Genomic DNA, 72,089 nt, shown 5'->3' on the forward strand with positions numbered 1-72,089 from the left:
ACAGTTTATATTCTGTGCCTTTCTAGCTTTCATTTGTATTTTGCCTTACGAAGGCTGTAGTCCCCTCATTTAAAAATGGGAAAGAGGCCAAATGTAAGAGGCCAGAATTTCTGTGCCTTGGAAACAAATGTGATTATAACACAAAATAATGTAATATCTTTCCAAAGTGTGATGTTTGCTGCCTTTATTGATTTGGTCAACAGAACAGTACAGTAGCAGTTTTTTAGTGTTCTATATAAACCTGAGATCAAAAAAGACCTGTCACCCAGTGTATACATAGTGAATTATTCACAATTTAGAGTACTCCATTTTTGTTAAGAATTTGTATTGATCTTGCAACATATGAAAGTGTGAAAAGCAGTATTGCTTACAATGCACTTACTCAGAAATAACAGCAGGTGTCACTCTACCATCAGTGCTGGTAATGCCAATCAATATGCTATAAAGTATTTATAGTTCCAGCTTTTCTGGTTAGTTACCCTGTTGCAGTGTTTCATTTATATTCAATTAAATGTAACATAAGGGAATTTAAATACTAAATATTTTGGATATTTGTGATAGTATTATAGCCTGGGAGAAAATGATACATAGGGAGAAATGTTAACTGTGCTTGCCAGTGTATTATGTGTTTGTGAGTGTATTTGCATTAGCCCCAGCTGAATGTAGTTGTAGTTTAATTATTTATTAAAGCGGGAGTGTGTATATCATGTGTATGCGAGAAGCAGGTGTAGATCTTGTCATATAAATGTTGTATGTGGCACACAGTGAAACCTCAATACAAGTGCTCTGATTTTAAGTTTTCCTGCATTTTACATTTTTTATTTGTGGTCACACCAATTTATAATGCATTTCAATGGGTGCATTTCCCTGATTTATAATAATGTTTTCCTGGATTTTACATCAAAATTTTGTCCTGATGTTCCCAAAAACTGCTTTTTTCCCTCTATGAATGCTATTATGTTTGAAATAAAGAGGTTTAAAATACTAACCAGATGTATATTTTGCCATGGTTCTGCCTGTAAATGGTCAATTCCAATTAGTCTGCCCCTTATACAGTCCTGCACCAATCACTTATTGGTTGTATAGGTGACTGACAGAAACACCTTGTAACATTAACGCTGCAATGCTTAAGCCTTGTTATTAACAGTAAATATTACTGTCCTGATTGAAACAGAAGAAAAAGTCTTGTTCGCTGTTATTGAAGCTTGGGGTTACCTGGCCATTTAAAAATTCAGGGACAAATCTAATAGATGCATGTTACAGGGCTGCACTGATTGCATTTACAATAAATTGCAATTAGAGCAGTCCTTGTAGCTTGATTTTCTAGACGTGTCTTTATATTTTCAAGTGGTCTGGTAACCCTACTCAAGATGGTCAGGGAACCATGTAAACTTACTGCACTGGGGAGACATCCTTCTATACAGATTTATGTAAAGTTTGGGACTACATGCTGTTGTAGAACTATAGCTCCCATTCCCTAAACTGTTATTCAGTAACATCTGAAGTGCCTAAGGCTGCCTCTTCTTTCTTCTAACTCACAACTGCCAGAAAGGAAATGAATCCATGCCCCTTATTGACTGGTTTATTCCTATGATTGTCTGGCTTTCTTGCTTTCTTTGGGAATATATAACTGCTTCCTCCCAGCCTTAATGCATTCCCTGTCTAGCTGAGAAAAGCAGACACAGCATTAGTGTCTCATTTAGCATTTCTTAAACTGGCAAATCCCTGACATGAAATAGTCTGGCCTAAAACAGTGGCTGCTGATTTTCCTTTAAATTCCAATATCATTAACTAATTTGTAAGGCTGTCCCTTTGGCAATATGGTCTGAAAACTTCCGTGAAAAAATCAAAGACAAGAATGGCATTTAATGGACTGTATATACTGTGTCTCCATGATCAGCATGTGTTAGCAAAAGCCCAGTATTAAGATGTTAAATAAAAGCTCAGTTTTTCTTTTTAAATTTGACCCAAGTGCAATTATTTTTTCTTTCCTGGTTAAATAACCTCATGGGAAAATGTGAGTTTATGACTGTTTGTTGCAGCGTCTGCAGCTTTTTCTAAGGGAAATTAAAGTCTGAATAAACTGTTCTTAACTAAAGGGTAACCCACATGAAACCGTAAATTTAATACAGGTGTGAGATCCGTTATCCAGAAACCCATTATCCAGAAAGCTCCGAATTATGGAAAGGCCGTCTCCCATAGACTCCATTTTATCCAAATAATGCAAATTTTTTAAAAATGATTTATTTTTTCTCTGTAATAATAAACAGTACCTTGTACTTGATCCAAACTATGATATAATTAATCTTTATTGGAAGCAAAACCAGCCTATTGGGTTTATTTAATGTTTATATGATTTTCTAGTAGACTTTAGGTATGAAGATCCAAATTACAGAAAGATCCATTATCTGGAGAACCCCAGGTCCAAAGAATTCTGGATAACAGGTCCCATACCTGTATATCTTTCATCATGCTGAAATAAGAAACTTTCAAAATATAAATAGTTAAAATGCTGTATATGTTTTTGAAGTAATTAAGTTACTCTCCAATAAGAGGTGCAGAAGTGGCTGTTCCATCTTTATAATGGCAGTTCACCTGGAGAAATGTCACTCTTGTGCTCTTACTAAATTGGTGTATATTCACTGGAGAAATTTCACCAGAAAAGAAGATGTGAATTCATGCCAGCGTAAAGAGAAAATTTTACCAATTTGAAGGTAACTCTCTTTAAGAAAATGGTGGTGCTGTAAGGAGTTTTTATTTTTGGTAAAAACCGTCTACATTTTTACTTTTATCCTTTAGTAAATATGCTCAATTGTGTTTTTTGTTTTTTTTAAAGTGTTTATTTATTTTTACAACAACACTAAACATTAACATAACGTTATTTGTGCATTGGGTCATCATTTATACATATAGGTTAAAGTCACATCATGTATAGTACAGTCATGGATACCATGGGAGGGTGGGGGTTCATCCACTTTATTATCACCAGTTTTTTTGCATAAAATAGCGTGGCTTGCATAAGATTCCTGGTTTTGTTTAAGGGTACCATCTCATCCACCACACCCAGTAGGTACACCATTTTAGACTTTACTCCTGCAACATCTAGATTCTGATTTAAATATCTAATAATTACGGAGCAATTTGGGGTAGGTTTGGTTGAATGGATCGACACTTGGATCCAGCAGTGCCTTATATATGTCAGAAAGTATTTTCTTGGGTTTAGAGTCCCAGAGTCTAGATACAATTTTTGAGCTAATCCACATAATTAGTGATGGGTGAATTTGGGGCATTTCGGTTTGATGAAAAATTTGCGAATTTCCAGCGAAATTCGTGAAATGGCGAAAAATTTGCGCAATGGCGCCGGCGTCTTGTTTTAGACGCTTGCGTCCGTTTTGGACGCTGCTGTCCGTTTTTTGGAAAAAATTTGCTGGCGAAAATGCGCTGGTGTCCAAAAAAAACCAGACGCCGGTGAATTTTTGCGGCGGTTTCGCAAATTTATTCACTGTGAATTTGCGCCTGGCAAATAAATTCGCCCATCTCTACATATAATGTTTAGGGAGTGAAATTGAGCCTCAAAGGTATGCCTTAGTTGTAGATACCTAAAAATTGGATGGTCCGGTTGTGCACCTTAGTTCCCAGTTGAACTAATGATGGAAATGCACAATCAACCATTAGTTCAGCAATATGTCTGATGCACACATTTGGCCAATACTGGAAGTCAGGCAAGTCCTTGAGATGCGGAAATTTAAAATTCCTCCATAGTGGTAGTTTAGGAGACACCTGTGCGGGGGGCAGGCCCACTGGTTTATACCTTTTTTGCTCTATTGTGTTTAGTACAAGGAATATCTATGTTGTATGGTATCTCTCTGGTTTTCATCTTTCTCTGTTTAGATTCTGAGCTGGCTTGAGGGGCAGAAGTTTCTGTTGCAGCAATGCTAATATCATTCAGTTTTCAGATCCTCACATTCATACCACACCCAATAGTCATAGTCACACCACTGTGCTATGCCAACTGCTGATTTATTGTTTGGTTATTGTGACATCACCAGAAAGAGGTGATTAGGAAGGTTGTCATCAGGCAAGCAGTAAAGAATTTATGGGCACCTACCAACCCAGAAGTGTTCACACGGGCATGTAAAAAAAAACCTGCACTTTCGGAGGTGAAAGCAATTTTGGTTGAAATCACTGGGGGATGCCAAGTTGCTAGACACCCCCTCGGTGATTATGGGCACTCAGCTGCTACCCCAGGCCCAGGACATTGTGCCAACATTTTTTTCACCCTGTCAAAGTGCCCCTTGTGCCAATTAAAGGAGAGCGCAGTGCAGAAAATTTTGGGGAAAAAGTTTATACTGTGTACGCATTCACTCAAGTCTGTTGGAGGATGTCTGGAAGACCACAAAAATATGCCAAGGTGGTGCTCTGCAAGCAGTACCCTGGGGTAATCCACTAGAATCACTGGGGGGGGGCCCTAGAAATTTGAACCCATCAGTGATTTTATGTTTCCTTCTCCTTTAAGGCTGCAACTGCAGGCTCAGTCAGTGCCAACTTTGTAGAAACAAGTAAATCCCAGGCAGGAGGGAAATAATGAATTATCTCAAAATATTTCAATTAGACAAATAACAAAGGGTCATTGAACAATTAAACAATTAAATGTAGAGCTGCCTGTAATGCACATTCATAGGTGTGTTTACAATAGTTTTTATTGTTGTTGAAGCCGTGATCCTTAGTTACATGAAAAACACTTTATTCAGTAAATACAGGTAGACATACCTCCCAACTGTCCTGTTTTTCGTGGAACAATCCCAGTTTTGACAGCTCAGCCTGTAGTCCCGGATTTGTTACTGAAATGCCCCAACTTTCTCTTTGATCTCCTGCACTGAACAGCCAGAAAAAGATACAACGGGTTTCTAACTTAATTGGCTTTTGGCAGAGAGCCCAGAATAGATACTTTTGTAACAGTTTAAGATAAGCAGGTCTCTTGGGAGAACTTAGACTTCAGACTCACAGTTTAAAGGGCAATTCACCTTCATTAGCAAAACTATAATAAAATTGTGTTCAAACTTTCATAACTTGTCAACTTTTGTAAAATGGACATGGCAATTAGGGGTGTGACCACAAAAATGGGCGTGGACAAAAATATTTCCAAAAGTTTGTGAGGAATGGGTAGATCACATGACTGGAAAGGATCAGCCCTGTGTTATTCATGCAGATATCTGACTTTTGTATAGTTCTAGGAAATTCTAAGTTATCTACCCTAGGGGCCGTGTACTGAATTCAGAGAATTTCACATGGAGCCTGTAGCCCCCAATGTTCAAACTCATCTATTAGATAGATTTTCTGGGCAGTACTTGTTTTTCAGCAGATTTGGCAGCTGCAATATAACTGTGCCAAAGGCTGTTCTGTGCAGCACATATGCCATTGGGATTTAATAGAGAATCTTTTGGATGGTGATGGCTGACATATTGTTTAAATCAGCTTGTCAATCTCTACAATATGTAATTTTTCCCCATAATACATCTTAAATTCACTGATGTAGCTAAACACATAAGGGAACACATACCCTACATATTAAAATGTTCTTTTAGGCACTTTTGCAACTGACATTGTTTTTGTTTTATGATCTTAGCTGTTTTAGGTCTCCTACAGACAAACGTTTGTGCTAGTTTTCTCCTGGTCTGGATCTTTTGTGTGTTCCAGCACAGGGGGCGCAGGAAGAAAAGCTGCCCCGTTTTCCCCATGCGGTTGTACTTATTGAGGCGCAAGCAGGCAACAAATGCAGGTGGCATGTGACATATTACAAGAATAACATAGGTAGAACATAGGTTGAATTGTCTTGATAGATTTCTTGTATGAAAGCATATCTGGTGCTCATTTGACAACAAATTGGTTAACACCCAAGAGATTTGGCCCAATAACAATCCTAACATAAATATTTAGAAAGGGTGGCACTGAAAGCCTGCTTTGCTTTTAAAGAACAAGTGCTTGTGCAGACATGTGTGAAGGGGCATTCAAACTATAATAGACAGGTGACATCCAAGAAGTGTCTAAACTCATAAGTTGGGTTTGCTAACCAAGCCCCAAACATACAGCCTGAAGTAGTGGATTAGACCAAAACCGCAAAGATAGAGCAGACACTTATAAACTAGAACTATTCCTAGGGGCAGATTTATTAAGGGTCGAATTGAAAATTCAAATTTTCTCATTTTTTTATGGTCAAAACTCTCAAATTCAACTAGGGAATTATCCAAACTAGATTTGAGTTTCTTTTAAAGAAATTTGATTTTTGAGATTTATCATACTCGGGCCATTAAAGAATTCAAATTTGACTATTCACCACCTAAAACCTGCATCCCTTGTACCTGTAGTATCACCTGCTCCACTGCTATAGGAGCTGTTCTTTTCCCTTATAAAGCCCAATATGCCCCTAATTGAAGGCAGCCTTTGAAAGGCTAGTACTAGTAAATACTCTACTAAATTGCAAAAGACTATAAAAAGTCTGTTAGAAGTCACCTCAGCTTTATGTGACCTTTGTAACCAGGAACATGGTGAATTCTAACCCCTGTATGTATTAAAAGTCAGAAAGTTTTTCTAGGTGTAGTAACCCATTACAACCAACAATATGTTTACTTTAAAACAGGTGAAAAACAGCAGTAAAGGCTTTCTTTTTTTGTATTTCACTTAAAAGCAAAAGTTCCTCTCCGATGGCCCGTGGCAGGGATTTGCTGTGGAAGGGTAGGGTTGTTCCTGCTGCTATGCAAATGTAAATGAATGTGTGCCTTGTCCTCTGATTGCCGCCCATAAAATCTTGCATTGGAATTTCACATGTACTCGCTGACGGCAATGTCACCTGTACTGCCCACACCCCATACTGCTGATCAGGACTGTGTGCTTGTAATACTTTATTTATAATCCTTCCTGCAGCTATTACTGAACTACAACTTCCAGCATCCTCCCCCCTAACAGTCCAAACATAGCTGGGGGTTAAAAGTGGGTCAATCCTGATATGAAAGTCATTGGGGGACATTTATCAACAATGGGAAAAATTGCTGCATTCATCATTCATTGTTCTACCTGCAGCTGCCAGATAAAAAGCCAAGCACTGATGGTTGCTATGGGCAACTGCTCACGGCCAAATTTGCCCAGTATTGATAAATGAGCCCCATTGACAACACATATATATATATATATATGCACCCCCTTTTAATGGATAAAAATGGGGGACAACGGCATTTTGTATTTTTCCTCCATGTGCATACAAAATAAGCTTGCACATAACCATGTTTGCTCCCTCATGGATCATTCTGCTTTTCATGCCCAGGTATGGGACTTGTGTAAAACAGGTAGCACTGTCAGCAAGCTTGTATGCAGGGCTGGAACTAGGGGTAGACAGCAATGGCACCTTGATAGGAAAATACATCATACATTTATTGTGGTTTATTGTATTGTCACTGTCCAAATCCAATAAACTATGCATACTGGCTTCTCTCCTTTTCCTGCAAGTCTGTGTCTGTCTGCCACTAACTTGGTTGCCAAAGCTCCTTGCCCGAGCCCTTCCAAATACCTCCACTAGTGATGAGTAGTGATGGACGAATCAGTGGCGTTTCGCTTTGCAGAAAAATCTGCAAATTTACCGTGCAATTCACCAAACGAGGAAAAATTAGCGAAACACATTAAAGTCAAAGGTATATAATATATAAATTAATTTTGCAGTGCGACAAATTTTATGTGCATCACATTTTTGGTCGTCCGCAGTTTCGCAAATTAATTCACGTGCGCCAAAATGCAAAATTGGCTGCAAATTTGTGTCTGACGAATTTATTGGCCCATCACTAGTGATGAGCAAATCTTTCCCATTTCACGTCGCCGAAAAATTCGCAAACTGTGAAAAAATTCATAAAACAGCAACATTTTTATGAAACCCATTGATGTCAATGGGCATTTTTATGTGCACAACATTTATTCTCACTCGAAATGCATTAAAGTCAATTGCCACTTTTTCTTATGGCGACTTTTTTGCCCTAATGCATTAAAGTCAAAGGCCATTTTTTCTTATGGCGACTTTTTTGTCCCAATGCTTTAGGGTGGTGGCACACGTGCAGATTTGGGGGAGATTAGTCGCCCAGTGACTTTTTTCTCTAAATGTATTAAAGTCAATGGGCAGTTTTTCGCCGCAAATCCATGGCTGGCGAATAAATTCACTTATCACTAACCTCCACTACCTGTAACATCCTATAATTATCCTGTGCTTCTGTGTCCAGCTGAGCTCTGCTTGCCCCTCCCTGAGGAATAGGGATGTAGCGAACTGCCGATTTGGTGTTCGCTACGCCGTTCGCGAACACCGGCAAAAAATGCGAACGTTCGCGAACAGTTCGCGGACTTCGAACACCGCTAAAATCGTTCGATTCGAACGATCGAAGGATTTTAATCGTTCGATCGAAGGATTTTCATTCGAATCGAACGATCGAAGCCATTCGATCGAATGCTTTTCATTGGATCGAATGCTTACAATCGTTCGAACGAATGGAAATCGTTCGATTTTTAGCGGTCGAAGGAATTCGAATGGTCGAATGGTCGAACGATCGAACGCGAACTCAAACTGCGAACGTTCCCAAACGTTCGCGAACATTCGGCGGACGCGAACGGTCGAAGTTCGCGCAAACTAGTTCGCGGGCGAACAGTTCGCTACATCCCTACTGAGGAATGAGATTTTCTGCATGGACTCTTTCCCAAACTATTGCACCATATTCCATTCCTTAAAAAAGGACACGGACACGCCAAGTGGAAATCCCCATAGTTGCTTCTTCTTCAGTACTCACTAGCAGAACTGCCGATAGGGGTGGGCGTATGTCTTCCCCAAACCCTCCTCATAGCTTCATCCTCTTTGTGGGAATGGGCTGCAGTGGTGCAACAGTGTGTATAGTAAGGCAAGATGGTCCCTCACTTTACAACTTGCAGTCTCCAGTTGTAATGCATTTCGCCGTATTCACTGAAAGCCTTATAGGAATATTGAGGCTTGAAGTTCAATAACAGCAGGATGTCATTATGGTGAGTCTTCTTTATATAATGAAGTTGTTTGGTCAGCTACTAATAGTCTTGCACTGCGGAGCTAGTCAAACTACACTCTCCCTGTGCAGATACAGGGTAAAGTCCTTTAAGGGGTTATTCACCTATAAATTGACTTTTAATATGATGTAGACTGAGAGTAATATTCTGATACAATTTGCAATTGGATTTTATTTTTTCTGGTGTTGGGGTGTTTTAGTTATTTAGCTTTTTATTCAGCAGCCCTACAGTTAGCAATTTCAGCAATCTGGTCACTAGGGTCCAAATTACCCTAGCAACCATTCGCTGATTTCAATAAGAGAAGGGAATATAAATAAGAGAGTAACAGTAACTTTGTAGCATTACAGGGCATTTGTTGTTTTTAGATGGGGTCAGTGCACCTCATTTATAGCTGCAAAATAATCAGAAGAAGGTGAATAATTTGAAAAAAAAAAGACCTATTTAAAACCATTTCTTTAACATGCTAAAAGAAACCACCCCTTAGATAGCTCATCTTTTATTCTACATACTGGAGAGTGGCATAAGTTTCCTTGGTGGCAGAGGGGCCCACAGAATAGTACAGTGTGTGGAACCTCATTGTTATGCAGTACTGTTGTTAAACTACAACTCTCAGAATCCTTAAACAACAGGTGTTGTAATTTGCAGTGCCACAACTGTCAGCTAAAGCTGGCCATAGACGCAAAGATCTGATCGTACGAATCATCGTACAATCCGACTTTCCCATCTCCCATCTCCCGACCTGCCACTAACCATTCTAACCCCTGACAGCAATCGTATGAAAGTTATGTCCGACCAAAGCTAGTGACAGTCTCCGTCTGAAAATCGTACGATCGGCAATACATGCAGAGATATTACCCGCAGCCGACAGAAATCTTTTAACCTGTCCGATAGACCAAATGCCCGATCTCTGTCGGGACTCTCCACACATGGTCCGAAAATCGTACGAATCCTCGATTCATACGATCAGATCTTTGCGTCTATGGCCAGCTTAAGTGTGCATGACTGATGTAAAAGAAGAGCAGTTACAGTATAAGTAGAGGGTCTCCCCTGCTCAAGACATATTATATAGTGAATAAAGTACCCCCTCTTGTAAAATATAAGGATATTATTAGTTACCGAGGAGTTTCATGACCATATAAAAACACGAGGCCGAAGGCCGAGTGTTTTTATACAGGTCATGGAACTCCGAGGTAACTTCTAATATCCTCATATTTTACAACTGGGGGTACTTTATTTATTATAATACACAAATTTTAGTGAGTCATGTGACAGAAATGACATCACTACTCACCGTTTATAACTGATGACATCACTACTCACCGTTTATAAGGATATAATTTACAGGATATTCATGGCTTTTGTGTATTATATACTGTATCTATATATATATCAGTGCTTTGTAAATTATATATTTGAGTCGGTGTCTAGTATACTATAGCACTTTGACAAAGGCTGGTTCAGCCGAAACATCAGTATGTTTGCCTACAATAAATTATAGTGAATTGATTTATACTGTAAGTCCTGTAACGGTCTTCTTCTCAAAAAATGAAATTAATTTGCCTGGTTGCAGAGTCCACAATTCATCCATATCATCCAAAAACAAGCCACACTCACAGGACTTAAAATAAAGAAATTGTTTAATAATGCTTAAAAGACTAACGTTTCTGCCTATGCCTTTTTGAGAAAGGCCTCTGGGTAGGCCAAAACGTTAAGGTGGCCATACACGGGCCGATAAAAGCTGCCGACAGACCGAGTCGGCAGCTTATTGGCCGTGTATGGGGCCCCCCGACCGGCTTCCCCGATCGAGATCTAGCCGAAAGTGGGGAAGATCTCGATCGGATGGGACAAAAAATCACGTCGGATCGCGGCCACATCTGTTCGTTGATCCATTCCCTTTCATTAGGATCCAATCGTTGGGCCCTAGGGCCCACGATCGGATCAGCCCAATATTGCCCACCTCAAGGTGGGCATATCGGAGAGAGATCCGCTCATATGCGCGATATCGCCAACGAGCGGATCTCTCTGTGTATGGCAACTTTTAGTCTTTTAACCTTTATTAAACAATTTCTTTATTTTAAGTCCTGTGCGGCTCGTTTTTGGATGATATATATATATATATGCTATGTATGATATATATATATATATATATATATATATATATATATATATATATATACATATGTTATGCAAAAACTAGTGTTCAGCTGTTCATGGGTCCTGTTGCGAGGCAAGTCACCCCGGTGGGACCCCCAAGTGTTGTGAAAGGCCAGGGAGTTTTTTTATTAGCCCTGGTCAGTGTGCAACTACAACTCCCAGCAGCAGCAGATGTAGGAGTGTCAGGAATGCAGCAGCAGCCATACCTACAGGAGCCCTTGTTTGTAGAGCAGAGTTGGGAGTGGCAGAGCAAAGGCTCATCATACACTGTACAATCAGTCCCAGGACTGTCAAGCCTGCTTCACATTGTGCAATAGAACGTCCATGGGCTGAGGGGTGGGGCTAGCACTTCTCTCACTTTCCTCTCTCATAACCAGTGATTGTACAGAGAGCCAGAGATTTCACTCACCTTCTCCAGTCTCCCCCCTCCTGGGATGTGAGGAGACCCTCCTTCCTCAAGAGTCAAGACATTCTCTCCCCTGGAATCTGCCACTCAGGTAAGTGCCTCTCATTCACTTCCTCATCTGCTTAGAGTGCAAGCTCTGCGGGGCAGGCATTCAGTGGCACATGTCATGGTCAGACTCTAGCAATGCCTTTGCTCTACTGGAATGTTTTTATTGTCAGAAAGGATCTATTTGTTGCATTAATGAGGCTCATTTTCTTTGTATCATTATGGAAAACAACACAAGATAAGTACAAACTGTTTTTTCTGCCCCAAAGCAGCACATCTGGATTCTGGCGTGGAACTTTCTACTATTTCCTTTTATGTTGAACTTCTGTTCTCAGACATGTTGGTGTTTCTTTAACAGTGTGTACTAAGTCACAGCAGTAGTGTAAAATTAACAAAAAAAAAAAGCAAATCTTTGTTCTGTGTCTCTGCAGCTGGGAACAATCATACCTGTCACCAGTGGCGGAACTACCGGGGGAGCAGGGGGTGCGGGCGGGCCAGGGCCCACACCCCCTCAGGGCCCCCCGGAAGTCCGTTCGCCGCTGAAAATGCGGCCAAATGCGGCCGTACGGAGGGGGGCGGGGCCAGGCTGCGCGTCACACACCTCTAGGATCGCTACTGCCTGTCACAAGTAAATGTCACATGTATATGTGCAGCAATATGTATGGATTACAGTAATGAGCAGCATATAAACTGTATGATAGGGATGAGAGGTGTCTGCTGTGTCTCTCCAGCTGTTATCAGGGAATGTTGCAAGTTGCAGTCAAACAGCAGTTCTAACTTTCATAGTAGAGACTGTTCTACACTGGAGGTTTTCCAGCATTCTGCTCTTCACCTTATTATTATCGCTTTGCCCTTGTGGGAATTGTTTTGTAAAAATCCTATTAATGTCATTGCTATATGTTGTGTCACCATTACATAACAATGTTGCAAGATATCACACATTGCTACCTTAGGGCAATGGCACACCAGCAGATTAATTGTCAACGATAAATCTCTGCTTTGGAAGACTGAAGCAACACATGAGTTTTACCACCAGCGATTCACGTTATTGTCTATGGGAAAGCTTTTACGGTAGATAAGCAGAAGCAAAGATTTATCGCTGCTGATTATTGCCCTTCCTGGTGAGGCAACTTCGGGCTAGTTTGGAAAACGAATTGCTCCGAGTGCCATCCCGTCAGCGATTTACATTTTAGTCGACGGGAAGGCAGTTCAGGGAGATTAGTCGCCCCAAAGAAGAGGAGATTTGTCACCGGACGACTAATCTCCCCAAATCTGCCTGTGTGCCCTGATCCTTATGCCACAGTTTGTAACATAGAATCACATGTAGTTTATAAAGTTGATTACTTTGACATATGTGTAGTGGGATGTAAAATGGGGCAAAAAAATATATAAAAAACAACACTGAGCACCGGTGCAGAGAAATGATGCCTTGTCTGAACTTGTCCATTTGAAAGCAATGGGTTGTACCAGGTCAGAGAGTAAAATGTTTTCATTTCCAGGGAAAGTCAGGATGTTAAAGAAATAGCACACCTTTATAGATACTGCAATAAGCTTTTACAGTGGGTATATATCCAGCTCTGCACCACAACCATCATCTTGTCCCTTACAATACCTGATTAGTGCATACACAGGACAGTCTTTGTGCTTGCACCAATCCCAAAGAATAAGGGTTACCCTTTAACTCTGCTCATGGATGAAGCTCCCTGCAGCTGTCACCCTCAGCATGTGCCCTATTTTCCTATATTGAAAATATGCCCCTTTAATTAAAAACTTTCAATGATAGGGTAAGGGCTCTTACACATGAGCGTTCTGACCTGCGCTCCCCTGCGTTCCGTTTTTTGGCGTTCAGCCGCAGGGGAGCGCAGGAATAGACGCAAGTCATTATTTGAAATGGGGCTGTACTCACTCAGGCGCGTGTAGGCGCCGAACGCAGGTTCAGACGCAACATGCTGCATTTTTCCTGCGTTCGGCGCCTACACGCGCCTGAGTGAGTACAGCCCCATTTTAAATAATGACTTGCGTCTATTCCTGCGCTCCCCTGCGGCTGAACGCCAAAAAACGGAACGCAGGGGAGCGCAGGTCAGAACGCTCATGTGTAAGAGCCCTAATAATGTCTAAAAAGCCCTTTTTATTGAAAAAAAGCAATTAAAAAATATTAGGTACAGGTGTTGGACCTGTTAGCAAGATTGCTTGCGATCAGGTTTTTTTCTGATAAGGGCTCTTTCCATAATTTGGATCCTCTTAAAGGTGAAGCAAAGTGTTCTCTCAAATGTTAGGCACCCCCAAGTGATTGTATTGACTTACCTGAAACCCCAGGCCGGGGCTCCTATCAGCAGAAAACTGCACCGGCCCAGGGTTATACCAGTGAGCACCACGGAGCGATCTTCTTCTGTCTTCCCTCTTTCTTCTCGCGGTTGCACATGCGCAGTAGAGTGATCAGCCGAACTTAACTAAAAAGTTGCCTATTTTATTCTGCGCATGCGTCTGCCCTAGTAATGGAGAGAGAGGACTGGACATGAGGTAGGCGACAGAGCAGGTGCCTGGCACCCCCCAGCTTTGCGCCCTAGGCACGTGCCTACTCTGCTTACCCCTAGTTCCGGCAAATACAATCACTATGGGGTGCCTAACATTTGGCACTCTCAAGTGCAAAAAGATTTTCCTTCTCCTTTAAAGGGGGTATTCACCTTCCAAACACTTTTTTTTAGTTTAGTTGTTTTCAGATAATTCACCACAAATAAAGACTTTAAATAACTTTTTTCAATCACGTTCCATCTTTTATTTTTTACAGTTTTCCCAAAATTGACGTTTAAAGTTTAATGTTCCTGTCTCTAGAGTTTCAATCTGTCAGCTCAGTGATCCAGGAGCATCTGAACTGTTACAATTTGCTACATTTAGTTGAAACAAAATTATTTCTCAGGAGCTTCTCTGGAATATTAGCAACTATTGTATCAATTCTAACAACTGCCTTTAATGCAGCTCAGAGATTCTGCTCAGCAGGGGCAAAGATAACAAATGTATCAATTAAATGTATCAATTTAGACCGGCCAAAGGGTCGACGACCCCTTTAGACCAGCTTTAGAAGGTAAAAAATGAAACTTCAAATTTTAGAAAATTGTTCACAAATAGAAAATAGAAAGTAATTGGAAAAAGTCTTTATTTCTGGTGAACAATCCGAAACCAACTAAACTGGAAAAAGTTTTGAATGTGAACAACCCCTTTAAGCCTACAAAAAATAATTGAAACATTAATAAAACCCAATATGATTGTTTTGCCTTGTTTCTATGGTTTCCTTTATTACAGAGAAAAAGAAAATTGTTTTTAAAAATGTTAATTATTTGAATAGTATGGAAGATGGCATTCCCATAATTCAGAGCTTTCTGGATAATGGGTTTCCAGATAACTAGTCCCATATCTGCATTCACATGGTTCATGCTATTTAGAATTCACATTTTCAGTTTTAATAATTTATTATTAGGTTGGCTGTAAACATAAATTTATTTTGTAAAACGAAAATTAGCATTGCTCCCATGTAATTGTCACATGCCCATCAAATCTCACAGTTTTCTCTATTGTCTCAGTGTGTTTGTGTAGCCCTTGTTGTTCAGTATGCTTATGTATATTACTGGGGAATGTGTCTGCTCTTTATACATACAACCCATACAACCCAGCAGCATTGTTTGTGTCTATGATTGTGTGTGTTTGCTGCATACTATTCCATACCTCCCAACATTTTGGAAATAGAAAGAGGGGCAAAAAAATTTGCAGCGCTCCGCGCAATGACATTTTTTTGCCCATGCCTTTTTTGTGGCCAAACCTCCTAATTTTATGTGTTATTATAGTTAATGAAGGTGAATTGCCCTTTAAGCTGCAAGTCACAGTTCCCCCAATACACCTGCTTATCTTAAATTGTTACAATCTTTTCTTTGCTTATCTTAAATTGTTACACAAGTATCTAAGTGTACCTGCTACATATTCTGGGCTCTCTGACAGAAGCCAATTAAGTTTTGGAAACATTGTATCTTTTTCTGGCTGTTCAGTGCAGCAAATCAAAGAGAAAGTCAGGACATTTCAGTAACATTCTGGGGCTTTGGGTTGAGCTGTTAAAATCGGGACTGTCCTGTGAAAAACAGGACAGTTGGAAAGTATGCCATACATAGTAATCGGGCAGAGGTTACGTTAAGAGGGTGACTGCCCAGGGCCCCACTTTTGTTTTAATTCTTTTCAGAAATAAAAGTAAAGGAAATTCAATTGCCCCTTACAAATTTATCTTTTTCTGCACAACAGGCTACAAGAACCATTATATTTCTGATGATTTTGGGCAAGGGTGCCACCTCTGCTGAAGTAGTGGGGGGATCATAATTAGCATTGGACATTATTAAACATGTCTGGATCTTCTTTCAACTAACTTATCTTGATCAGTTCATAGACTGGTGATAATGAAACCAGGGATATTTTCCGGATGATGAGATTTTATTCGCCTAATTAGTAATGTGTGCGGTTTAGGCACTCCCTTGTCTCTGTTTGCCTACCTATCCCCAGAAGGCATCATTTCCGGCACTCTGTGTGTTGTCTGCTTTGTGAAGTCATTACGTACTTTCTTTTTTTCATGCACAAAGCATATTAAAAGCCTAGATCATACCCAGTATCTACTGCTGATTATACACAGATGTGGGACCCCTCCCTTTCTTGCCGGGTTCACCTTTATTGACAAGAACTGAGCAAAATGAAGGAAAGTCAAAGTTTACTTGAAGCGTGAAAAGTTATTAAGACTGAATCTGATACGGAAGTTTGGGGAAATATAGGGCCAATTCATCATGCATTGAAACGCAAACAAAACCATAACTTCCACTTTAATTGCCAAATAAAGAATTGTCAGTAAGGTTCAAACTGGCTAAACTGCCTGGAAATGGGGTGAGTTTTGGCCCTTGCTATGAGGGCGAACTGACCGTAGTCCAGTATCCACAGGAGTTAGTTAGTTATTCTAGTAAAGGATCATGTAATTCTTGTTATGCACAAATATTTACTCACTGTTAGGTAAATAATCCAACCCATTGGTATATTCTGGCATGGCGATAATGCTTCTGAAGAAACAGAATCAGTGTAGGTTGCCTTGATATTGATAAGCTACAGCAATGGTTGTGAGTTTTGGTTGAACCCTGACTTGGAGGACCAGCCTTTTATATCCCCCCCCAGCTTATGAAAAAATTATAGGGAAACACTGGTTGTTCTGCCATAATTCCAAGAATATCTATGGCAGAAAGGTTGTTGAACCCAAGTATTCAGTACTAAAGACGAGGTTGGTGCTGGGAATCCAGTGTATCAGAGTCTAATAATCAGGCACAGGGAAAGGCAGGCAGCAAATATTGTAGCTGGGCAAAAGATGAAACTGAATGACAGAAAATAATACTGCTACCAGGAACTGTACCAAGAAAATGTATATAAATGTGACATGAGCAGTGAAGATCCAATTGTGAAAGAGAGGAAGAGAGAATGGAGAGAAAGAGAAGGGGAGTGGATGGCTGGGTGCCAGCACCTTACGAAAATAACGGTGTTTTTTTGTACACACTGAGTTGCAAGAAATAATCCTCAGCACATAACCAGGGAGTCACATACTGTATCAGTCTTACAGATGACTTGCTCACATTCATCGTGGCTTCAGTAGTGATGGGCAAATAATTTGGCAGGCGCAAGTTCGCAGCGAATTTCCGGGTTTCGCTGTCAGCGAAATTCATGAAGCTGCGGCGAAAATTATTTGGATGCCCGTTGACTTTAATGCATTTGGACAAAATAGGTGCGCATATTACAACTGTTGCGGGTGTCAAAATACTTTTGACACCCACGAACTTAAATGCGTTTCACAAATTTTTCACTGTTTCATGAATTTCTCATGTAAATTTGCACATTTTTCGGTGATTCGACGGGACAAATTCGGCCATCACTGATCTTCAGTGCCTGGGAATGAGCATCTTGACTGTATCTAAGAGAATGATCACAAGGTGGTATTGTTCAGGGGATCTGTCTGTATTATGTCATAACTATAGTTAGGGTTTCATTTATATGTGACGGTTTTCATTCTTTGTGTTATTGAAGAGCAGTATGCGATAAGGGGAGAGCTAGCTACTATATTAAAGGGGTGGTTCACCTTTAAATTAAAATTTAGTATGTTATAGAATGGCCAATTCTAAGCAACTTTTCAGTTGGTCTTCATGATTTATTTTTTTATAGCTTTTGAAGTGTTTGCCTTCTTCTTCTAATTAGTTCCAGCTTTCAAATGGGGGCCACTGATCCCTTCTAAAAAAAACAAATGGTCTGTAAGGCTTCAAATTTATGGCTATGGCTAGTTTTTCTTATTCATCTTTCCATTCCTATTCCAGGCTCTTACTCTTATTATTATATCAATGCATGGTTGCTAGGGTAATTTGAACAAGATTGCTGAAATTGCAAACTGGAGAGCTGCTGAATAATTGAAAACCAATTGCAAATTGTCTAGGAATATCACTCTCTCTCTACATCATACTAAAAGTTAACTCAAAGGTGAACAACCCCTTTAAAGCAGAACATAAATTCTTTACACAGTGTTGCAATAGCAGCAGATCAAATCTTTTTCTGCTATTCTAAATATATAATTACATTGTCTGATCTCTAAATGCAGAAAAGCTCAGAATCTAGTAAAAAAACAGTACCCGGTACTTTATGACAACTAAGCTGCATAAATCCCTACTGGGTTTATTTCATGTTACACAGTTACATAGTTAAGTTGAAGTTGAAAAAAGACAAAGTCCATCAAGTTCAACCCCTCCAAATGAAACCCAGCATCCATACACACACACACTGACCCCTCCATACACTCACATAAACTATATATACTCATTCACTATTTTATTTATTATCACAATAGCCTTGGATATTATGTTTGTCCAAGAAATCATCCAGCCATCACAACATCACCCAGCAGTGCATTCCACAACCTCAATGTCCTCACTGTGAAGAACCACCTACGTTGCTTCAAATTAAAGGAATTGAAGGAGTGGCCTCTGCTACGGTGATCCTCTATATGGGTAAAAAGATCCCCTGCTATTTGTCTATAGTGTCCTCTAATGTACTTGTAAAGTGTAATCATGTCCCCTCGCAATCGCCTTTTTTTCCCAGTCTCTGCACTCTCTCCAGCTCATTTATATCCCTCTTAAGGACTGGAGTCCAAAACTGCACTGCATACTCCAGATGAGTATGAGATGAAAGAGCCGGGCCCCCCTTGCGAGCGCCGAAGATTTGCAGCCAGCCGAACAGCCGAAAATGCGGAAGTGCCACAAAGCCGAACAGACGAACTCCTGAAGCGGCGAAAAGACCCGAAGCCACAAAAATAACCGAAGCCAAAACTGAAGTCCTGAAGCGGCGAAAAGACCCAAAGTCACCAAAGGAGGCAAAGTTGAAGTCCTGAAGCCATGAGTTCAATTCTACTGAACACCAATTTGTGTTATTTTTTTATTTTTCCCTGGCCACCAATGTATTATTTTAATATTCTATAGGCCCCTGCCACCAATGTTTTTTAAAAAAATGTTTTTTGGGGCCCCAATTTTTTTAACTTGTAAGGGGGGCCCTGGCACCAATGCTTTTTAAAAAAACATTTATGTGGGGCCCTGGCGCCAATGTTTTTTTTTTTAAACTTATAAGGGGGCCCTGACCATCAATAGCTTTTTATAACTTGTGTGTGTGTGGGGGGGTTACTTTTTTAGCGCTGTGTGGTCTTTTAACTGTGATGTGGAGTGGGCGGGTCTGGGGCGGGGCTTGACCGCCAGGATGGGCGGGGCTTGGGCACCAGGATGGGCGGGGCTTGGGTGCCAGGGTGGGCGGGGCTTGGGTGCCAGGGTGGGCGGGCTTGGGCGCCAGGGTGGACAGGGCCCCGTGATTTCTAATGACGTTCCTGATTGTATGTGTTGTTAAACAACCATGCATGCTTATTAGAGAATAGTCCCTAACTTGAGGCAAGTCATGGAGAACAAGGACTTGTCTCACTGATATTACAAATAAATGTACCATTTAAAATATTTTTTTTTAGTTTTAAGTATTAGGCTTGTGAGTTATGCGAGTTATGTGAGTTATGCAGATATAGAAGCTTGATTCCTTGCTGGCCCAATGAAGTCTTACTGCATTAACATGGTAAAACCATTAGGAAGACCCATTTGTCAGGTGCGTATGACTTGTAGAAATGGTGAGCACAAATACTGCAGAGAAAACGTGACCAGTGTGTGCAAGAATTTATTTTATGCTCAGCATTAATGTGGTCATAGTTCTCATTTAGTACAGAACGCAACCGGAATGTAACTGGAATTTTCCTGCTGCATGCATTTTGCATTCAGTAGGTGTACAGTAGAGGTGAGGTATGTTTGCTTGTCCTGTTAAAGTCTTTCCTATAAAAGTTTATTTTCGACACAAAGGGTTGTGTCTTTGCATGGGCAGAAGTCTCGGGGGGGGGGGGGGGGTTCACCATTATGATATTGGTGGATCCAAAATAGCAGCAACAATCAAAAATGCAATGAAGACTTTGGGTAGAATGGATACCAGCAAATCTAAGGGCTTTTTTTTTTTTATAAAAAATGAAGTAGGAAATGAACAGCAAGCAGGTTGGGTTTAAAGGAATGAGGTGCATCCAGATCTAACCAAATTAAAACTTAAAGTATCAAAAACAGTTTCTTAGGACTATAGCAGGTGCATTGTTTGCTCTCTGTGTTAAACCGTGGGATGTCAAAACTTGCTTTTCATTCTTTACATATGAAACATGCTGCCAGTGACATACTTGTTAGATTATCATCGCAATTCCGGTCTTGTGACCCAGTAACCCACACAAATGCCCACAAATACTTACAGTTCAGCTCAGTTTTAAAACACTGCCCATTGCAAATTTGCCAAAACTCCTGATTTTAGCCAGGTACCAGAGAGTGGGGCTCAAAAGTCATAGAATTTGGCAAGGGTTGGACTGGATCATTGGTGTTAATTTCAACGATTTCAACAGGGCATGTCCAGAATGGGAATTTCATCTTCAATTGTTGGCAACTATTGAAAGAGATCATTGCTTGCATAATATTGAGTAAATTTGAATAAATGAGTCACGTAGGAATTTGATGTTATTGCTTTTTTCCAGGTTGTAAAACCTGTGGGAACTAGCATAAAATTGCCTTTCATTTTGTACTTAATGACAATTTGTGATAACCGTGTGATAATATAATAGATGGATATACTGTATGCTACAACACCCTGTGTAGTACATTCTGCAAGGAGTCATTTTGAATTCCTTGGAGCTCATTCACTTCGGACTTGCAGCGGGGGGATTAGCCTTCAGCGTGTCGTAGAAGTGTAGCACTGGTGGACTGCCTGATGCCCCTAATTAATTCTGTGATGCCAAATGCTAATTTGACATTATGCCCAATGTGTCTCCAGACTGGGAGGAGAGACGTTCATAAACTTCTTGCACTTCTGACAGGATTCTCTCTCCATTTTCCTGACCTACATATACAGTATTTTTTTTTTTAGTAGGGAGACCAAACCTCCCCTTTCATCTGTAGATGTTAAAGAAAATGACATCCTTCAAAGCACTAATAATGTAAATCTGTCCCTGGAACTGTGGAGTTAAACGGTCACATTATTGCAAATTATTTTATCTAGAAATATTATGTATGTTTAAGCTTACCACTAATGATGTGTGGGTTGACCCAAAACCCACGGTGACCTGTGGGTTGACCACTGGTTGGGAGGGTTTGGGTTGAAATTTGGCTAACCTTTGTGGGATTGGGTTGGGTGTGGGTCAGACTAGGGAAGTACACTCCTCCTCTGCTCTTGGAGATTCTTGACGTCACACACGTTCATAAAATAGATTTACTGAAGCAAGCCAAGTGCTGATCGTCTCTTCTTGGTTTGGACATTGCCTGTTTTTCTTTCCATGTTTTTTCTGGATAAACACCCCAAACATTCAGTATGGACTGTCACTGAATCTAGCTTCAGGCCGGCTATTTTTCTATAGAATCATAGACAGATCAGTCAGGGTCATATTGTCTTTTGTGTAACAATCACTCTCTGCTGGAAATTCACAAAAGGTGCAACTCTGTAGAAACTCATGGCGTCATAAATTTACCAAAGAAGAAAAATAGACTTACCCAGAGGGGACTCCCCTATCCTCAGGGGATTCAATTTTGAATGCATGTTTATAAAAGGGATAAAATAGATTTAGCACTACATTGTGATAGAGAGTGGTGTAAAAGAAGCCAAACTGACGTTGAGATATTAAAGGGATTCTGTCATGATTTTTATGGTGTCGTTTTTATTTCTAAGTTACACTGTTTACACTGCAAATAATTCACTCTACCATGTAAAATTTAATTCCAAACCCAACAAGTGTATTTTTTTCTTGTTGTAATATTGGTGTGGAAGCAGCCATCTCAGGTCATTTTGCCTGGTCATGTGCTTTCAGAAAGAGCCAGTGCTGCACTAGGGAACTGCTTTCTGGCAGGCTGTTGTTTCTCCTACTCAATGACGGAGTTGCAGCTGAACATGAATTTTTACTGTTGAGTGCTGTTCTTATATCTACCAGGGAGCTGTTATCTGGTTACCTTCCCATTGTTCTACTGATGGGCTACTGGGGGTTGTGGTGGTGGTAGTGATATCACTCCAACTTAGGCTAAGGCCACACTAGGCGATAGCGCCGCGATTTGACTCGCGCGACTTTTCGCCGCGACTTTTAAGCCGCAATCGCTGGGGAAACTTTTGCGCTGGCGTCTATGGGGAATCGCGTAAAATCGCCAGCGTAAAAACACACGCGGCGATCTTTTTTCTATTGTCGCTCGAAATCGCCTAGCGAGGCAATTTCGAGCGACAGTAGAGAAAAGATCGCCGCGTGCGTTTTTACGCTGGCGATTTTACGCGATTCCCCATAGACGCCAGCGCAAAAGTTTCCCCAGCGATTGCTTAAAAGTCGCGACGAAAAGTCGCGGCGAAAAGTCGCCGCGAGTCAAATCGCGGCGCTATCGCCTAGTGTGGCCTTAGCCTTACAGTGCAGCAGTAAAGAGTGACTGAAGTTTATCAGAGCACAAGTCACATGACTGGGGGCACCTGGGAAACTGACAATATGTCTAGCCCTCAATATTAAATATAAAAAATACATTTGCTCTTTTGAAAAACAGATTCCAGTGCAGAAGCTGCACTAATAACTGATGCATTTTGAAAAAAAAAAACATGTTTTCCCATGATAATATCCATTTAACGGTGCCTTACTGTATTACCACTACTTTTATGAATTCACCCTCCAAATTGTCCCTTTCTACGGATACCACATCAACACAAAGCAAGTAAAATCCACATACTTAATACAATAATGGATTTAGGTACATTCTGCATGGCTGTACAGTGAGTGCGATCATCTTTTAATTTTACTTCTAGGCAGGAACACCAAGGGTAAAGGGGTGGGTTGCAAATCTATCTGTGTTTTTTTTTAATGGCACAAAAGTGATGTTAATGACAGAAGTCAGTTGCACTGTATATGCTTTAGTTAAAGGACAAGGAAAGGTGTGTTCACTGGGGGGTGCCAAAATCCAGTCGGTAGGTTTTCTCCCTGGGTTGGTGCTCCTTTTAAATGTAGGAAGGCACTGTGTTAATTCCCCCCCCTAGACTGGTACATTTTTGTTTTATAAAATGAATACTGACCTGAGGATAAAAACCCAATCACAATCACAAAACCATATAGCATCAATATAACCAGTGACGTAAAGGGTCTATGGACTGCCATAGGGATGACCTATTTCATAAATATATATTAAAACTGTATTTTATCTCGGTCCCTAAGTGTGTACCTTATTTCCGGTTTAATACTTTAATACTCCAAGTATTTTTTCCTTAGAATTGCATTTTCATGCATTTATTCATAAAGCTGAATTTAATTTTTGGGTTTACCTCCCCTTTAAAAAGTTTTTAGAATGGTAAGATGCATTTTGTAGTCTACCCAGGCTTTCATACAATGATTCTCAGAATTAACTGCTATATGGCCTGTGTCTAGAAATGATATTTCTGGTTTTACAGGGTTATTGAGTTTTATGTCTCCAAAAACCTGCTGGCAAGTGCACAGGTGTGACTGATAGAAAAGAAAAAAGAACACCCCCCTTCCCAGGAGAGCTGCTTGGATTAGAATGTGAATGGGTGAGGATTGATATGTGCAGTTAATGCTTCACAAGAGACCCTCCCTCGGGGCCCAAGAGTCTGCATGTTACAGAGCTGTGTTCAGTGGCCAGGAATGAAGGAAGGACAACTGCTTCAGGTGACAGGAATTCAAAATAAACCTGCTGAATTTTGAAACAACCATTGAAAAGGGAAGGTAACACCCAGCACCCAGTGTGTAGATAACAACAGACTTCTGGAGCAAAATGCCTTTCCCATGCTAAGGGTTAGTTCACACGAGGAGATTCGGGGAGATTTTGTTGCCTGGTGACTAATCGCCTCGTCTTCTGAACGACAATCTCCCCGAACTGCCTCAGCGTGTCTTCCCATAGGCTATAATGAAAAGTCGCCTGCGCTAAAGCACACGCGGTGATGCGTTTTCCATAGTCGCCCAAAGTTGCCTCCATTGCCGCGTGTGCATTAGCACAGGCGACTTTTCATTATAGCCTATGGGAAAACGCGCTGAGGCAGTTCGGGGAGATTGTCGATCAGGAGACAAAATCTCCCCGAATCTCCTCATGTGAACTAACCCTAACCTAAGCTCACAATTAATTATGGCTGAGTGACACACAGACTTTAATAAATTATGTAGTACAATGAAAATGAAGGATTAAGGGATCAATAAAGCATTCGTACAATTTTCATGTGAAACCCAACGCATTCTCTGTGCAGCATTTCAAAAGTGATTGCAGCCCTAGGGAGAAAAGAAAAGATTGAAAATGCATTCTTAAATTTACAGAGGAGGAGGAGCATTTCTACCTGTACAAGTAACCCATAACAATTCCCCCTTCAATACAGTCTGTCCTCATACCTCCCAACATTTTGAAAATAAAAAGAGGGACAAAAAAATTTCGAATTTTTTGGACCATGCCCATTTTTGTGGCCACAACCCCTAATTACCATGTTCATTTTACAAAATTTGGCAGGTTATGAAAGTTTGAACACATTTTTGGTATTTTTTTCAAGTTATTACAGTTTTGCTAATGAAGGTGAATTGCCCTTTAAGCTGTGAGTCTAACATTTCCCAAGGGATCTGTTATCTTGTTACAATTACTTATTTGCTTATCTTGAAACTGTTACAAGAGTATCTTATCAGCTGCTGTGGCTGTTCTGGGCTCTCTGCCAAAAGACAATAAAGTTAGAAACTTTGTTTCTTTTTCTGGCTGTTCAGTGCAGAGAAAAATGGGACTTTCCAGTACAAATGAGGGACTGCAGGTTGAGCTGTCAAAAGAGGGACTGTCCTTCTAAAAACAGGACAGTTGGGAGGTATGCAAAATAAAAACCTTTAAAAAAAATACAGTCTGTCTTGGTCATTATGCAGTATACCTTTCAGCATGAGGATTTTATATGCATCCCATTTTGAAGGAGTTATTTGGTCTCCCTGTTTGTACCAATTACTTCCTGGTATTTAAAAGTAGCACTATGTGAGCAGTGTTTCTATTAAATACCTATGATGTCCTACACTAGGCAGGGCTGCTTGTTATACAACCGGGGCTGAGCTTTCACACAACTCCTATGAAGGTCAAAGTCCTGATACATTCTGAAGAGACAGTATAGGTTAAATGTATTTGTTAAATGAGATCACAACCAGGAAGTATGTCAGTATTACAGATCTCAGTATATACTGTATATATTCCTCTTTTTATCTTGCCTTTTAAGGGCCTTTTCACATGAGCGTTTTTTCCTGCGTTCCCCTGCGTTCAATTTAAATGCGTTCAACCACAGGGGAGTGCAGGCCAGATATTATTAAAGCAGGCTGTACTCATAGTGATGCATGAAAGCACCAAATGCAGGTGGAATGCAACATGCTGTGTTCCACCTGCTTACATGCATATATAACCATAAGGGAAACTTGGCTGCATCTGGGCCTGAACTGCCCTGCGGTTGAACGCATTTAAACTGAACGCAGGGGAACGTAGGAAAAAAACACTGTGTGGAAGAACCCTAAAATATGGGATAATATACCCATTTTAATTTTCATCTGCAGTCCAGTTTCAGTAGATTCTTATCACAGCTGTTCTGTTCGTAGTACCATGGCAGATAACAGGGAACACTGTTCATAGAATTGATCGTGATCAGCAGTCAGCCACATGTGGGGTACCTTGTGCTGTATCGGTAGTTTCAGTTTACTTAGAACTGTGCCAGATCTGATATGAGAAAACATTGTACCATACTGGTATTTTCTCATTATGCATGACTTTCGCAGATCTATGTGTTCATATAATAACAGTATATAACAGTTCAGAACTCTATATTTAGTGAATCATAATTCTTTAATGATCTTATATGTGTATTCAAAGTTTGATATTGATGATGTTTGTTTTCCTTGATAACATCCCTATTGTTGGCCGAAACATTGGCTATGCATTTGTGACATCCTGATTCACTAAATATGGAGTGCGGTTCCTGCTGAAGTGTTGTATACCATATTTTCACCCAGCACCATTAATTACATAAGACTGTTTTAAATGCTTTGTACAATATGTATTGTGTATCTGTCTGTATGCGCTATACACTGGAATAATACATAGTACTAGAAGGGTCACCACAAAAACAAAATACAAATAAGTATAAAAAACAGGTAAATGAAAGATTAAGTGCTATAGTTCAAAGAGGAATGAGGTTCCTGCCCCATAGAACTGAGTCTAAGTATGGGTTCTGGACTGTTGGTGACACAATAGATCCTGCAATGCTCTGTTAGGGGGTTTTGGCATATCATAAAGTGCCAGAGGGAATTTTTGTTTCTGTAGCACCCAGATTTTGGTTTGGTTTTATGGAAGTGTATGTTTGGTCATCGTGATGTTGTTGGGTTAGTAAATTTGAATGAAAAAAAGCAACAACATTTGTACAATTTTAAAAAGGGACATTTTAGATCATGGTCCCTACTGCCCCGAGAATACCTGATAATGGCCAGCTATACCCAGCAATCTTCCCAGAACTCCACCCTTTTCTGGTTGGCTCAGACGCTTATTGGGTCTGCAGTTTTTGACTATTGTACATAAATAGGGGCAATTGAACTGTATGTGTGTTATCAGTAAAACCTGATTCTCAACTGCTGATTCTTTTTTAACACATTGATTTTCTTATTTCTTAGACATGTTGCTAAACTGCAACAGGGTCACAAATGGAGGGCAGCCATGTATGTTGTGTTGGACTTGGTGAAGTTACAGAATGGGTGTGAGCAATGCTTGTTTCCCCTTGTCCTTTTCTTTAGGGGAAAACATTTATGTGTCTGTTTCCTGACTTTCTGTCCATTTTGCTTGACCCATATTGAGCTTTAGGTTAAAGAATCACTCACAGATGTTTGGTGGTGGGGAGGCGTGCCACTGTAGGTATCGGACCAGTTTAGGGGACTGAGAGGCGAATGGAATTCCAGGTTCTGTATATGATTAATTGTGCATGGAAACATTATATGACCCTGTCATTGAATACAAGGATATTATCCTTATATTATGGCCTCCCATATCACATATAGAATAAGCAAGAAACAGGAGGTGGAGTCACTAGTAGTGTTTTTGAAATGCATGGTTGTATTCATATATGCAATTATATTGATGGCAATCGCCCAGCCTCAGCTTCTCCATATCTAGGGTAGAGGGAAATACAGGCCACGAGGTGGGCACATTCAAAGTGCAAGCTCTGCTGCATCTGGCAACCATCATATAGAGTATAGCTTTATACTAGTGATCTCTGTGCAAAAACGGAGCCCTTTGTGCTTCATTTGAGCAAATGCTGGGAATGTTCCATGCCTGTGGGAGTAATTATCAAAAAGCGGAGAGAATTATGCTAGCTCCCATACATTTTAAAAATCATTTGAAGAATGTGCAGGGCAGCAAAGAGATTCACATTTTATCGAAAACACATAAAGAAAAACACATTTTATCTGATTTATGTGTTTGCTCAGCATGAATGTACATTGCATATTCCGTCTCAGGTGCCATAACATGCCAGTATTTCCTTCTGTTATAGTTGTGCAGGCACAGCCTTCTTGAGTTTGCTTAGAGAGTCAGTCTATCAACCAGGGCCAGCATAAGTATTCCTCTGTACTAAGCACAATTCAGCTGGTAAATGCTAGAGTATATTGGCCTGCTGGTTAATGATTGCTTACATTCCCTACTCTAAGGGTTCTTTTTGGGGCTACAGGTCTACAAATCCTTTATACTTTATATTGCCCCAATATGTTGTCCCTTTAGAACTATTTACTCAGGGGCGTTCTAGGGCTCCTTGTCACACTGAGGTGGCCTTTCTGATGCTGCCCCCTCGCATCCAGCACATACCATTTTGAGCACCATGTAGGGGGGTCGCATCGCTAGTGCGGAGAGTGCAATTGCGCACCAGCAGAGCCAAAATTCTGATTTAAAAATGGGAATTTCGTCTGCTTACCAATTACCAGGAGCGTCTTGTTTGCTGCCCTTGGTAACTTGCGGGCTGCTACCACCTGAGGAGAGTTTCTAAACTCCTGTATTTACTGCGTTGGTTATGAATATAGGCACACGCTTGGTATATGCTCTTGGAATGTGTAGATGCAGATATAGGCATGAAGGAATTTCTATAGGAGAGGAGAAATTTAGACTTTAGATGTTGCAGTACATTTTTTAAAGCAAAATTTTATTATTTTACATATACTGTATAACCTAATAAGAACAAAACAAAGGGTAGCAACAGTAATTGTAAGAGGCACAGTATTAGGCATCGGCAGATTGGTTTGGGAAAGGAGCTACGTCATACCATGGATTCTAGACCTTATCAAATTTGGTAGACAATCCTCTGAGAGAAATCATCTAAGATGGGAAATATAGAAGTTGCTCCAGAGAGTGGCCGAAAAATTTGAGAACCATCAACCAGGGTACAGGGTAGACAAGGAAGTGGATTCACAGGCCAAGTCTTTGTGATGGTAATAAAGAGTTCCTCCCAGGTAGCCACAAGGACTACCTGGAGTTGTGAGTTGGGGTTGTAGGGGGTCACAAGCAAAACACCAGAAATGTTGCTTTGCTTTGAAAGTAAAATCATTGGTGACACTAAAAACATTTTTGGTGCTTGACAAAGAAAGCAAAGACATTGTTGTTTCACAGACTTAATCCCAACGGCATGCTTGATCGGCAAGTAACGCTACTTTCACTGGTGCGTTCTGCTCGTCCAATCAAAACACAGAAAAACATCTCATATTTATTGATAAGAACAATGAGACAAATGCAACATTTCAGTTTTAAAATCCATTAAACAACTTTAGTGTACAGGACACTGTTATATAATGTTACTTATGGTAATGTTACTGTAACATAATGAATGTTACTTATATGTCAAGCAGCCAAGCACGAAGCAGCCCCTTCTCTCAATGGATAACATTTATGGTTAACATTGTTTGCAACCTTTAAAAGATTGGTATATCCTTCAGTTGTTCCTATTAATGCAGAACAATTTGAGAACAACTTTGGGGCCACATCATGAATGCTGCAGATGAAGGTCTAGTCTTCCTGTCATTGCAAGAATAAAAATAAATAAATGGAATACTTTAATACATATATGAATATAGAAACCGTGTGCTCATTCATACTGTACATCCAGCATCTAGTTCCCACAAAGAGTTCAGATATTTGCTTTGGTGTGTAATGTAACATCTCGAGACGTACTTGTAAATCATTTGTACTTGGGTGCCAGCCGAATTCTGTGGGTATTTGTGTGTTCTGGTTCACTTTCTCTAAAAGTGAAGTTAAATCTGAGATTAACGTATACAGAATGTTAAAGCAACCAGGGATCATATTGTGTTCTGTCTACGCTGGATAAACATATGGAATGCTTTATCTGGTCCATCTCTGAGGCGTGTACACCTTCTGTTTCTTTCAACGATATGATCCTTTGCTCTACTTTCATTCTTGTGCCACAACTATTAATCTCTAGACCTTGGGGGTTAAGATATAGATGCAGTGTTGGACTGGACACCAGGGGCCCACCCAAAAACCTTAGACCAGGGGCTCATGAAAAAAACATAGATCAGGGGCTCACTCTCAGTACAATTATTCTTCTTCTCCCCACTCAACCTCTATTCTCCTAGTCTCTATTCTTTACATACTAAAGTCTATTATTCCATCTATTTAGCCTCTTTATTCTCAAAGAAATAGGCCAAATCTCTAGCAGCACAAGGGCCCCCTGACACCTGGGCTCACCGGGAGATTTCCTGATAGCCAGTCCGACACTGTATATATGGCATTTGAGGATGTGGACAATTAGTGGCTTGCCCTGTTGCCCATTAGGTATGACTTCTGCACTGCAGATTACACTACGGGGCCCATTTACTTAGTTCGAGTGAAGGAATAGAGGAAAAAAACCTTTGAATTTCGATATTTTTTTTGGCTACTTCGACCATCGAATGTGCTACTTCGACCTTTGACTACGACTTCGACTTCGTATCGAACGATTCGAACTAAAAATCGTTTGATTATTCGACCATTCGATAGTCGAAGTACTGTCTCTTTAAGAAAAAACTTCGACCCCCTAGTTCGCCACCTAAAAGCTACCGAAGTCAATATTAGCCTATGGGGAAGGTCCCCATAGGCTTAGCAATCTTTTTTAGCTTGAAGAAAAATCGTCCGATCGATGGATTAAAATCCTTCGAATCGAACGATTCGAAGGATTTAATCGTTCGATCGAACGAATGGTGCTAAATCCTTTGACTTCGATATTCGAAGTCGAAGGATTTAACTTCGACAGTCGAATATCGAGGGTTAAATAACCCTCAATATTTGACCTTAAGTAAATTTGTCCCTACGTGTGGCCATGCAGTTTCCCTTGAAGAATGCATAGTGCCATTTTTCTGGTTTATCCAGATTTTTTGCTTAAAGTGATACTGACACTAAAAAAACTTATTTTTAAAACATGAATGTACATTAAAAGTTACCTATAGGTCAAAAATGTTTTTTGCTGAGAGGTTTGTTTTTGTAAGTAATTTTTAGTTAAAGTTCCTAAACCTGACTGTTTTGACAACCTGACTGTCCCATGTCAACCTGTCAGTTTAAGTTCCTAATGCTAATGGACTCGTGCTGCACAAATATGGCAGCCCCCTTATAGACAAACACAGGGACTCAGAAGGGTAATGAAAAAGCATTGGGCCAATACTTTATGGCAAAAATATAAGTAGAATGCAAAGTCAATTTTATGTTAGATGTCAAAAAAAGGTTTAATTTCTGGTGTCAGTATCTCTTTAATGTTCCCATACCCCAATGGCAATTTCTTGTAAAATTCACAACTTTATAGTGATGTACAGATACAGTAAGTGGTAGCCTATCTGATAATGGCTTATTTTTACCATGACTATGAAGATTTTCATTCATCCAGGTCATGGTATATCTAATATAGGTAAATCTAAAAACAACTGGACTTGCTGAGTAATCATTGAAGACGTTTCACTACTCATCCGAACAGCTGTTCGGATGAGTAGTGAAACGTCTTCAATGATTACTCAGCAAGTCCAGTTGTTTTTAGATTTACTAAGATTATTTTAACCATGTTAAACATTTAGAAACCCCAAACTAGCAGTTTGTTTGGTGTCATGCCCCAATTTATACTGACCACACCCAGACACACCAGTAATGCGCAGGAAAACCACCCACTTTTTGCAGGAATATGACAATGCAACGGTTTGGAGCTGAATCATACAGTCTGCTTGGCTATTCAGGTGCCTTCAGGCACTTACACAATGCTGTAAATCCCAGAAAGTATATGAAGTAAACATGTATGACATGACATTGTAAATGTATTTTGGACACAGTGCAATTTTGGACACCTTTCACCATGTTTTATACTACTCAATGCAGCATCATTACTACTGAGCATTAAGTTGCAGTAATGATGACCCCCGAAAATGTTCATATTGGAATAAAATACCTCTCTTCCTTCCCATTCTAATTTTAATTAGATTTTCAAGATTTATCAAACTCTGGCCCTTTAAGAATATGGTTTATTCGTCACTTAAAACCATGCATAAGTTAATGGGAGAGGTCCAGGGATCAATTTGGAGATGTTTACAGCTTTCCTGACAAGTTTTTGTATAATTCCAATCAAATTCGATTCGAGTTTTCGGATCGGTAAAATTAACTATTCGTTTTCTTTAAATAAATTTCCCATAATCGAATTTCGAAGTCAATCAAATGTATTTAAAAAAAACTCACATGAATTCGAAATTTGACCCTTGATGAAACTGCCTCCCCAATCATTTGTATACTATGTCATATAAACTACATGTACATTACAGGTATAGGATCTATTATCTGGAATGCAATCTGTATAAGGGGGTACAGGTATAGGATCCATTATCCAGAAAACTCAGAATTACGGAAAGGCTGTCTCCCATAGACCCCATGTAATCCGAATTCTAAAAATTATTTCCTTTTTATCTATAATAATAAAACACAACCTTGTACTTGACCCCAACTAAGATATAATTTAGTCCTTACTGGAGGCAAAACCAGCCTATTGGGTTTATTTCATGATTTTCTAGTAGACTTATGGTCTGAAAATCCAAGAGACAGATCCATTATCTGGAAAACTCCATGTCCCGAGCATTCTGGATAACAGGTCCCATACCTGTATTTCCGTAACTTGCATCACCATATCTTTCAAGGGAATGTCAACCCAAAAGATAATTCTGTGCATAATTAAAGAAAACAAAATGCATTTATTACACATTTTATATGGTTTTTAAGTTATTTGTATATGTAATGTAATTGAAAGTAGTGTTTTTCTTTTTCTATTCTCTGCACTGGTGGTTCAGACTGTTGATACAATGTAAGACAAGGTAGCTCTTGCAACACTTTTTAAAAGTAACAACAGGAGTTAAGCAAAGACTGCTTTCAGTTGTAATTGTTTTTACAAATAACCTTAAAAGCACTGGAAATGTTTTAATAAACATGTAAACTGCTTAGAATTCTCTTTTCTTTTATGGAATAATTTTGATAATTTTGGGGTTGACTTGCCCTTTAAGTCTGCTGAACTGCTTTAAACGTTATTTACATAAGAAAATTGTTTTGGCACCAATATTTAGCTTAGTTACAATCAAGTACAAGATACTGTTTTATTATTGCAGAAAAAAAGGAAGTCATTAATGAAAATGAATTACTTGTTTAAAATGTATTATTAAATTATTATTATTATTGTTGTTTTTATTATTATTATTATTATACCAAATATTTATATGTAGGATAATGTACCCCTCTGCATTAATTTATAATGATATAAAAGGTCCTCTCCTTCAAAGGTCACCAGTAAATATTGTCTGTTTATTAGTTGTTACAGGTAACGAGACAGGTACAGACATTTTCTGTTTTTTTTTAACATTTCCCTACACGTGTCTTTTTGTTCACCAGTTACAGGAACTTGAAGGTGACTCATGAGATCCTGTAGAAAGTTCAGTATATGGTTATTTATCTTTCATAATACAGAAGGGACAGTTTTGGAAAGAGCCTACAAAGTGATTGGAAGAATCAGTGTGAAACTTGAATTCTGCTTTTTAAAGGTCATACAGCTCTAACTACATGTCACAAGCTATACAGGAATACGTATTTTTAGAAACAGAAGTGGGGAACTAATTTATTTCATTACATTCCACTGAAATGGTATCATGCTTTGCACTAAACATCACCTCTGGCTATTGGTAGGGAGCTCCCAGCACAAGATATTGTACTGAAGAACTAATGCTTTGCTAAGGGGTTTTTATATGTTACAGAACTGTTGGTATCAGATGGGATCTCCAGTCCACCCAGGCCCAGACTGGCAATCTGTGGGTTCTGGCAAATGCCAGAGGGGCTGCTGTAAGGGGCTGTTTGGGCCTTTATGTGGGCTGATTGGGCCTCTGTGTACCTGAAATGCCAGGGCCTATTTTAATTCTCAGTCTGGACCTGTCTCCACCCAAAAACTGTTGCATAGTTATAGAAAATGTAATACTAAGCAGCTTTTCCATACAGATATGTGAACTATTATCCAGAATGCTCGGACCTGGGGTATTCTGGATAACAGATCTTTCCATAATTTTCATACCGTAAGTCTACTAGAAAATCAAGTAAACCTTAAATAAACCCAATAGGCTGGGTTTGCTTCCAAAAAGGATTAATTATGTCTTAGTTTGGATCAAGTGCAAGGTACTGTTTTATTATTACAGAGAAAAAGGAAATAATTTTTAAAAATCTGAACAATTTGGATAAAATGGAGTCTATGGCAGATGGCTATGCCATAATTTGGAGCCTCTATACAAAACGTTCAGTGTGGTTTTAAAGTTGTTTGTAAATGTAATTGTTCAGCAACGTAACTATTTTCTGCCGCCGGAGTCCCAGAGTCAATGGCGCGAGAGCTGCTGCGGGGCCCTGAGGGGGTGCATGCCCTGGCCCACTGCTCCCCCGGTAGTTACGCCACTGTAATTGTTAAAATAAATATTTGTTTATTCATTTTTTATTCTGTGGTTTGTATCACACTCCTGCTGTCCAGTCGGATTTAGTTCAGCAGGTCCAGAGGAACAGGGCTGTTTTCAGGAGCCATTAGTGCAATGGCAAATAGGGAGATTAATCGCTTCAAGGGAGGTAACAAAATGCTACAAATCACATATCACAGCCAAAAATATACTGGAGTAAAAAAAACTATTTGAAAACCATTAATTGATTAATAAATGCATAATGGACAGTTGCTTACAATTACTGAATATATTACAAACACAGTTTTTGAGTTGCAATCTCGACATTTTCAGTTACAGTTAAATACATTCTTGGGCTACTTGAACATTATATTGATTTTCTATGACACTGTTTTTTTTTCTAGGTCAGCCCCTAAATATGAATGCCTTTATTGGATTCCTGTTTCATGCTCTGAGGTGAAGAGTCATTTTATCTGCATTTTTCTCAGCCCAGAATGGGCACCCTATGTACAGCTCTGCTGTCTCTGCTGCTCTTGCCAACCATCACAACATCTCAGTGGCAGTGTCCAACCCTGGCCCCGAGCTTGACTCTGGACACTAATATCCAGTACCAGTTTCCAAATTTCACAGCCTCTCGGCCCATCCAGAACCTGGTTAGCCTGGAGGGCACGCTCTTCCTGACGACTACTAATCACTTGTATGTTCTCACAGGCAATGAACTTCACATATTACAAAACATCACCACTGGTCCTACTAACTCCCAGTGTACTCTGTGCTCCAAATGCCAAATGGGAAATGCTTTACCAAGCCAGCCTGAGGACAATGAGAACCAAGTCTTGGCAGTAGATCCAGAGGAAAATGTTATATACAGCTGTGGATCCTCTCTACATGGCCTTTGCTTCATGCATGTAATTTCATCCTCTAAGATAGTTGACTCCAAGTGCCTTTTCAATCAGAATAGAAACAGTGCCTCTTTTTGCCCAGACTGCATAGCAAGCCCCCTTGGAACATTGCTATCAGTAGTGACACAAAGCCGAGGAGTGTATTTTTATAAAGCAGCGTCACTGGATTCGCGAGTTGCTAAAAGTTACAGCCCAACATCCATATCTATAAGGCGCCTCCTTGGAACTGAAGATGGCTTTAGCACTGGCTTCCATTCACTGACAGTGTTAGAGCCATTCAGGGACTCTTACCCTATCCATTATGTGCACACATTCGTCAGTGGATCATACGTCTATTTCCTGACTGTCCAGCCTGAACATCCACTGTCCAATACCTACCACAGCAGGTTGGTGCGTCTCAGCAACAATGAGGAGGAAATGCGAAGGTAAATCAATTGTTACTATTGCGTATCGGTACTGACTTTTCTCTGCATTGTTGTATCTCTAGAACATTTTTTAACATCTTCCTTGTCTCTACGTTCTCTATTACTCAGTTACCCATTTCATTCTCCTCTGTTCCCTAATTCCTTTGCTTCACTCCCTTTTTGACCTCCAGTTACCGAGAACTGATTCTGGAATGTCGCCTTGAGCCTAAGCGACGAAGAAGACGAAGAGCAGAACCTAAATTTTTCAATGTTTTGCAGGCAGCACATGTTGCCACTGTAGGGAGCACACTAGCTGGGGAACTGGACATTAGCGAGACAGACCCAGTGCTCTTTGCTGTTTTTGCTCAGAGTGAGCCAATGAGTGCACAACCACGCAAATATTCCGCAGTTTGCGCCTTCCCCATCCGCTTAATTGATCTCTCGATTGAAGACGGGATGAATGCATGCTGCTCCAACACCAACTCTGTGAGGCTGACAAGGGGACTTAATTTCTTTCAACCAGAGATGGAATGTCCCCAAAATGTAAGGAACAAATAGGTCAGACTCATAATCAATGTACTGTATAAAGGAGGAATGGGGAATCAGAACAAGGAGAGGGTGAAAACATTCAGTTTAAAATAGTAAACACTGACCATTCTTGAGAGAAAAGGGGAGTGTTTTTGTTAGTACAGTCAGATTTAATTGTCTAATGAGAACATCTATAAAGATATAACTACATGGATGGAAATATTCTTAATTAAGGAAGATAGACACAAGCTGGAGATGGCCAAGGCCATTTTTCTAAAGGGAGCTTTAGAACAGGGGTCCCCAACCTTTGTTACCCGTGAGCCACATTCAATTGTAAAAAGAGTTGGGGAGCAACACAAGCATGAAAAAAGTTATTGGGATGCCAAATAATGGCAGTGATTGGCTATTTGGTAGTCCTTATGTGGACTTAAAGGGATACTGTCATGGGAAAAAAAAAAATTCAAAATTAATCAGTTAATAGTGCTGCTCCAGCAGAATTCTGCACTGAAATCCATTTCTCCAAAGAGCAAACAGATTTTTTTATATTCAATTTTGAAATCTGACGGAAGGTAACCAGATAGCAGCTCCCTACAGTGGCGTAACTACCGGGGGAGCAGGGGGTGCGATTGGGCCAGGGCCCCCGGTAGCTTGCACGCCACTCAGTTCTTTACTAATTGCGGCTATACGGAGGGGGGCGGAGGCCCGGCTGCACGTCCTGCGCCAGGGCCCGTCCCCTCTAGTTGCGCTACTGGCTCCCTAACACAAGATAACAGTTGTCTGGTAGATCTAAGAACAGTATTCAATAGTAAAAACCCATGTCCCACTGAGACACATTCAGTTACATTGAGAAGGAAAAACAGCAGCCTGCCAGAAAGCATTTGTCTCCTGAAGTGCAGACACAAGTCACATGACTGGGGGCAGCTGGGAAATTGACAAAATGTCTAGCCCCATGTCAGATTTTAAAATTGAATATAAAAAAATCTGTTTGCTCTTTTGAGAAATGGATTTCAGTGCAGAATTCTGCTTGAGCAGCACTATTAACTGATTCATTTTGAATTTTTTTTTTCCCATGACAGTATCCCTTTAAGCCTAAAGAAGGTTCTGTTTGGCAGTGCACCTGGTTTTATGCCTCCAAAACTTGCCCCAAGTCAGGAATTCAAAAATAAGCACCTGCTTCGAGGCCACTGAGACCAAACATCAAAGGGGTTAGTGAGTAATGTGTTTCATTCTAAACCTTTGGTTGTGGATTCTGATCACTACTTTAGAAGAATGATATTAAGTGGACTGAATGCCCAGAAAGTACCATAAGTAGCAAGTTATTCCAAATAAATGGGTATCGCGTGCAATTATCAGTTTTCTCTGTAGTCATTTTTTTATGCCTTTTCCTTTACCAGTCTGACATCACCTGTAAGAATATTCCCACATTAGTGTTGCCCCCTTTACGACGTATTGATATCTTCAATGGGCAGTTGAATGGGGTACTTCTCACCTCTGTGTATGTTAGTCCTAAGGAAGATCTGACCATTGGCTTCCTTGGAACCTCTGTTGGAAGACTGCTGCAGGTATGTTACTACATTCTCTGTTTAAAGAACAGGATCTTAACCATAGACCATAAGAATGGCCATCACAACTAGGGATAAATCACCCGCTTCTCCCTACTGTTCTGCAATAACTCTTTAATGTCTCCCATCCCTGACAGGTGGTACTCCAGCTCAACAGTAACCCTCGCACTCTGTCTAACTTCTCTATAAGTGATAACCATCCTGTATCACGGGAGGTCGCCAAAATTGAAGACAGTCTCTTTTTTATTACTGGAAACCAGGTAAGCAATATTGGGAAGTCAGGCAGGTTTTTGTCCGCTCAATGTTGTCAAAACTTGCTTGATTGTGCTCTGACTTACATTAGAGAACTTAAATTAGAGAAAAGAAAAGGAGACTACAGTCCACCACGTAGCGTCTGAAATGAATGTGCATATTTCAGCAGGCTGATTTCGGCCCCTTTGTGGCACACAAGTGTCCCCTCTGCTTCTCTTCTGTGAAAAGAAGAAAAGAGCTGGCCCATAACGCTCCACCTTCCCATCTCACAAATCCGATAGCTCAGTTGTAAAGGGTAAAACATAACTTTTAATACATTGGTCATGAGAGCAGGTCTCTGGCCTGCCTAACCGGTATGTGGCACTGCATATAAGTCACAATCCTGCAACTCAAATCTACGGAACGCATTTTAGGACATCATGAGGCAAAGACACGCTCCTGCATGCGCTCACCTACAGTAGTATGCAGACTTGTCTCTTATTATACTCACTTATCCGAAGAAACTGCAGTCACACCTCTGTGCTGCCCAGATTTGCTGTTGCAATCTCCTCCCTTGTCATTCATTCCTCATCCCTCCCTCCTCGGTCCTCAGACCTCCCTCCTCAGCCCTCATTAAAAAAGCCCTCCGTCCTCAGCCCTCCCTCCTCAGCCCTCCCTCCTCAGACCTCAGCTCGTAAGCCAGTCTGATGAGGGAGGGCTGAAGGATGTGGAGGGAGGGCTGCAGATGGAGGGTTTTTGTCATGTTTCCGTGTTTCACCCGATGTAGTTGGCCTTTGTCAAAGGCACTGCTTCTCTTCGCGTAATGAATTTTTAGGAGGTGGAGAGAAGCAGATGCACTGATATCAGCACTGCATTTAAAATGTTCCTCTTGTGTGCCTCCACGGAGCCGAGCAGAGTGGAGTGCAGCTTGAAATACGCGAAAGCAGGTATTGTGAAACTCCTCTCCATTCGGCTCTGTGTAGGTGTAAAGATGCAAGAACTGTTCTTTTAAATGCAGAACCGGAAGTGCTGATTTCAGTGCATTTGCTTCGCCTTATCAATATTCACTGGGTGGAGAAAAGCAAAGGGAAAGCATGTATGTGCCCTTAGAGTTGCCTTTCTATCCTTATCAAGAATTACATTTTGCCACCTGGGACACATAAAAATCAACCAAGCTTTTCTGAAAATAATCTTCTTCCCTGTTAATAACATTGGCTTCAAGTATGATTTTAATAGTGAAACACATCATTTGAGAGAAAAGTATTAATCTGCATGTAGCCATACACTGTGCCCCATTTGTGCATGCTTGAAGCTCAAGTAGGGTTGCCACCTTTTCTGGAAAAAAATACCGGCCTTCCTATATATATATATATCTTTTCCTATATCTATATATATCTTTTTTGCCTATAAATAACATTGGGATCAACCATAATCTGGTGGCAACCCTAAGCACAAGTGAATGCTGAAACAGGAAAATTTATACCCAAACTTTATTATTCCTTCACTTAATAAAAAAGAAGAGTAGCTGTTCTATTAACAACTTTTTCCTAAATTCTGGATTGCCCTGCAGGTGACCAAAGTAAATATCACAGGCCCAGGATGCCGTCACCTCCTCACCTGCAGCAGATGCCTACGTGCCCCTCGCTTTATGGGTTGCAGTTGGTGTAAAAATGTCTGCTGTCAGCAGGGAGAGTGTGCGGGAGAGTGTGGACAGAATACCTGCCTTCCTTCAGTGACTATGGTAAGTCAAACTGAATATCCCTCAAAAAAAAAAAAAAAAAAAATATATATATATATTTATTTATTTATTTATATGTTATATATAAGCTATTGCCCATATTGGAATTAACCTGTTGCTGCAAGGTGGCAGTGTTAATCATTGAAACACTGTTCAGCCCGTTTTCTCAGATCAATAGGAGGGTCAGGATGATGGTGCTATTGGTGCAGTAGTTAGTAATTGCCTTGGAGCACTGAGGTCCAGGGAACTTGGATTACCTGTACAGGTATGGGACCTGTTATACAGAACGCTCGGGATAATTTGGATTATTTGGATAAAATGGAGCCTATGGGAGACATTCTATAATTCTGAGCTTTCTGGACAACAGGTTTCTGGATAACGAATCCCTTACCTGCACCACTGGGGCAACATGACTGATGTGAATGAATATGTTGGCACTATATAAACAAACAATAGAAATTCTAAAATAGTAGAAGTTGCCCCAAATCACAGAATTACGTAGGGCATAGGTTTGTAATTAAGAATGCTAGAAGTGGTTACAATGACATTGTTTTTCATATTGACAAAAAAATTTGTTTCTCTTTCTGTTTGTTTATTTTAGTTTCATCCCAAAACAGCACCATTACGTGGGAACACGAATATTACCCTGTGTGGCCGAGACTTTCAGTCAAGTATTGTGTATAATGCCCCTCCGAAGGCAAAGATCACAGCAGAGACTCACAGAGTGAGCGTGGGACCTCGCAAATGTATCGTTAACCCTGGAATGAGCAGTAGCACAAGGTGATGAAGATACTATGCGGCTGGATTTGTGGGGGTTTGTTGATTGCTTGGTTGCGTGCGTTGAGTTATTGTTGGTTTGTGTACTTAATAAATCTGGGCAAATGCTAAAAATAAGGCCAATTAATATGATATATGTATAATCACACAGAAATAAATGAGGCTGCTGCAAGAAACATAAATACAAAAGAAGATAACCACTATTTTTATTAGTTTAAATATAACATCTGCCCAGTGTGCCTGCTATATCAGTACATTATTTTTTAAGAACTTGGAGCTGCATGCTGTTTACTTAACTTTACCAAAAATCTGGTATACAATACTGCCCTTGTTTTGATGTATGAACTACATGCCCTCTACCATAAGGCACAAAATTTCTTGTTACCCCAGCTCCTCAGTTTTCCTTTTAGAGGGGTGCACGCATCATCATGTGTTCATCTTCACATGTTTAGCATTCTGGCTAGGCTTGGGCGAATTTGAATATTTAGTTGACCATTTAATGTCGCCGACGGCCATTGAAGTCTATGGGCGTCAATAATCTTTTGACACGCGACGATTTTTTTTTACGCGAAACGCCATACACATCTATTGGCGTCATTTCTGCCGTGAAACAATGCGAAAAATTTTTGCCCATCCCTAATTCTGGCTCCAAGGAATTTGCAGCACTCCCAGTAATAATATAAAACCACCTTTATTTTCACATATGGCACAGCAACGTTTCGGACCTAACCGGTCCTTTTCAGACTGAAACATTGCTGTGCCATATGTGAAAATAAAGGCGGTATAATATTATTACTGGGATTACTGCAAATTCCTTGGAGCCTAATCTACCATAACACCAGCTGTTTTCCTTATGGCAGGAACTGGACAATCCAAACTTTTACTCTACTGCGCACAGGGCTGGTCCTATCAAATGTGGGGCCCAATTGGGATCATGTTGGCGGGGCCCCTAGACAAAGTGTTGCTGGCTACTGACACACCAAGTATTTAGGAAAATAAGGGCATACAGGCACAAAATAGAAAGGAAAGGGGCAGACAAGGTAAGAGAGTGAGAGGGATGAAATAGGGGCACATAATAGGGGCACACAGGGTAAGAGAGAGAGGGAGGAAATAGGAGAGTGGACTGGGCCAATTAGTTTGGGGCTGGGCCGATTCAGCTTGGGAGCAGGCTCGGTTGGATTGGGGGCAGGCAAGACCTATCAAGGTTGGAGGAAAGCTGGGCCTATGAGAGTTGGGGGCAGGCTATACCTATGGATTTGGGGATGGGCTGGACTCTCAAAGTTGGGGGCAGGCCAGGCAGCATCATGTGCTGAGGGAAATATTATCTGTGCTGCCCTGTGATGCGGGGCCCCCCAGAGGTGCGGGGCCCTATTGGGCCCAATTGGTCCAATAGGCCTAAGGCCGGCCCTGACTGCGCATACGCCCGTTCCAGGGTGGCCAAAATTATAATCACTGTTGGGGGGGGGACTGCCTAACAACTCAGCACTGCCCTTGTTTTTTTATAGTAATTCTAACTAGAGTAAATAAAAATAATTAAATGGCACATGGGCCATTTCAAGTACCACTGTTCCCATTTAGGAGGATAAGTAACATAATAAATACAATAAATATACACAAAGTACACAGAGCTTATATAAGGATACAGAGTTTAAGTGCCATGTGGTAAGAGAGACAGTTGGAAGAAGGTCCCTGCCCCGTAGAACTTACAATCTAAGTCATTTATAAACACTTGGCAAATTTACACCTGCGCAGCTACCCATGCCAACCAATCTGTTGCTTTAATTGTTCTACTTGCAGCTGTTTGAAATTAAAATTCTAATCCCTGATTGGTTGCTATAGGTTACTGCCCATGTGCAAAATTGCCCAAAATTTCTAAATGAGGCCCAGTGTTTCAACAGCCAGGACAAACTGTGCAGAGAACATAGATAGGATAAGTATTCTCAGCTTAATAAAAACTATACATATTCATTGACATAGACATAGATTTGATTTATTAGACTAATTCAGTTACAGAAACATTGTTGAAATTAGTAGCTCTGTTGTTTGTTATTTTGGAGTGAAAACTGAAATGGATCCTTTGTTTTGCAGTTTGGTATGCACATTGCAGACGGAGGGACCTCCTGACACAGTGTCTATGGAAGATATAACTTTAACAATTGATGAGAACCTAACGGGGACTCCTTACTACATAAAAGGAACAGTATCTGCTAAAGGCTTCACCTTTGTGGTAAGAAGGGAAATAAGTGGAATTCAGAAATGTAAACCATTTTCCACATACAGTGGCGTAACTAGATGTTGCTGGGCCCCACAGCAAATTAATTTTAGGGCCCCCAACATATCCAGCGTTTGTCCTGTTTTACCAATATATGTTCAAATTGCTCATCAATGAGAGCCTCATGGGGCCCCCTGTACCGCCTGGGCCCCCCTGCAGCAGCAGGGTCTGCTTCCTCTGTAGTTACGCCCCTGTCCACATACACAACAGGTGTATACTGAGCCTTGTGGCACCCAGTAGCTTATGTGTGTGGAATAACTGAAAGGGGATAAACATCAAGGTGGATTAAAGGAGTTGTTCACCTTCCAAACATTTTCTTTAGTTCAGTTGTTTTCAGATTGTTCACCATAAACGAAGACTTTTTTCAATTGCTTTACATTTTTTACAGTTTTCCAAGTTTTCCCAAAATTTAGTTTAATGCTCTGGTGTTTCAGTCTGGCAGCTCAGTGATCCGGAGCATCCAAACTGTTCGAATTTGCTACATTTAGTTGATACATTTCTCAGCAGTATCTGCTGGAATATCAGCAACTATTGTATCAATTCTAACAGCTGCCTTTAAAGGATAAGTAAACCTTTAAAATAAGTGAATGTAAAACTGATGAGGGGGATATTCTAAGCTCTTTTGTAATTTACATTCATTATTTATTTTGTTTTTATTCCAAGATATTAAGGGTTACATGTACTGTTAATATGAACGAATTTTGTTACAGAGGCGCACCTGCTGGTCATTTCCCCACCAGTCTGACCACCAAGTAGTCAAGGAAATTGTCAGGAGAAAGAAAGAGGCTGCTCTGATGTTCTTCTGCTTAGGAAAGATTTGAGAAATGTTTCTAGTTTTATTCCTGAGCAGAAGAATATCAGAGCAGCCTCTTTCTTTCTCCTGACAATTTCCTTGACTACTTGGTGGTCAGACTGGTGGGGAAATGACCAGCAGGTGGCAATTCATCCATATGAACAGCACCCGTTATCCTTAATATCTTGGTATAAAAACAAAATAAAAAAATTAAAGAATGTACATTAGTGGTTAGAATACCCCCTTCATTTGTTTTAAATTCACTTATTTTAAAGGTTTACTTTTCCTTTAATGAAGCTCAGGGATTCTACTCAGCAGGGACAAATGTATCAACTAATGTATCAATTTCGAATAGTTAAGAGAGTCAGCGACCCCCCCTCCTAGAGCTGCTTTAAAAGGTAAAAAATGGAACTTTGCACTTCAATATTAGAAAAAAAAACCAGTCACAAATAGAAAATAGAAAGCAATCGAAAAAAGTCTTCATTTCAGGTGAACTATCTGAAACCAACTCAACAGGAAAAAAAGTGTTTGAAGGTGAACAGCTACTTTGATAGCTTCTAAGTTTGGTTGCAGGGGATTAGGGCCCTGTAGTGCCTTCTTCAGGCTTAAACCCTCAATGTCTATGTAAAGAATAAAAATGCATATAAGTTATGCATTTGGTAGTGCAGAAAAAGCAGCACAACATCTGTATTTATTTGCTTTGCTTATTGACAGGAACCAGCTATTATCTCTATTGAACCCAACTTTGGGCCCCTGGCTGGAGGTACCAAATTGACGCTTAAAGGGCAGAGCCTGACAGCCGGAGAGACTCAGAGGGTTTTTATTAATGGAACTGAGTGCAAAATGGTTAGCGGGTAAGTAATATATGTCTTGGTCCTCATACTCATTATACTCACCCTTGTTCTGCCCAGACAACCTTATCTGTCCGATGAGTAGACAAAGACCACTGATTATGTATGGTTTTAAAAGACGACTAGAATAGTGTGACTAGAAAAGGATGAATTGCAAGGCAACCCTTTAGTTCTCTTCTTGATTGTTATGGGAAAATTGCATGTTTGTTTTGCTTTATAAAAGATAATCTACTGAAAAAATAGAAAAGCATTTTAGCAAAAAAATGCTTTTCTTTCTGATTAATTAATTAATCTTTCTGATTAATTGGCCAGAATAATACCCCTGAACTCAAGGGTGCATTGTTACAATATATTTATGGGGTAAGACACTGGCTGAGCATCGCATTACTGCAAAGTACATACAGTAATGGGGCAAATGAAAGAATGTAGTATGTGAGTGTTCAACATCTGAAACCTGTTAGTATCAGTGTGATGTGTCCAAATCTATACTGACTCCCTCATTCCTCACTCATAAATGACATTTTTATCTCTTAGTAGGTAGGTAACATAGCAGTGCTAAATCATTTGTTTATTCTAAAAAAAGAGTTATAGAGTCTGCTTTCCTTTTAGATCCGGGTGCCCTGCAGAGGCTCTGTGCTGTGTGTCTCCCAAATTCCTCTCTATTGGATCGTTAAATGTCTCTGCTTTGTTGGATGGAGCTCAGATTCCTTCCTCAGAGCAATTCCAATACAAACCTGACCCATCTGTCTCTGACATCAGACCTAACTGCAGCTTGGCAAGGTAATCTACATGAAGGTGGGACTGGGATTCCTTGGGGAAGACTGTAGCCTGGGCTACACATTTTTCCTGGGGCAAGGAGACTACATTGTAGTATTACAGTAAAGAGATAAATATTGAGATTTCGTAGGGACGGTTGTTGAAATTCAGGAACCAGAGATCACTTCAGGTAAAATACAGTTTATCTGACAAAAGCTTAGTGGATTCTGAACTCTCAAAGAGTCAGAATACCAAACAAGGCAATCACAGAGTTACTGGTGGGAGAGCATATAGATATCACTCCACAAAGCAGTTAAACAAAGAACTGCTCTTTCAGCCAATCAGGTGGCTCTGCCCTCAAGGCCAGGGTACTAATGACTAAGGCTAGCTTGAGAACAGAACCATCCAAGTCAGGGGGATCACGAGGGAATCTGCATACACAGAAATGTATTCTCTCTAAGGACAAACTATACCTGTATTTAGAATAAGCCAAATAACTATCAAACTCTTAATACAACAAGGATGAAATTCATATTCCTGTCCCAGAATTGCAAGAACTATTGCATTCTTCTGACCGTTTATTGAACTGTAGGCACGTGCCTAGGGCGCTAGGTACATACCTCCTCCATCAAGGCCCGGCATTGGTCTGCAGAACAACTAGTAGCATTTTGAGGTTATATTAAACCAAAGGAGGATCCCAATTATTAAGGTTGCTGACATGTATAGATCAATAGCCCCTGGAATGCCTCAGATTTACGATCCCTGCCATTAAGCCTACGCTAAGGTGGAAAAAAGTTGCTTCCTATCCAGCTGTTAAAAAATAACTAGAATATTTCAGAATGCAGTTTTGTAAGCAGTTTTTTTTTCCATAAATTTCCTCTGGTAAAGATGTTTTTAAATAGTAGAGAATTTGCAATTGTGGCTGCATAATCAGTTTCATTTACGGAGATACATTTAGGCCTATGTCACACAGCTCCGCAAATCTGTGAAATGGAATTACATGAAAACTGTGTGCGTGCCTATGGGCGTAATTTAGCAGATCATTGCCAGCGCTGTTGTTTTCATCTGCCCTCATTGTATTTGCAGCTATTGGTTTATTAGGTTAATTGGCCCTACAATATAATATATTTTGGGAATGCTACTTTTCATGCCCTTAACACAACAATGGCAGAACAGCTGACACTTTTTTTGCAGATTTACTTAGATTGCTAGCTTTATTTCTCTTTCATCTCACTGGTATTTATCTGACATATTCGCTGTTACATCACACAGGCGATTAGCAGGCATCTGTCTGCTACTTTCACTAACGTTCATTTCTGCCTTGCTAAACTTCGTTAGTACTCTTGCACTTAGGTCAAATAGGGTGGGTACTTATAGGTCATATATATATGTCTTTATTAGAGATATTGGTGCAAATGCTTGAAGTGGACAATTATTATTAAAAATGTCCAAGGAAGCAAAATAAAGACAAAAGAGCTTCTCTAATGCCCTAGACATGAGCCCACCCTAAAACAAATGTGGTGTGCCCATCAAATGGTTAAACAAAATATTAAAACAAAAATATTGAAAAGCTACAACTTTTAAACGCAATCCCACTTTGAAATATGAAAAAACTTCAGTGTGTTTTGTCTTTTTTTATGACTTTTCAGCATACAGGATATGATGTCACTGACATAAGATTGAGGAGGATGTAGCTTCATCTTATCAGTTCACCAGGTCTAAAGGTGGCCATACACGAGCCAATAAAAGCTGCCGACAGACAGAGTCAGCAGCTTATTGGCCCATGTATGGGGCCCTCCGATGGGTCCCTCAATCTATATTTGTCCAAAAGTCGGCCAGATGTTGATCAGGCAAGGCTAAAAATCCCATTGGATGGCGGACCGCATCTGTTTGTTGATGCAGTAAATGTCGGCCTGGCCCACAGGGATACCAGGAAAAGTCCTGGTGAGCCCAGGTGTCAGTTGGCCCTCATGCTGCTAGACATTTGGCCTATTTCATGGTCATTCCCTATTTGAATGAGAACTAAGTGGCTTAATAGATATAATAATAGATTATAGTATTATAGCATGTAAAGAAAATAGAATAGAGGTTGAGTGAGTAGAGGAAGAATAATAGTAGTGAGAGTGGGCTCCTGGTCTAAGGTTACTTGGTGGGCCCCTGGTCAAAGGTTTTTGGTTGGGCCCCTGGTGTCCCAGTCCGACACTGGATGCAGTCCCGCAATCCGACTGCCTGTATTCCTTTTATTATGATCCGATTGTTGGGCCCTAGGGCTCACGATTAGATCGGCCTGATATCGCCCACCTCTTTGTGTATGGCCACCTTAACCTGGCAAAGGAAACTCTGGCGAAAGGGGTAAAGTGATTTAAAATTTGCACTTTCGTGAATTTGCAGAGTAACGATCGTTCACCTGGCGAAAGGGTGTTATCGAAGTACTCTTTAGCTAGCGAATTGTCCTCTTTGCCTGTTAGTAAATTGTCGATGTCTCTGCGGATTGTATGTCTGTGGAATTTTCACTAGCGACTGCCACTTTGCCCTTTAGTGAATTTGCCCCTCTGACCAGGGAGTATTCATGTTAGACTTTGTTCAAACATCTTCCTACACAGATCTGACTCACTTGCTTTGACCAGTGTGATATCAAAAGTAAATGATATAACGATAGCCAGTGTGAAAACAAGAGGGGAAGGGGTTGGTAAAGAGAAATGATTGTATAATCAGGCCTGGATCTGTGGAAAGGCCACCAAGGCCCGGGCCTAGGGCGGCAGGATTTTAGGGGGGCGGCATGCTGGCCAATCACACCCACATTTGTTCAAAAACACAGGCAATGCGATGGAGATACAATCATTTTTTAAATTTCCCATGCGCCAATCCTCATTGCGCCGGTCCAGATGATGAAAATATGCACGAATAAATGGGAGGGGACATGGGCGACAAACGGCAGTGGGCCTAGGGGCACCCACTATGTATAGTCTATATATAATGCCCTTTGGCTCCTTTAGACTAAGACCCCTACATCCCCAACAATCTGGAGAACTATTGACTGACGATTCTTGATATATATACAGCGACAGGGGCTGAACATGGTTTTCAGCCACTGGATGTGATAAACCCAGTTATCTCTTTTTGAAACCCAGCGCTATAGGTTTTTCTTTGATATTGGCGTGTCTTTCCATTTATACATATCCATTCTTTCATTGCAGTGGTACTCCCCTCACTATACAGGGTTCAAACCTGGATTCTGTCTCCAGCATCAGTATCATCTTATACATTAGTGAAAAAAAGTTCAGCTCGGTATGTATGATAAGACTCATCCTTTTGTTAATTTCCCATGGCAAGTAACCAACATAGGTGCTTAAATGCACCAGCGACACTTTTCTTAGCTCCAATCAGATCTTGCTTTCATGAAATGAGGATACACAAGGGCCTTTGGTGCTTTACATAAGTCATATTTTGTTTACTACTATATATTGTAAAATAAATATCTTAGAGGTGGGATCCTGTTTTTATCTGTTCTGTTGCCTTTTATACAGTCTAGTATGACATTTTAATTATTTGCTGTTCTGGATGCACAATATGGCAATGTAGCATCTCTAACAGAGTTTTCTCTTTATAAACTTTATAAACAAGGAATTCTAGTCAAGAGGTGTTAATTACAGGAGTTTATTTTAAAGTGGTTGTTCACCTTACAGTTAGTTTTTAATATTTTACGATTGGTCTTACTTGTTTGTTTTTCAATTCATTGGCTTTTTGTTCCACGGCTCTCCAGTTTGGAATTTCAGCAGCTGTCTGGTTGTTAGGGTCCAAATTAACCCAGCAATTCAGGCAGTGGTTTAAATGAAAGACTGGACGATGAGCAGGAGAGGAACAGAATATAAAGATAGGTAATAAAAAGTAACAATAACAACAAAATTGTAGCCTCGCAGAGTAATAGTTTTTTAGCTGTTTGGTTCAGTGACCCCAATTTGAAAGCTGGAAAGGGTCAGAAGAAGAAGGCAAATAAACTATAAAGAATATAAATAAAGAACAGTTGAGAGTTCCTAAGAATTGGTCATTCTACAGTATACTAAAAGATAACTGAAGGTGAACTGCCCCTTTAAGCAGCACATAAAGCTAGCACATAATACAAAAGTTTTATACTGATATATATATGCATCCTTGACCTTAACTCTGTGTCTTTCACAGGTTTGCAAAGGGACCTTCTCGCCAGACCGTATTGTGTGCCGTACTCCGGCTTACAATTATTTTGGCAGACCTGGAAACTTGACCTTGGAGCTTGATGCTGTTCAATACACATACCCTTATCGCTTCCGATATCTCCAGAACTATGTCATTTACCCATTCCATCCGAACGATCCCAATGGGGGGATCTTGAAGTTGAAGAAGGGCGAAAATGAAATTGACACACATGTAAGATCGCCATATTTTATTAATGAAGTTTTATGCTGGGATGTTATAGGAAAAGGCATCTGACAGTATTTGTCTGTATTGTAGAGTCTCAGCAGCATTGGGCAGTTCTGCTTATTTTATATTTCACTTTCATTAGCATGAAAACTTGGACCAGGTGGCCACGTGTTTGAAAGTCTCCATGACAGTTGGGGGAAGAGAATGCAACCCTACTGTGCGGAAGAATGAGATCACCTGCAGAATTCCCCAAGCAATGGTTATTCCCTCTGAAGGCTCCACAGTTAAGGTAAATTGTTAATATGGTGATGAGAGATCAGTCTCAAAGCCTTTAGTGGAGTCAGTGTATAGTGCCTAAAAAACAAAATATGTTCTGTGTTATCCCTAAGACAGAATGTCAATCCAAGCATATCAGGCAACACAGTAAAAAGCAGGGTGTAATGCACAGACTCAGATATATTGAAGACCATGTTAATAGCATTTTGGAGTAAACCCCTTTGTCTGACAACATAAAAATCACTTAAATCTAAATATTGGAGGGAGAGAAACCAAAGATCCAACTAGCGGCACTCAGTTCAGTTCAATTTACTGAACTGAGTGACGCTATTTGGACCTTTGGTTTCTCTCCCTCTAATATTTAGATGTAAGTGTTGTTGAATATCCAGCAGAGCACCACCCCATTCCAAATTGGATTATGGATGGTGTAAGTGCATTTCTCTATAATTGTTCGGAACAGAAAAAGCACCAATGCTAATTGTCATTGGTTGTCCGTTAGAGCAGTGCAGTTGAAAGCTTGCTGGCTGAATGTGGATAGTCTTTGTTTGATATCTCCATACTGATAAAATGTAGCCCTCGAACATGTAGTATGAAAAATAATCAACCCAATACATGTAAGAATGTTTCACAGCACTGTGTTATATTATTGGATTGACTAAGGGGTTCCTAACCACAATCATTAGGGACAGGGTTAAAATGAATCTTGATACTTTGTTTAATATTTTATTTTCACCTTATAAATCTGGGGTGTAACTTTAGAGAAAGCAGACCATGTGATAAGCACAATCAATGTATGTTAATGAAAAATTAGGAAATGATTTTACGGTGGGTACCTTCTAATTACTCCTGTGTGATCAAGGTTTTCCACCCTGCAACATTGTGTGTATTGCCTTCAATAAAGGATGTGTGCCTTGCACCCTTCTACACTGTATTGCTCCTAATAGCAGTGTGGCCTTATCTGTAGTAAATCCAGACACCTTGAAATACTTTTTATACCGGTTCATGTAGATGAGCGGATCAGTCTAAGTGGGTAGGCATCTATACAATGAAGATTACATGTTCCATGTTAAAGTGAGTGCCACACACTCATGGTGAGGTTGTAACTGACTATTGTGAGTTCCCTTTGTTCTATTGCTAAAATGTGTTGTTCCCAGGTTTGTGTGGATGATGACTGCACCGCCGTGGGACTTGTGATGATTGTGAACTTTCTTGATCCAGTGCTGGGCATTGTCCTTGGCAGTGTGGCCTCAGTGTTGGCAGTCGCAGTTCTCATCTTCCTGCTTCTCCGACATCAAAGAAAAAATAAAAAGAAGCGAGGTGAGCAGTCTGAGAAGTAACTATGGACCATACTCTAGAGCAGGGGTCCCCAATCCTTTTCACCCATGAGCAAAATTCAGATTTAAAAAGAGTTGGGGAGCAACACAAGCACGGAAAATTTTCCTGGGTGGTGCCAAATAAGGGCTGTGATTGGCTATTGGTAGCCCCTATGTGGACTGACAGTATACAGGAGGCTCTGTTTGGCAGTACATCTGGTTTTTAAGCAACCAAAACTTGCCTCCAAGCCTGGAATTTAAAAATAAACAGCTGCTTTGAGGCCACTAAGAGCAACATCCAAGGGTTTGGAGAGCAACATGTTGCTCACGAGCTACTGGTTGGGGATCACTTCTCGAAAGTCACCACTAAACTTTCTAGCAGCCTTTTATAGATTCAGTGCTAAATTCTTGAAAACTGTGCAGTTTAGCATTGTATGTCTTTCCCGAATGCAAGTAAACTGCTGTAGAAGGCTTCCTTGCTATTTATTGCTTTGGGTCAGCCGGGTGAACCAAAACTCTTGTAGCGTTGATCTTCCATATTAAATGGTAACTTAATATTTCTGTAACACTTTCATGGTACTTTCCATTTTATAGATTGTGTATATCTTTATATAGTTCTTCTAGTGTTTACAGCAAGTGAAGAATAATTGTAATATCTGTTTTCAGCAGTGGAACAACTGGAACTGCTGTCAAATAATAACAGAGAACCACTCTTGTCCCCAGTTCCTCTTCTTCATGGAGACTACAGGACATCATGTAAGTTCCTGGGTCTCTTATTTTATGTAAGGTACACCTCACCCTTTCACAATCCCACCACCTCTTACCCATTATGTCCCATGAACATTTTCATAACCTTTTCTCTCCGTTACAGACTTAACTAGTAGCAGCTCTGGAGGGATGCTCTCCCCCGGTGCAGGCTATTCTGGAGGTAGCTTTGGTGGTGGTTCCATGCCCATCCTACTTACTAATTTGCTTGACAGTCTGAGACCGGAACTGCTTGAGGAGGTTAAAGATGGTTTAATTCCGGAGAAATGCCTGACGACGCATCGGGACCAGATTATTGGAAAAGGTCAGCCATTGGACCAGAGCCTTGTGGCTTGCCCTGAAAAGCAGAATTTTGATAATTTTGATGTTAATACACAGTTTTGGAAATCTTCCTATATTTAGAGTTGGGAATCTCTTGAACATGTCAGCACCAATGTATAAAAGCAAATACTGTACAGTAGAGTAGTGGTTCTCAAAGTATGGAGCTGGGGTCCCCAGCCTGGAGGCCAGTTAGGATGACATTTTGGTGAATACTTCAATAATTATTGTTAGAAGGCAATTTAGGATGAGATATTAAGTTATATCCTTGGAACGATGTTTGAATGACTGATATGAAAATGGTTCCATGTATCTGTAATTTTATAATGTGCTAATAAAAATAGTTCACAAATTAGTTAAACTAGTTATTTAGTAAAAAAGTAGGGTAAAAATGCTGCACCACCATATTGTTTGTAGGGCAGGCACTAAAGAGCAGTCCTCCAGGCAGTAGTAAAAACAGGTCTTTATTAGAGTATTAGTGTGGAATCCAGCCTTATGCGTTTCGTGTTCTCACAACACTTAATCATAGGCTGCACGTTATGTTTTGGGGTTCAGTACCAGCTCAAAGCAACCCTTTAGCAGGAAATGTCTGTGAATACAAAGAGATAGAGCTTCCCATCTTCTTTTCTACTGATTTACTGCACAGTGAATTGAGGAATTGAATAATCATCCCGGTGGCATCAGCTTCTATGACAGACAAACCTCATTTTCTGGTTGGTGATTTCTGATGACCCCTAAGCTTAGCCCACTGAACGTATGTAGCATCACTTATACTCCTAACAAAATCCAAGATGGTGAGCTACTCTGACAACTCTGAAAGCCTCAATCATTACTGATCAGAGATGATGAACAAGTTGAGAATAAAAAAACAGCATTAATAGCCATATTCTTTTAGATTTTAGTTTACCTATAAATAATTATTCTGAGCATTCAATAGTCCGTGCCTTTGTCTTGTATTGTCAAATATAAGGTAACCACAATCTATGAAGTGAGTACACTAGAAGAACCTTAGATCAACTGTGTCTAAGTACAGCCAAGCACCTATGAATGTTGCCAGGAAAAGTGACTGCGGAGCATGTTTCCTTTCTATTAGACGCTTCATGCAGATCTGTTAGCTTTTCCAGGCTGAAATGTGCTTAGTGTCTTGCCATTGTGTCAGCTCTTTTGATTAATTTGGTTCCTTCCGTGCAGTGTGAGTGAGAGTTGATTGTTTTACCTTGCAGGTCACTTTGGGAGTGTTTACCATGGCACTTATGTGGATGAAGATCAGCAGGAGGTGCACTGCGCTGTCAAATCTCTAAACAGTAAGAAAATAGATGAGCTTTCTAAATAGTCACCATGTCATGGTGATCTACACCACATACAAGAATTTAGGCTGATGTCATATTAACCAAAGATTAAGAGTTCCTTATTGTTGCTGGCTAGTGATTGTTTTCACTTAATCTTTTGAGCAAGTACTCTGCAATTTTTAGTAACCAGTTAAACATAGCAGAGGAGGTAATATCCTGGGAGACCATTACTGTGGTCACATGAAGGCTCAGTACAGGTGTGGGAACTGGGAACGATTATCTGGAAACCCAAAAATATCCCAAAAGCTCTCAATCATGAGAAGGTCATCTTCCACAGAGTCCATTTTAATCAAATACTTCAAATTTTTAAATATTATTTCCTTTTTCTCTGTAATGATAAAACAATTGTAATATAATAATAACAAATAATAAAATAATAAAATTGTAATGTAATGTAATAATACCTTGTCCAAATAAGATATAATTAGTCCTATTGGAATATAAAACAATCCTATTCAGTTCAATGAACATATAAATGATTTCTTAGTACACTTAAGGCATGGAGATTCAAATCATGGAAAGACCCCTTATCCAGAAAACCCCAGGTCCTGAGAATTCTGGATAATAGGTTCCATACCTGTACTGCTACGGCTGGTACTAAATATTAAGGCACAGCATTTGCATGGGCTTCCAATGAAAAATCTCTTATTCAGCTCAAGCCTCAGTGCAGGTATCAATCCTTCAGTAGGAGTACAATACAGTACTACTTTTACCATCAGCTCTTACTTCTCTGTCTCTTTCCAGGAATCACTGATTTGGAGGAGGTGGAGGAGTTTCTGCGGGAGGGGATTTTAATGAAGAGCTTCCACCATCCAAATGTCTTATCCCTCATTGGCATTTTTTTGCCCCAGGAAGGGCTCCCCCTTGTGGTTCTTCCATTTATGAAACATGGCGACCTAAGGCACTTCATCCGCAGTGAGGAGAGGGTATGATTCAAATTAATTTTCTTGGCTATAGCTGGCCAAATGGCTAATAGGTTTAAAGGCTACTTTAGGGCTTAGCACTTTGTGTTCCTCCACATGTTGTTACATTTTAACTTCCAGAGTGCCTTTAGAGGAGGTACAGGAGAGCACAGGTTGTAGATTCTCATATATATCAATGTATGAACACATTGTGTCTGCTTCAAAAATGACTGTTTGGTATTTTAATGTATTTATTAACCTTTGTCCTGAAACTGCCTCCTTATCAATGTCTCCTTCCCAGAATCCTACTGTAAAAGATCTGGTTGGATTTGGGCTGCAAGTTTCCCAGGGAATGGAATACTTGGCCAATAGGAAGTTTGTACACAGAGACCTTGCTGCTCGCAATTGCATGTAAGTTACCAGTCCTGGGCAAGTAGGCCTAATGATAGAAACCCAGTGGGCATGAAGATCACTGTACATTTCTTTTCCTTCTGATTTTCTCAATGTTTGAGTTGTGGCTAAGGTTTGTCAACTGCGCTCACCTAAAAGGGTCAGTTTATAAAGAGAAGGAACTAGTTAGATCTTGTCTCGTTGTCTTCTACAGAAATGATTTATTGTAGTTTTTTTGTTTCAATTAGTTGATGACGGAATCCTAGCCTGCGTATGAATGGTTTTATTTAGGGAAAGAGTTGGATTTATTTGATATTAATTAGATAATAATATCCAAAATTCTGGATTTGTCCAAATACTATATGCTTGGCAAAAGATGTGGTTGTCCAGTGCAAGTGACATGACTTTTGGGTCCAGTTTGGCTTTCACTAAATCAGCTGCAAAATTGCTGGAATTTGTTAGAATCCCAAACTGAATCCTTGATTTTCTTAATCCATATATTACCTTTACAATCCACAAGTTGCTAAAAGCTGATATCTTGGCCCCTCCAGTTAACTGACAAGTCATTGTATGTACAAGCTTTTAGCTAAGATTCATGCCTGTATTGCTTGCTGATTTAAGAGGTGGCTTCACATCAAGAATATACAGTATTGTGGCCTCAGACTGGTTCTACCTTACCAGTGTGCTCCATTAATGATTTGCTAGGTGTGGTATCCACCTGTTCCAGGTATCACTAGAACTTATATTGAAGGGATACTGTCATGAGAAAACTTGTTTTTTTCCAAAAGCATCAGTTAATAGTGTTGCTCCAGCAGAATTCTGCACTGAAATCCATTTTTCATAAGAGCAAACTGATTTTTTTATATTCAATTTTGAAATCTGACATGGGGCTAGACATATTGTCAGTTTCCCAGGAGCCTCCGGTCATGTGATTTGTGCTCTGATAAACATCAGTCACTTTTTACTGCTGTACCACAAATTTGAGTGATATCACCCCCTCCCTTTCCCACCCCAGCAGCCTAACAACAGAACAATGGGAAGGTAACCAGATAACAGCACTCAATAGTAAAATTCAGATCCCACTGCGACACATTCAGTTGCATTGAGTAGGAGATATAGCCTGTCAGAAAGCAGTTCCATCCTAAAGTGCTGGCTCTTTCTGAAAGCACATGATCAGGCAAAATTAACTGAAATGGCGCCTACACACCAATATTAAAACAAAAAAAAATACACTTATTGGTTCAGGAATTAAATTTTATATGGTAAAGTGAAAACAGTGTAATTTAGAAATAAAAACTACACCATAAAAATCATGATAGAATCCCTTTAATAACAATAGCTGCAGTTTGTGTTCCCAGGATGGTATAGCCATTACTATGTGGTTAATAGTCTTGTTTTTATGTTTCAGGCTGGATGAGACGTTCCATGTGAAGGTGGCCGACTTTGGTCTGGCAAGAGACGTGTTTGACAAGGAATATTACAGTGTCAGACGCCATAAGAACGCCAGACTGCCTGTTAAGTGGATGGCTCTGGAGAGTCTACAGACCCAGAAATTTACCACCAAGAGTGATGTGGTAAGAGGATTTAAGTAAAATTAGAATATATGTTAAAATTAATCATTATTTTTTGTTGGCAACCACACTGGAGTCAGGTCCCCTTGTGAGAACATCAGTCATAAATCCTTAATATGTCCTGTATCCTACAGTGGTCATTTGGAGTGCTGCTGTGGGAGCTGATGACACGGGGAGCACCACCATATCCTGATGTGGATGCCTATGATATTACTCGATACTTGTTCAGAGGAAGGCGTCTGGCACAACCAGAATACTGTCCTGACCCTCTGTGAGTATTAGTGCTACCTATTCTGAACGAGTGACCATTGTATGTCATTGTATGATCTGTAACATTCAGCCCCATGTTTAAAAATGTCACAAAGGATCAAGCCCTTGAGACTTTTAGACCTGCCACTATTTTGTTTGAAGTGCATGGTAAAGTTCTTTTATACATACATCCTGACATTAAAGGGATCCTGTTATCGGAAAACATGTTTTTTTCAAAACGCATCAGTTAATAGTGCTACTCCAGCAGAATTCTGCACTGAAATACATTTCTCAAAAGAGCAAACAGATTTTTTTATATTCAATTTTGAAATCGGATATGGGGCTAGACATTTTGTTGATTTCCCAGCTGCCCCTGGTCATGTGACTTGTGCCTGCACTTTAGGAGAGAAATGCTTTCTGGCAGGCTGCTGTTTTACCTTCTCAATGTAACTGAATGTGTCTCAGTGGGACATGGGTTTTTTCTATTGAGTGTTGTTCTTAGATCTACCAGGCAGCTGTTATCTTGTGTTAGGGAGCTGTTATCTGGTTACCTTCCCATTGTTCTTTTGTTTGGCTACTGGGGGGGGGAAGGGAGGGGGTGATATCACTCCAACTTGCAGTACAGCAGTAAAGAGTGATTGAAGTTTATCAGAGCACAAGTCACATGACTTGGGGCAGCTGGGAAATTGACAATATGTCTAGCCCCATGTCAGATTTTAAAATTGAATATAAAAAAATCTGTTTGCTCTTTTGAGAAATGGATTTCAGTGCAGAATTATGCTGGAGCAGCACTATTAACTGATTCATTTTGAATTTTTTTTTTTTCCCATAACAGTATCCCTTTAAATAGAAATCTGATTATACCCAGTAACAACCATGTCTTCTTCCCATCAGGTATTCTCTTATGCTGAGCTGCTGGAACCCACAGCCTGAAGAGCGACCAACATTTACCCAGTTGGTCAGTGACATGGAAGTGATCTCTAATTCCCTTTGCGGTGATCACTATATCAATCTTAATGTTACCTACGTCAACTTAGATCGTGACCAACCTTTTCCACCTGCTCATCCACCCTCGGAAGAGGAGCTTGAAGAGGAATATTCATCAACAGAGGAAGAAGAGAACCCAGTAGCATAAACATTAGTGATCACCCGATCCAACTTGTGGAAGGAGGTCACGTAGACCATGCAAGGCCTTTGTTTTCTGAGGAGATGAGACATTGACCAAATAATGTTTATGATGGCAAAGCCATGTGAAAGGCTCATCCAATCATAATAGTTCTACCATAAAAGTACTTTATAGCTTTAATTTGCACAAATCTCCCATTGGCACTGAAGATATTGAATGTGTATATTTTTGGATTCTCTGGACTTTTTATATTCATTATGTGCTAAACAGACATTTATAAGCTTACATCAAGGCTGTATCATTATGCTGGTCCACAGAGAAATTTGAACAGGGTACATGGTGGCAAAAAGTGGAATGATGGTTCCCATTCATGGTCAGTCTGGTGCACTGTCCAGGCAACAATGGCTCACATACACTGTGGTGCAACAAAGCACCAAATACGTTCATTCCCAGGGCTGGATTTACTCGTTTGGCACCCCAAGGCAGCCAGATAGGCCCGGGCCTTTGTGGCCTTGCCACAAATCCGGGCCTGTTCATTCCAAAGTCACTATATGCAGTCACTGAAATGTTTTACGAGTGGCTTGTATTTAAAGTCCCCTCTGCAGTAATTTGGGTAGCAATTCTATTTGAGAGTAGGCAGGGCTTGACTCTTTGGTAATACTTGAAATGTATATGACTGTATATTTTGTGCATATAATGTGAGCTTGTCACTGTGTATGTGTTAGTGTATATAGTGTGTGTGTCTGCATTGGTGTCGTCATGTCTGTATATATGTTACATAGTTAAATCGGGTTAAGAAAAGACAAAGTCCATCAACTTCAACCCCCTTGTGGAAGGAGGTTATGTAAACCATGCAAGGCCTTTGTTTTCTGATGAGGTGAGACTAGGGTTGCCACCTTTTCTGGAGAAAAACACCGGCCTTCCGATATATTTATCTTTTTTCCCTATTAATAACATTGGGATCAACCATCCGGTAAAATACAGGCCAGGTGGAAGCCCTAGATGAGACATTGACCAAATAATGTTTATTATGGCAAAGACATGTGACAGGCTCATCCAGTCATAATGGATCTATTTGCCGCCCATAAAAGTACTTTATAGCTTTAATTTGCACAAATCTCCCATCGGCACTGAAGATACTGAATGTGTATATTTTTGGATTCTCTGGACTTTTTGTCTTCATTATGTGCTGGACGGACATTTATAAGCTTCCATCAATGCTGTATTATTATGCTGGTCCACAGAGAAATTTAAACAGGGTCATGCGCGTGACAACATGGTGTGTATATGTGTGCAGGACGCAGTTTACAAGGGGATTTTTTTATGAAGATATATTTTTGTGATCCTCTACAGAATGAATCATTTCCTGTAAAGTTTATTTGGCCGGCCAATGGAAGATGTTTGAAATAAACAGAATGTTTTTATCATAAATATCTGTCCCTGTGTGTAGGAAAAGTAGCAGAGATCTCTTGATTCTTCTGGGTAGTCGTCACTTCCTAGACATAGGACCGCGACAGTTTTTCCATTATTGGCTCAGAAGAAACCCAGCTGTGTGTAAGCTCTTTGGCAAATTCTTCTGACACTGACATTTGGAGCTTCCCCAGCCCTCCAGATGCACGCACAAACCCATAGGAATGCTGCTTTTGCTAATGCAAGCTGCTAAACAGAAAGCAAACATGTGTAGTCTGGTGCATAGACCCTCATCCTCTGGAGAATGTTCAGCAGCATCCTCACGTTGTACAGAAATAAGGTACACATCAGAAACAAACATCTATGAATAACTGGGTAAGGGAATAAAACAAAAACCTCATAGCAGCTAATCAGCTGCTTGTTCTCAAACAGGTGACCACTAAATGCTGATTGGTTGCTATAGCTAATTAGCCCAATCAATATTATATGAAACCGGAACCCTTAATTCATTTATGTGTGTTTGCATATACTGAATATATATATATATATATATATATATATATATATATATATATATATATATATATATATATATATATATATATCCTAGACACCCTTACACATTACAGACAGGCACACCCTTAGTAATATGGACACCTCAGTGGGTCCTTATGGGGACCTTGTGCTTATGTCATCCCTGCAGTTCTCACAGGGGATGCTAGATGGCACTGTGGTATAATATAAAAGGGCTTGAAAGCCATGAGGTAGAGGCCATTGCTGCTGAACCTTTCCTCTGTTAGGCCACAGAGGTTAGGAGTGGTGGAACTCAGCCTGAGTATAGTGAAGTGATAGTTATACCCTTTAATAGATCACTCTAGGAGTGATAGATAGGGTATGTAGTTGAGCAGCTCAAAGTTCCGACGAGGATATTAGAGGGATTAAGATCCCGGGTATTACTGACCCCATAGTACGGCCTAAGTGTTAAGCTCAGGAAGTATGAGTTTCTGAGTTCCACTTAAGGTAATCCTGAAGATTGGGGAAATACCTTCCAACAAGCTGCATTGTTTCCTACATGTACTCTTTACTCTTCAGAGAGTTGTTCTATATTAATACAGTGAGTATGCCTTGTTACCTTGATTAATCTCTGTTTTATTCTATGTTCCATGCTCCATGGTGAACTCTAGTTTTGGTTAATAAACTCCGTTCATTGTTCAAGCAAATAAAACTACTGGCGCCCAATTTCCTGTGCATCGCACACAGTTACAGTTACACTATACCCTGCCTCCACCCCGCTGCGTGGGCTTACTCCTAAGAAAGAGAGCTCATCTGGGTCTCAGCCCACAAAAGAAAAGTAGCGTAAACTGCCCTCTCATAAAGCAGTTTACTATAGCGCTACATATATATAAAATATATATATATATAAATGTCCCACAGTGCATGCACTCGAACCAGTGAAGCCAGTGGTGCAAGATCAATGGTATTATGATACTTCAATGGAGGATCAGCACTGTTGTTTGTGAATAAATTGATTTATTATTTCTCACAAATTTTTTACATCTTATCCAACGTTTCCATCACACATGGGGACCTTTCTCAATCCTTGAGACCTTGTGGGACCGAAACGTCGGATACGATGAAATATTAATCACAAGATTTACCTCATGTTTCCTTGATTAATAGGACATTTCGACCTAAAACAGGTAGTTCCACCTTTCAGTATGTGTTTAAACAGAAGCTGTATTTTTATTGCAGAATGGAAAAGTTTACTTTTGGACTTTTTTATCTATTGAACTCATGGAAGGGCACATCATACTGTCTTATGCAGTGGTGTAGCTAGAGAGGAAGCAGACCCTTGTAGGGGGCCCAAGAGGTATAGGGGGCCCATGAGGCCCAAATAATGAGCAATTTCAAAATCTATTGGTAGAACAGGACAACCCTTGGATATGTTTGGGGCCCTAAAATTAATTTGCTGTGGGGCCCAGTAACATCTAGTTACACCATGTGAAATTCTTGAGAAAGGGTTCATGTGATCCGAAACATGTTGTATAATAGAAAGTAGCAGCGTGGTTCTGCAGTGTTGTGGCTTCCGTCACACTTTATGATTGATGACTGTCCTGGTCTTTGCGGTGTGACCTTTAGGAGGAGAGCCATCTATACTAGGGATGTGCTGAAGAGTGTCTTCAATTTTGGCATTGTCATCTAAACAAAGCCTGTCTAACTACTAGTTGATATAGAGTAAGGCAAAAAAAAAACCCTCTCTCCAATTTTCCTGAGACGGGGAAAGACACTTCGTTCTCATTGTAAAAAAAACCCTTTTCCAAATGTTTAGATGGAACCTTCTTTCTGATCGGAATGGGTGCCCTTATGTCTGCTGGAAGGACCTACTGGAAAATAAAGAATCACAGAGTTTATTAAATGGGCCCCCTTAAATATTTATACATAGTTTTCATATCCGCCATTATGTGCTTCTTCTCCAGAGTAAACAATCCGAATGTGGCCTGTTTTTTTTATAACTTTTTATAGACTTTTTTCATGCCAGGCAGAGTAGTCTTATGATTCTCTTGTACATATCTAACACAAAATCTTTATTTTGTTATTGAAACACACACACACTTACCACTGCAAGCTCTGAAATGTGCTTTGCTGATTTTCAAAAATCGTCTGTTATAGTCTGAAAAGGTTTTTATTTCATTTCTAAGTCTACATTTACGCTGAGGGTCCCTAGTACAACATTGGCAGGATATTATGTAGTAACTGGAATCTATCATATATTACATCTGATGGCTAAAGTTTTGTTTACAGAACCAATATGTCCAAATTCTGCAGCTAAAGGGGGGATCTAAAGCAGCGTGTGGAAAACAAAGCCTAAATGCAACTAAGAGTACAATGTAAATAAAAAAATGTATATTTACTGGGCTGGATGTTCCTGGGGCTATATTAGAGTGACTACTACAGATATTATTTCATACCCAACTGGCTGACTGATGAATGTTCTCATCTGACTGATGTCTAGAGCACAATCTATTGCCTGGCTGCCTTTGCTGCCTTCTAACCTCACCTCACCATGGCCTCCAATTCTTATATCTTCCATCTCTCTAATTTGTATGTCTTATATGGGTTCAGTTCTGCTGTACCTATACCGGTTCTTTTTCACATATCTCTTTAGTCCTACAAGATCTGAACACACATTTAGGTTTAGGTCCCATCAGGTCTGGACTAGGAGTCAAAATAGGCCCTGGCATTCTAAGTATACAGAGGCCCCAAAAGCCTCACACCAGCCCACTAAATAGTAACTGTCTATGGGACCTTACAGCAGCCCTTCTGGCATTTGCCAGAACCCACAGATTGCCACTCTGGGCCTGGTCCCATGGCAATAGAGGTGGCTATAGATGGAGGTCACAAAAGATTGTAAATCCCATGGATTTGGGCAGTTCTATTGAGGCATCTTTCCTGTAAAGTCTGCACTGAATGCTGTCCTCAAAGTTCTTTAAAGATGCTTACACTGACCAACTATCTTATGAGATGTCATACAATTAACTTGAAAACCAAGACAGCGCACTCAAAATGTATGGCTTTTGCCAACAACAGTCTGATGGTTACCATACAAGCAACTTACCTGGCAAATTAGATTGATGTTAAGAATGCTGAAATGGTCATGATGCCACTATCTACCCATCTTGAAGTCTACATTTCCGCCCTTGGACTCTAGCAGTAAAGTGGGTGCTAATTTGTGCGCCATACTCACCCTCTGCCATGTAGATGTCATGCAAGTTCCATGAACCTCTTCACCGCACCGACTTACTTAAAGAGCAATATAAAGGACAATAATATAGACTTTATATAAAATCCTTAACTATACATAAATCCATGACAAATGACAGCAATTATATCTAGATACAGCCTAAGAAGCAGAGATTGAATAAATACAAGAGGATGTGGAACATTAGCAATGCCTACAGCATCTCCCAATAGGCCTTGTGTAGAAATTACTTGAGAGCAAATTGTACAGGTCTGGGAATTTGGGCCAGAATAATATGAATACATTATGCAGCCGGGTTGGTTAGTAACTCAACAAGACAAGCAGTAGAGAATGTGCGACGAACAGATCTTACAATTAGCCACCCATCTGTTTCGGAGACTGAGTGCCTCGGATGACATTCTGACGCCTTTTTGCCAGGAACAAATAGTGTAGAAGAGAGAGATTTCAGCGCTGAAAGGAAACATGTCACTGTTTTCTTCCAGTGAGTGGAGGTGGCATCTAAGCAATTAGACTGGAAGCTCTAAAGGCGAACTGGGTAATGATAGACATCAAGAGCCATCAGGTGGGCACCCTCCCAAACACTGCTTGGCAACCGGCGCTGATTAAAGGGGTAGTGAAATGGGAAGCTGGCTGATTCAGTATTAGTTATGGAAGGGAAAAAAACCCAATGGCTTAGTTAATAAAGAAAAAGACAAATGCATATTGTATTCAATTAGGAAGGGTTGTATGTGTATTAGGGGCTATTATGATGCAAAGGAGTGGGGGGTTCTTTCTGGTAATACAGTTCTACAGGAGCAGGAAAGTGGGGCAACATGTCACTTACTATAATTGTGCCCATATATTAATCCTGATTAGATGCCTGGTGATTAACCCCTTGACAGGTTATTTCTACCAGTGTCCGTGATTGACATTTTGAGCAGAGAAGGGGCTGCAGGTTTAGACAAGTTCCATAACCCCTTTCACAGGCTTCATTGACCTATTTTTTTGCTGTGGAGAGGGGTTTTAGTTGACACCTTGCTTTGTCCTTTTCTTTTGCCTTCTGAAACCCAACAGCAAGACATTATGAACCAGTGGCATAACTCATGGATTACAATCTAATTCTCCTACCGCGCACCTGTAGTTCACCAATCCTGCAATTGGTGGTGCGTTCCTTCCGTTGACCCGGCCGGGTCCCTTAGCAACCAATGTGTATAAAAAAAAACGGATCCGCACACACGCTGATTAATGCAGTCGGGGAATATACCCTTTTATTCAGCCACCAAACATCAACATTTCGGGGGAGAACACCCACCCTTCATCAGGTGTACCGTTTTTATAAGAAACCTGACTGTATGCAGTGAAATTCTCCCTTCATTTACTGCTGTGGATAGGAATTGTCAGATGGTCCCTAACTGCTTTGCAAGGAAACAATCATACTTATGAACAGCAGGGGGAGCCCCCGCCTTACTTCCCAGCCATGCAGAACTCAAGCAGCTTTGTTTGTTTCCCTGTAGAGCAGTCGGTTACTGTGTAGAGATTTGAATTGGATTTTACACTTTACATTCCCTTTACTGTTTTCAACTCCAGCTGCAGGGACAAAGATCACGGAGCCAGAACTGGGATTCTATTTGGAGGATTATTTTGCTGCAGCCAATGGTTCTGCAGAGTTGGAGAAAGTTGTAATTAAAAATTAATACAAAACTATAAAATCCACATTAGATTATATGACAACACAGGACCCAGTGCAGTCTGCCTATTCTAATTATTAATCAGTTTTTTTGTATCAGCTTCTGGCAGATATTATTTGACTTGTGCTGTTTTGATAATTTATGACAATCCCTAAGCAGCCCAGACCATACTGAGCATGTGCACAGTCTTGGTCTTGCAAATATGTTTATTATCTATATTATATATATATCTTTCTTCATCTATTCTCTACTCACACATCTTCCCTCATTATCTCTCCACTTGTTTTTTGTCTTTTCTCTGTTCTCCTCTCTGCCAATTTCCCTTTCAAAGGCAACTGTGTCAGTGTTATATAGAGGCTGGCAGTAATATCTGTACATTTATATATATATATATATATATATATATATATATATATATATATATATATATATATATATATATATATACTCACACACATTAATCTATATATAAATGTTAGTTGAACATATACAGTATATACAGTTTATATGTTATTGGTATTGCAAGCCGTGCTGCCCTGGACTGGGCTGGAATGCTATGAATTATAGCTCACAGAATGCTCTGGTATGATTCTGGGAAGCAGCGAGTAGATCATCATTTATTAAGGACAGCCAGCAGCATGTGGAAATACAGTTTATATTATCACAGTGTACAGGGCAAAGCTGTGGGATGGCTGCAGGGTTAATAAACAATACATGTATGCACAACGGCTCTTTGGCAGGTTAATGGTTTTGTGGTTTTGTTTAACACCGGGTTGTGACAACCCACACAGTAAGAACCTTTGTCTTTATTAATATGAAAAAGAAGTGCTTACAGAAGCAAATCCAGTTGATTATACAGACTGCACAGCTCCATGAGTCAAGGACCTAATTACAGTGAGGGTAGAGCTAATGTGATATGTTCTGCACATAGACAGTAGAAGGCAGTAGGACTCAGCTGAGTAGAGTTCTTTAGGTTTAAAGATATTCTGTCACACTGTTTACGTTATAAATAATTCACTCCATATAAAATGTTATTCCTGAACCAACAAGGGTATTTTTTAGCTGTAATATTGATGTGTAAGCAGCCATCTCAGATCACTGTGCCTGATCCTGTGCTTTTAGAAAGAGCCAGCACTTCACAATGGAACTGCTTTCAGATAAGCTATTGTTTCTCCTACTCAGTGTAACTGGAGGAGTCACAGTGGGACGTTTTTACTATTGAGTTCTATTCTCATATGTACTAGGGAGCTGTTATCTAGTTGCCTTCTCATTGTTCTGCTGATGGGCTGCTGGGGGCAGAAAGGGAGATGGATGGTATCACTGCAGTGCAGCAGTAAAAAGAGAGACTGAAGTTTATCAGAGCACAAGTCACATGCAAGGTTGGACTGGGCCAGTGGGACACCAGGAAAAAACCCAGTGGGCCTTGGCACTCATGGGCCCAGGCCAGCCCAGACCTGCTCCCCTATAAACTGGGCCATCAGTGGCCATCGGTGTCAGCACATGTGCGTTGATCGTCTTTTGTGCGTTCGTGCATGCGAGTGGCAGGGACGGGGGGCTGGAGTTTGAAGGTAAAGAGGGGACCCTGGTGACTGCCAGGAGGGCTCTTCTCTTTGCAGCTCCGGTAGGCCAGGGTCGAACTTTTGTGCCAGTTCGACCCTGGTCACATGACTGAGAGCAAATGGAAAACTAACAACATGTCTAGCCCCATGTCAGAATTATTCATGCAACAAACGTTTTTTCACATTATGGACTGTTATACTGTCATTGATGATGTCTCTTTCACTTCACTTCCCCCTGCTTTCGGTTGCTTCTTTGTGTTTTCCCGCCACACTTGATATTTATTTCGTTTGTTTGAACCATTTTTTCACTTTGAGAAAAGCTGTTGTATCAGCCGAAACATCAGCGATTGTCCACTGAATAAACAGACACTTATCGTTTCTAAGACCTGCGAGTGCGATCTTCATTTCCTGCTCTACATTTAATCCTCAACAAGATAAAATTCAGCATCTCCCATAACCAGTACATCAAAGTATCCTCTAGCCATGGACAATGGCACTGGGAGATCCATGTATGGGGGGATTATCACCCTAAAACTAAGGCAAGAAGATACCAAGGGCAAAATCTGCAAGATTAGAAACCCTCAGAAACAATGTAAAGCCCTTCGAAAAAATGTGTATATACAATATTTAGTCTCCCTTTAATGCAAAGGGAGACAAATATTGCCTGGATCATCATTCATTCCCTTTTATTCAACAACATTCTAGGTTTCGCTGGTGCCAGAAACAGTTGATAAATCTACTTCTCTTGTGGCCTTACATTTCTTGCAATCTCTGCTCTGCCTGCTCAGGCTTCTGAGCCATATATCACCCATGTGACATGCAGAACTGCTATGAGAAATTCTGAGAGCGGAGCCCAGGAATTGTGATTGCTGGTCCCTGCCCGCAGCCTTCTCTGTCCCAAGAGAGGAATGCAGATTTTAGAGCACTTAGTGAACAATTTGTGATATTTTTATTCATGTAATGGATAAACTTGTATTTACCTGCATCTTTTCATAGTTGTCTACAGAGGCTAGAATGGGAAAAACCTTAGTCCCACTTAGTGATCACTTTTAAATGCACAACCTCCATCTATAGATCCAATACCAGAGTTAACTTGATAACAGCAAACTGAAGGGAGACGGTATTGCAGTAATTACGAGCGCAGCAAATTCCCAAGAGCTGTACCGTGAAAGCTGTAATGTTTCTGTCAAGGACTGCTAAATGAGAATGTGGTGAGCAAAAGCATGACCATGTCTGTCTACACACTAATGAAGATCACTTTGAAATCAACTTCGCTATGAGAGAGCAAGGGTGTAAAACTCTCTAGAGAAGGTGATCCCAAATTGTCTCTAGAGGGGCTCACACTAGTGGCTGAGGGGCCAGCAGGCCAGTTAGGATGAAACTTGGGAGTTATGTCTATTTGACCTGCTGGATATTTCTGGAAGGCCAACCTCAAGATCATTAAGGGTGAGATTAAGGGAACATAATTGAACTTTGGCTAAAGTACTGATATGTCAGCATTCCCCCAATTGTCCCAATTTATCAGACCCAAGAAGGGGATGGTTTTATGGAAGATTGATAGATTGGAAGATTGCCAGATTGGGGCATGTCTGGTGCATAATGGGGCATTGTCATGGAATATCAGGGGCTTCGTCTAAATTGTATATTTTTATAAACCTAAATGTTGGGAGGTATACAGCAGTGTTTTCCCTATTCCTCTAACCACGTTATCAGCTCACCAACTGTTGGAACTCAGACCTGGGGTTTAACTAGAAGTGAAACAATTGAGTGATACAGTATATGCATGCTTGGCGGACACAGCCCCTTATAAAGGATTATAATTCACATAAATCCTTTTTCACATGTAAATGAGACCCTCTAGAGTAGCAGTTTCCAAACTGTGGGGCTGCCCCCATCCATGGAGGTAAAGGCAGGGAGACTCAGACTTGAGGTTATTTGGAGTAGATTTGAGGAGAATGCTTATATTGTCTTATAGATACAACAAAAATACAACTTGAAAATCAGAGTGAGATATGTGGAAACATTTGCTGCCCTACACTTAAAAGTGATACACCAATGTTTTCTTAATCCACTAGCCTTCTTATGAGCTAGGTGGGGCCTTGACCTATGGTTGGGCCTTCAAGGAGGGCTTGAGTCCAACAACCACTTCTCTTGATATTTATAATGAGCGCCAAATGGTGGGAAAAAGGTGGGAAATCAATTTACGTTCACAAGCCCCAATACTCAGATAACGTTGGGGAGTACTGAAAGCTTTTAGAAGCTATTTGGACACAAAAATAGACACAAGGGGGCTGATTTACTAATCAGCTAGCGAATCTCAGCTGCAGGGACATCTCCAATTTACTAACAGACGTAGACGAAAGAGAGCGTTGATAGCGCAGTTTCACGCCCTATCACCAAGCGAATTTTCACTCAGGCAAACTATCGTTACTCCGCAAATTCATTAAAGTGCGAGTCTTAAAGAACGTTACCTCTTTCGCCAGAGTTTCCTTCGCCAGCTTAGACCAGGAGAACTGATAAGATGAAGCTCTCCTCCTCAATATTATGTCATAAATGTTTGTTTTGTGTTGTTTTTTCATGTTTTAAATTGGGATTGCCGTTAAAAGTCCCAACTATTAAAAATTTTTGTGTCACCAATCTCTTTTGTCTTTATTTTGCTTCCTTGGAAAGATATAATAATAAGTGGTCACTTCAAGCATTTGCACCAACATCACTAATAAAGACGTCTATACGACCTATATTTACCTGGTCTATTCAAAATGACCTAAGTGTAAGAGTACTAACAAAGTTTCGATAGGCAGAAATGAACACTAGAGATCGCAAAGAAAGAAAGAAAGAAAGAAAGAAAGAAAGAAAGAAAGAAAGAAAGAAAGAAGACAGTGATAGTGAAGCGTTCGGCTGCTGAAATGCAACTTCGCATTTTAGTGAATTAATGTAGTGGTAATGAATTTACGCCTGGTGAAGTGGCACAAAGTGTAGCGGAGCGTTCGCCCCACGAAATGAGACACAACACACACAATAAAATACAGATATAGAATCAAGGGTAACTTACATTCTTGACCACCAAAAGCAGCATGAGATAGAGCAAAGCCCCACTCATCATAATCCTCTGTACCTGCAGTATTTTGCATTAGTATTCTGAGCACAATGGTATTCAAGCTAATAAGCAAGGCAGGGGTGATCCTGGGGATGCTGCCACCTGAGGCCCCCCACTCCTGCTCTGAGCTTAAAATATTGGCGTTGGAGTGGGTCAAAGTTGGGCCAAATTGATTTGCAATGAGTGCAATAGTGCTTTCCACATTAGCTTGTGACTGATCCTTGTGACTGAACTTAGACAAGATTCAGCGGGCCTGAAGCAAGGCCAAAATGAAACACCAAAACTCAGATTACAATGGCAGAACCGATGCCTTTGGGGAATTGCATTGTCCATTCACGTGCACTCAGAATATCGTTGTGCATGATCAAGCAACTGATTCAGCCTTTCTTGACCTCTTGCCCATGTATGATACCAACCATTACTTCTTTCCTTTTGACATATGATCGAACCCATTGTGATGTCAATCAGGTGAAGTAGAAAACCCAAGAGATAGTCTTTTACTTTTTTAATATCTAGTGTAAAACTGGTTGAAGCAATTGAAAGACGTTGGAGGACTCTTTGCATGGCTTCTTTTTAATGCCATTATATTGTCTGGCAGTTAAAAAGTGATAGAAGATGAAACAAAAACTGTCAGTACTGTTCCATCAACAGTTGAGGCAGATCAACTGTGACAGAGTTGGGAGAGACTCAATTAAACACACATATAACAAAATGTATAACAGGCAATTTAATTTTCCCTAATAAAACCAAACATAAAAGGAAGAACGTTCCCTTACATTATCCAGCACTTTACATCTGGAAATGTACTAGATGTTCAATTGAGAAAGAATATGTGATCAGCCAGCTCATTTGTATCAGTCATGGAATTAAGAACCTGGATGAATAGGAGAATTTTTCCACAGATCGTGCCTTGGAAACAGTACTAATAAGGCAGCAGAGAATAACCCAATCTCCTTCTGACATGCAGCAAAATCCCATCTTCTTGGCTTTTATAACTGACTTAAAATGAACAGCAAATTCTTACTTCCACATTAGCACTACTACTATATTAGAATTCCTACATTTATCATATTATATATTGTATATTTATCTATATGTGAATGAAATGGAGATGAGTGGCAGGGGTACATTGGGTGTGCTTGTGTGCACATCCGTCTTACAATAAAAAACAAATTGCAGTAAAGCTGCTCATATATAAGTGTCTAATGGCATGCAAATGTCTCATTTAGTGCAGTACTTTATATGCTTTTCATGTGCCGTGTAGTTTAATAACATTTCCCTGCAAAACATATGCTTCTGAGAAGCCTTTCAAGCCAGGTACAGCTAGATGTGCTAATATTTCTAGGTAAGCAAATTGCTGTCTGAAGGCTGGCATATTAGATGCAAATGAAGCTATTCTGCTGCCTTGGTTTTCAGAGCTGATTTGGTGGATTACCTGAAAGAACACTGCTTGTTCCCAATAAAGATCTTTCTTTTATTTCACCTTTAAAATGGGATAAAAAAGTGGATGAGGCAGCACAGTGGCATCATATAGTGTGCCACACGCATTACCTTCTTATAGGGTGCACTAATCTTGGCCACTATTAAAATCTAGGGTGCTCTGATAAAGACCATTGTTAAGTTTGAGGGTACCCTGATATAGGCTGCTGTTAAAATCTAGGGTACCCTGATATAGGCCACTCAGGGGCGTAACTATAGAGGAAGCAGACCCTGCGGTTGCAGGGGGGCCCAGGAGTGTAGGGGGCCCAGTGAGATCCTAATTAATTAGCAATTTTAATATATCTTGGTAAAATAGGCCAACTTATAAATATTTTGGGGCCCTAAATTGAATTTGCTATGGGGCCCAGTAACAACTAGTTACGCCACTGAGGCCACTGTTAAGATCTAGAGTACACCAATATAGGTTACTATTAAGATCTATAGTACACTAATACAGGCCACTGTTAAGCTCTAAAGTACCCTGATACAGGCCACAGTTAAAATCTAGGGTACCCTGATACAGGCCACAGTTAAAATCTAGGGTATCTTGATACAGGCCACAGTTAAGATCTAGGGTACCCTGATATCAGACACTATTATGATCTAGGGTACCTGATATTGGCTTCTGTTAAAAATTAGGGTACCCTGATATTGGCTGCTGTTAAAAACTAGGGTACCCTGTTTAGGTCACTTTTGAAATCTAGGGTAACCCAATATAGGGTACTATTAAGATCTAGAGTACACTAATACAGGCTTCGTTTAAGATCTAAAGTACCTTGATACAGGCCACTGTTAAAAATCTAGGGTACCCTTATACAGGCCACAGTTTATATCTAGGGTACCCTGATACAGGCCACAGTTAAAATCTAGGGTACCCTGATACAGATCACTGTTTAAATCTAGGGTACCCTTATATAGGCCACTGTTAAGATCTAGAGTTGTAAGGAATACTACTCACCCTGTTGGCGTCTTGGCCTCCACTCCGGTTCCCATCCAAGATGGCGGCACCCATGGTCTCCACGTGGCACGCTCTGACGCGCGTGCAGCGTCTTGACGCTGACGCCATAATGGATGAATTCTACCTGGATTGACCCCTTTGCCTGGACTTTGACCATTCTTTTGCCTAAACCCTATTGTTACCATGAGCTGAGTTGGACTAGCTGCTTCCTCTTTGGTCCACTAATTCAAACTGCACCTTCGGGCCCTTACAAGAGTACACTGATATAGGTTACTGTTAAGATCTAGAGTACACTAATACAGGCCACTGTTAAGATCTAGGGTACTTTGATATAGGCCACTGTTATGATATAGAGTACCCTGATATAGGCCACTGTTGAAGTCTAGGGTATCCTGATATAGGTCACTGTTAAAGTGTTCATACAGC

The 72,089-nt window shown here is 40.3% G+C and overlaps 1 protein-coding gene across 3 annotated transcripts; it reads left to right on the forward strand.

The window, feature by feature from the left end:
• Positions 1 to 11,492: 11,492 nt before the first annotated feature.
• On the forward strand, positions 11,493 to 59,162 carry mst1r.S (macrophage stimulating 1 receptor S homeolog). 3 transcript variants are annotated; one of them, XM_041561682.1, is made up of 22 exons: positions 11,493 to 11,714; positions 34,667 to 35,589; positions 35,760 to 36,111; positions 37,491 to 37,658; positions 37,796 to 37,918; positions 39,460 to 39,630; positions 40,229 to 40,407; positions 42,493 to 42,631; positions 44,184 to 44,323; positions 44,930 to 45,100; positions 48,274 to 48,364; positions 49,256 to 49,480; positions 49,617 to 49,763; positions 50,905 to 51,067; positions 51,733 to 51,819; positions 51,935 to 52,132; positions 53,370 to 53,450; positions 54,240 to 54,421; positions 54,699 to 54,808; positions 56,196 to 56,361; positions 56,493 to 56,629; positions 57,502 to 59,162. In XM_041561682.1, the coding sequence occupies exons 2-22, from the start codon at positions 34,757 to 34,759 to the stop codon at positions 57,740 to 57,742; spliced, it is 4,104 nt and encodes a 1,367-aa protein (XP_041417616.1). In that variant the 5' UTR covers positions 11,493 to 11,714; positions 34,667 to 34,756; the 3' UTR covers positions 57,743 to 59,162. The 3 variants fall into 3 exon arrangements, with proteins under 3 accessions (XP_041417616.1, XP_018116790.1, XP_041417615.1); XM_018261301.2 differs by having other exon boundaries at positions 11,494 to 11,714; positions 51,730 to 51,819; XM_041561681.1 differs by lacking the exon at positions 11,493 to 11,714 and adding an exon at positions 23,702 to 23,966 and having other exon boundaries at positions 51,730 to 51,819.
• Positions 59,163 to 72,089: the final 12,927 nt, after the last annotated feature.

The sequence above is a fragment of the Xenopus laevis genome, chromosome 4S (genome assembly GCF_017654675.1).
Source record: "Xenopus laevis strain J_2021 chromosome 4S, Xenopus_laevis_v10.1, whole genome shotgun sequence".
NCBI lineage: Eukaryota > Metazoa > Chordata > Amphibia > Anura > Pipidae > Xenopus > Xenopus laevis.

What these genes read in the sequence shown, in the direction of transcription:
- mst1r.S (XM_018261301.2), top strand. Translation starts at nt 34,757, where the DNA reads ATGGGCACCCTATGTACAGCTCTGCTGTCTCTGCTGCTCTTGCCAACC. An exon ending in GAGTGCAAAATGGTTAGCGG is followed by an intron (nt 44,324 to 44,929) that starts GTAAGTAATATA and finishes CTTTCCTTTTAG; the next exon opens with ATCCGGGTGCCCTGCAGAGG. An exon ending in CTTGCTGCTCGCAATTGCAT is followed by an intron (nt 54,809 to 56,195) that starts GTAAGTTACCAG and finishes TTTATGTTTCAG; the next exon opens with GCTGGATGAGACGTTCCATG.